The 72,089-nt window shown below is 40.1% G+C and overlaps 1 long non-coding RNA gene across 13 annotated transcripts; it reads right to left on the bottom strand.

Moving 5' to 3' along the window:
- Positions 1 to 16,641: 16,641 nt before the first annotated feature.
- LOC114273823 (uncharacterized) lies at positions 16,642 to 53,564 on the bottom strand. 13 transcript variants are annotated; one of them, XR_014361737.1, is made up of 8 exons: positions 53,367 to 53,564; positions 52,831 to 53,048; positions 46,895 to 48,795; positions 46,404 to 46,703; positions 46,124 to 46,208; positions 43,810 to 43,915; positions 40,427 to 40,497; positions 16,642 to 16,973 (listed from the first exon to the last, which is right to left on the bottom strand). It is a non-coding gene; the product is annotated as an uncharacterized LOC114273823 (long non-coding RNA). The 13 variants fall into 13 exon arrangements; XR_014361731.1 differs by having other exon boundaries at positions 46,124 to 46,703; XR_014361736.1 differs by lacking the exon at positions 43,810 to 43,915.
- Between the last annotated feature and the right edge of the window lie 18,525 nt (positions 53,565 to 72,089).

Raw genomic sequence — 72,089 nt, 5'->3', positions numbered from 1 at the left:
ACACTAGAGGGAGATGAAAACCTAGAGAGAAGGTGTGTAGAGAGAGAAGATGGTTCTAGGGTTTTGAAATCAAAAGGGAGATGAACAAGTGATATTGAAAGGTTGTTATTAAAGCCCATTAATTGGAAAATGAAAGGACAAGTTAGAATTAAATGAACACTAACTAGCATTAAATGAACACTAAGTAGAATTAAATGAACACAAGTTACAAATATGAATGGACAAGTTTGAATATGAATGGACCACTAATAAGGGTAGTAACTGAACCACTAATAAGGATATTAAATGAACAAGTTTGTAACCACTAATAAGGATATTAAATGAACCACTAATAAGGATATTAAATGAACAAGTTTGTAACCACTAATAAGGATATTAAATGAACCATTATGAAAATTTAATGGACACTAACCCTTGGTTTCCAAACACAACCAACGTGTTTTAAACCTACCCAACACGACCCAAGACTCATATACAAAGAGTAAAGGATGGAAACTAGAAAAAGACAACAACACATCCACGGAACCGAGTCTAAAATACCATTAAACAATGAAGGGAAAACTGAGATCGCTATAGGTAAAAAACAAACACATAGTATTGTACATTGATCCCAAAGAAAATAAACCAAACTCAAATTAGCCGGAGAAGCCCAAAGATGTACACAATAAAAACCAAAACCACCCACCCACCAGGCACTCCCAACGTAATATCACCCCAATCAAAAGCAACCACCATCTCATGTCATTGACCAACCACCCCCTTCTATGTATCATGACATTGTTATTCACAAATCATAAGATAATTAAATTAGTAACTAAAATTAGCTACAAAAATAGACAATCAATTTTAGATAATTAAAAAAAAAATAAAAATAAGAAGCATGTTGGACCCACCACATTGGCCTTTACGAATTCAATGGTTAGCTTTTATATAAATAGCACCAATGTAAGTAATGGTTGACTTATGTGATAATATGAGTTACAGAGCTCTAATGTGCTCACATGAGTTTAGCGACACCGTTCATCCCACAATATACCAAGTACTTGATAAAAGTTCATATCTAGAATTCATATACATTTCAAATATTTAGATATCTGATTTCAAAATTCAACAACAATTTCAATATTCATTACTAGATTAATTACATTCTCAATAATACAAAGGACATCATATCCAAACTACACATTTCAATATTATTGAGATTTATGTTTCAATATCACACTTGAATTTGCATGTTGTCATATGCTCCAAATTATTCTCACATGCAGGGGATGAAAACGACGACATTACACTTAAAAACCAAAATGAAAATATGTTTTGCTGAATAACAACACAAATAAAATAACATATCAATTAGAGTGCTGACACAAATATATATATATATATATATATAGAGAGAGAGATTTAGATAATCAAAACAATAACACATTAACCAAATATACCAAAACAAAAAGTTCTATACCTTAGGAAAACGGTAAACGGGGTATGATCTACCTACCTACCCACATTTATCCATCAACTAGAGATGGTAGCTACTACAGAAAATGTAAACATAGCTAAGCTTTAGAAATCTGGGAAAGGAGAGGGAGATAGAGAGAGACCAAGATTAATCGAATTACCTGGTGCTACTTGGTAGAGGTTGTAACAGGGGTTGGGGTTGGTAGTGGCAAAATGTTTGTTGTTGATTGAACGGTGGTGGCAACTTCCAATTGTAGGTGGAACGGGATGAAGAAAATCGCTGCAAAAACACCAACAAACAATCATCAAACTGCCATACCACCATAGGAATCCCTCTGTCGACTGAGAGGGAATGGATGGACGAGATGAGGTGAGAGGAAACCGTGGGAGAGGGTTCTATACTGAGAGAATAAAGACAAAGAGAGTTGAGAGAATCTAGGGCTTTGTTAAAGATTACAAGGGAATTTTTAACAAAACCCTAACATTCTCTAAAGACCCAAGATCACTTTTCTACAAGTCAGCAAAAATAGTTAGCTAATCGATTGCACATCTAACATTTTGCAGAAGTATCGATTCACCAATCAATTGGATGGATTGGCCAACAGTAGTCAGTTGTTCAATAAAAATTATAAATAATCTTGCTATCATATCTCCTAATGTTCTAAAATGAGGAAAAAAAATCTTAATACTATGCAATCACTGACCCCCAAAGTTTAAGCAATGTGAAAACTTTAATATGGTAATCCAGTATCAATACTCATTTTCTAAGGTCTTACAAAAATGAAGATTTAAACAAGAAGATTAGGTAAAAACTACCCCTTCAAGAACTCCAAAACAATCGAAGGGCTATGATAATGTTCTTAAGGTTACCTTGTGCTCAATAACAGTACCACTTACAGCGACCGGAGCCGGGAAGGACGTAGGTGAGCTATGGTGGGAGAGAGGGTAAGAGAGAGGAAAAGTGGATCTGAGAGGAATGAAGAAACTAAAGAGATGAGGTCTAGTGCGAGAGGTGAGAGAGATTAGGGGTGTGAGAAGGAAAAAGCATAAGAGAAAAGATAGCAGTGTCCAGCATGTACTCTATAATTTTAAAAAAATAAAATTAAAATAAAATACCGAACAATGCACATGACAAATTATTAGCTGTAACAAACAATATGAACCAAAAAAACGATGTCATGATCACCATTATAATTTCTCACATGTAACAGCTTTGAGAGAGCTTCCCATTTGGCTCAAATTTTCTTTTTAGTAGAGCATATAGCGAAAAAACTTGAGAGTAATGTGAAAATCATCCTTCTCTACCAAAAAATAATACACAACGCTCTTTTACTAACAGTTAGTAGACAACAAACGAAAAATTGGACTTGAATACAATGCTAGTAGGGTTGAATGATCCAATTAAATCTCTTGGCACAAATGTAACCAAAATTAAATCAAAAATAGAGACAAAAACAAAAGTTATAGTCAAACTCCTTTTTTTTAAGGGAAAATTATGCAAATAGTCCTTGTACTTTACACGATGTGTCAATTTGGTCCCTGTAATTTCAATTTGCTCAATTTTGCCCTTTAATTTAACGGATTGTGTCATTTTAGCTCAATAAATAATGGTTGTTAAGTTAATTTAATGAAAAGTCAAACAATGTGTCAATTTGGTCCCTGTATTTTCCACAATGTGTCAATTTTGTCCCTGTCAAAATTGAGAAAATTGAAACTATAGAGACCAAATTGACACATCGTGTAAAGTACAGAGACCAAATTGACACATTATTTGACCTTCTGTTAAATTAATTTAACAACCGTTATTTATTGGACTAAAATGACACAATCCGTTAAATTAAGGGACAAAATCAAGCAAATTGAAACTACAGGAACCAAATTGACATATCGTGTAAACTAGAGGGGCTATTTGCATAATTTACCCTTTTTTTAATTAAAAAACCAATACCATAAAAGTTATCATGACAAAACTTAGTTATTGGTTCATAAATAAAAAATTGAACTATAATTAACTTATGGATTTACCTTTTATAGCTATAACTTATTCATCAAATAGATGGCCTGCTCCTTCTTTCTTGTCTCGTCGTGCCGCCCTAGGATACATCCCATTGATGTTTCCAGTACCGTGAGATAGATGAGTAGGGGCCTTCCTTCATCTCTCTTTCGAGTTTAACCTTCTCTTTTATTTCATTTCTTCTGGACCTTTCTATTTTCCTCATTTGCCAGCGGTGTGAACTGTGTCCGTTGCTGTGATCACCTGGGGATCGCCTTTTCTTGCTGCCTCAAAGTGCTTACACCACACCTGTAAATCAAAAATCACAAAATGGCAAACAATTCTAATCGTAGGAACCTTAAAAAAAACAAAATAAAGAAAAAGAAAATAGAGAAACAAAATGCAATGCCTTTACGTGTAGAGATGTAAGATGAAGAATGATGATGTTATCAGCCAAAATTACTTTGAACAGTCCAAACACTTCCATTCCAAGAATGTTTTAATTGTGAATTAAACTACTCCATCTAAATTAAACTATAAACCTTCCCTAAACTATAAACTTTTAAATCAATGAATTGTAAACCCACTTCTTATAATGATATTTGGAGGATTCAATTTGAAACACCATACCAAACCAAAACAAAATAATAATAATAATAATAATAATAATAATAATAATAATAATAATAATAATAATAATAATAGTAAATAAAACTGAAAACCTGAAACCAGATTTGAACTAGTACCCCTTTACCCTTAACCTCAAGATGTTTTAAGATGACTAATGTTTGTTTTGTTGGACTAATTGCATACATTTTTTCTATTGCGAGGTGGCTTGTAAGTCTTTTTCCTCATGCTCAAACAATATACAAAACCAATCATACATAAGAAATTACACACATTATAGCAGCGCAAGTCAATAAATTGATTAAATAGACTACTACAACACAAGAACCAAATTCTTCGTTCACACTAGGTTTTTTCTACCAATAATTCATATGTACATCCAACATAAATATGTTGTGTGTTTAACTGAATTTGCAATTGATCAAAGAAACATAAATGCGAAGTACCAACCCAAAATACTCCTCGAATTACCAAATTTGGAAATTAACATATACCCAGAACGAAATATGGTAGCTGAGAGAGAGAGAGAGAGAGAGAGAGAGAGAGAGAGAGAGAGAGATGTAGAGGGACAACAAAAGCAATGGAAAGCGGGCTTATTGGTGGGATTGGCTGGCAGTAGCGATAGGTCGTGCGAATGTGAGGACTGTGGCGACGGAGGGGGTGCCGCTGTATTCAAACGGTGCCAACGGTGGCATGGTGCAGTAGTGATTACAGAGCGGTGAAAGTGTGTGAAGTAGAGATTGCTAAGAGAGGGAGTCGATTTGTGAGAAATTAGGGCAGAGAATAAGATCTAGAGAGAGAGAGAGAGAAATCAACTTACCTGGTGAGAATGAGATAGTCCAAGTTCGTAAATCGGTGGTGTCGACTTTGGATTTCAGGTGTTACAACGGTGGAATGGGACCAACAAAATCGTCCGTGAGGGAGGAGGAATGAGAGGAAGTAGTTGTGTGTGAGAGACGGAGAGAAAGAGACATGAGAAACGTAGTAGTCCTAAATTTTGAGAGGGAATTTCAATTAAGGTAAAATTTTGTGAAAAAATTTGTTTCTAATTTTTTTTTTTTTTGTGTGTAGATGTGAAAAATATGTTATGTTTGTTAAATTAATATTGTTTAATTATTGGGAGATTTACCAATAAATCCCAAAATGTAAACTTATGAACCAATTGGTCCCATTTTTATTCTAGTAAACCATTTAGTCCTGAAAAATTCTGAGGGACGTAATTACCCTCATTTAGACACCACTCATCTCTCTCAGCATTCTCTCTCTCTCACATGGAGACCCAGCCACACACATCTCCTCTCTCTAGCAGACACAAGACACCATGCACACAAAACACCATTAACACACGCACCCAGCAGCCACACTCATACACACCATACACACAACATACACACACACACACACAGAGCACACACTAAACCCAAACCCAGCTCTGTCTTCTCTCTCTAAGACACACCCAGCGCATAACACACATACACTGATGGCTTCAACACACACCTCCCCCCACACACACTTCTCTCAGCATTCTCTCTCTCTCATATGGAGACCCAGCCACACACATATCTCCTCTCTCTAGCAGACATAAGACACCATGCACACAAAACACCATTAACACACACACCCAGCAGCCACACTCATACACACAATACACACACACATGCACACACACAGAGCACACACCAAACCTAGCTCTGTCTTCTCTCTCTAAGACACACCCAGCGCATAACACACACACACACACTGATATACGCACACACACACACACACTGATGGCTTCAACACACACCCACACACACACACACTGATGGCTTTAACATCAGCGGTAGACATCATCAAACATCAAGGCCATGATCAACATCATCAACATTAGTTCCATCATCAACACTAGCAACATCCACCACCATTGTATCCACCCTCACGATGACCACCACCATTGCGGAACCCGCCGCCTCCGCCACTACCGCTTCCGCGGGACTAGGCGTCGTTGACGGTGATGTTGCGCCCGCCAAGATCCTGACCGTTCATTCCATCGATAGCGTCCCTCATCGACTGCTCATCCTTGAACGTCACGAACCCAAACCCCCTGAATCTGCCAGTCTCACGGTCGTTGATGATACACCTGTAGACACCCCATTTTTGACCGTCCTCAAGACTTGGACGTCACCGTTTGAACACTCGGTGATCATCCGTGTTTGTGTTTGTTTGGAGTTCCCGGAGGTCTCGGCTACGCGCCTTGCCTCAGGATCTCCGAACTCGACCGTTTAGTGTCTGGTTTTGCACCAAACACTTGCATTTTGCCTTGAAGGGGCAGGGAATGCCTTGTGAGGCATCCCCACACACCACCGGTCATGGCCAGAGGCCACCGACTAGTTTTTGCTGCCACCGGCAATGTATATTGCCGGCCGGCACTGTTTATTGCCGGTCGGCACTCTTTTTTGCCAAAATGGCACCTTTGGCCGGCCGACTACTGTGCATCTGCTTTTGCAGATATTTTGTCACAGCTGTCTTGCATTTGACTCCCCTCCATACACGTGTATGGAGGGATCTCCCTCTTTAGAAGCTTGTCTTGTAAGCTTTACAAGACAACAAGCTCTATAAGAGGAGCCCCTCTCTCCCTTGCTTAGGGTTAGACACTTGAGATATTCTAGAGAGTTTAGACAGCCATTTTTAGGGTTTTGAGTTCTAGGGTTAGAAACCATACACTTTCTATCTCTATATCTCCCTCTTGTGTGTGTTAAATTGTGTTTGTGTCTTACTATTGCACATAAACACATAGTGTTTCACCTTCACTTAGCTACTGAGGTTCTAAGAGGTTGGTTTTGAAGTTTTGGAGCTGTTTTCAACCTAGAAGGAGCTGTTAGAGCACCATTGTTAAAGGGGTCTTCAAGGGTAACAACTTTGCCTCTTTATTCCCCAATCTTGCATTGTATTTCTACCTATCTTAAAATCGTTTTTGAGCTTAGTGTATAATACAAAAAAAGTTCTATTTTTTAGCCCTCTTGATTGTTTATTAAGAGTGTTTTGTGGTTTGGGTTTGTTTGACCCCTCCTAAGCCTTGTAAGGCTCCTTTTAGTGCTATTTTGTGCAAGTTTCGAGACTTTGGTGTTTGGGCCTCTTCACCACTGAAATCTTGAGGGATTTTAGTGGTGAAGATGGTGCCTTGAAGCCTCCAAAAGGGGAGGGCCATCCCCTCTCCTTGTTGTCCTTGAAATGGACCATTTTTGGCCTCTTGAGGGAGCATCTAGCTAAGCTTCATGTTGACCATGCCTTGGCTGTTTTTTGTGCCTATTATATCATAATATGCCTCTATTTATTGTTGGTTTTGGTACACCATGCATGCTTAGCATACCTACCATGTAATGCCTAGTTATTGCCTTAATATGCCTTAGGTTGTTAGCCTTTGCTCTAGCATGTTTTAGGCTTAGTCTTGTGAAGGTTTTGTGCTTATTTTTCCATGTTTAAGGTCTGTCCTAGGTTGTTTGGGTCGGATTTGGCATGCTTAATATAGCTCCTTTGCATTCCGGCTTGTTGGCCTTAAGTGTGTGAATGTATAGCATGACATTTTTGCATTGATTTGGTGATTTGGAACCATCCACCATGTCATTTCAGTCCCCTTTGCATGCCTATATGTTTGCCTTGAATGCCTCCTTAATGCTTTGAAAGCTTGTGTAGCATGTTCCATGTTTTGGCCATTGTGCATGCTTTGAAATTGAGCCACTTAGATGCCATCTAGGGGGCCCCCTTTGCATAGTCTAGGTCTGCCTTGAACCTATCTTAAGCCTCTTAGCCTTGTGAGGCTTGGTTGGCTTAGCCATGGTTCAAGTCCCTTTGACTTGCTTCAAGTACTTGGGCCATTGTTGCATGCTTGGTCTATTTTGTTTGCTTGGTTTGACACCATTCTAACATGATTTTCAATGCTTACCTTGCATGCCATATGTCCATGATTGCCTCATTTGAATGTGCTTGAGAGTTGCCTCGTTTGTGCCTAAGTGTTGGCCCTTTAACATGTGCACGTGTGTATGTGTATTTGGTCCCTTGTTTTGGTCACTTTGGCCACTGTTTTGGGCCTATTTAGAGTTGCCTAAATCATGTATAAGTCCATCTTTTCCTCCATTTGCATTGCCACATGTGTGCTTGTATGCTTGCATAAGTGCCTTGCCATGCCATGTTGCATCCTTAGCTTGCATGCCTAGGTTGCATTACGTCTTGCATGCATGCCTTGTTCCTTGACTTGGTGATAGGAATTGGGCATTGGTTTGTTTGTTTGGTTTGCATTTCATTTGACATGAAAATTGCACACTTGATTCTTTGGGCCATCATGCATGGAAATGCGTGATTGGTGGTCCGAGAATCGAGACACATGCCCTTTTGAGTCACAAACATGATAAGGGACATGATTGGTGCATATATGCCTTGAATTGTGCTGCCATGCTCTGCCTTGCCCTCTGTTGCTGTCAATTGCAGATTCTGCAGGAACACTCTGCCGACCGGCAGTGTCAAGTGTCGACCGGCAATCCTTTCTCTGCCGATAGCTTCACCAATGGCCGGTGGCCCCATAACACTGCCGGTGGCAATCCCATTCAGCCGGTGGTGTCCCCCAATGTCCAAGGAACCAGTCCTGAGATTTTGGCAGCCTCCAGAGGAGTAAAGGAAGGAAAACAGAGGCAGCCTATGCATGGCGGTGCATTTCCGAGCAGGATCGAGCATGCATTGCATCGAGCTCTTCTCCCGGGGTGGTTTATCTGTTTTCTTAGCTTAAGTTAATTTGCTTAGCTGATTAGGCAATTTGTAATATTTAATTAGCTTGCGTAGTTAATTAATTTGTATTATTTATTTGGTCCCTCCGAGCGAGGGCAAATCTATAATAAGCGTGTGTGAGTGGTGTGTATGTCTTCCAATCCCCACTTCTTTCTTCCCTTTTACTTACCTGCTTTGATGGTTAGTATTAGGGCACGTTCAATTTAGCATACCTCATGCTACGCATGCGTGCATTCATGCATTTGTATTGCATACATCAGGCTCGGTACATCATGCTAACTGCATTTGTACTTCAATTCCAAATTGACTACGTGCATCAAATTGATCGCATTTCACATGCCATGTTTAGGTTAGCCGAGCCTACTTTGATTGCATCCTGTGTGTGTCGCATTAGGCAATTCAACATGAACTAGGACATGCATGTTTGCTAACTAGTTTATTGTTTTGGCACGGAGTACGATGTAAGTATTTATGCTTTAGCATCCCGCATGCGTGTGAGTGTTGCCATGACAGTATGCTTGCCATGCGGCTAAATGCTTATGCGGTAAACTGTTTGAATGCCTGTGGGTGAAGGTTGGGTTGCTTGAGTTGGAAAAACTCGTTGAAATCCGTATTTTAGCCTACTTGCGAGTAGCAAATCCAAAACATTTTCCAAAACAAACGGATATGCAATGCTTATTTCCAAATTAGGCAATCTAGTCTATACTTGTTTGCTGTGCGCATAACATAGTAATTCTAGGTTAATAAATGGAATAAGAACACATAACGTTTTCAAAAACAGATATCACGGTTAGTAGAGGCCGATCTTCGGATCGGGCGAGAGGGGGTGCTCATTGCTGACCTTCCCCAATCGTACCCTAGCTCCCGAGCCGAGACAACTCCAGTGATGACGGACATGTGGCCTTCGGCACCGAGTCAGGGTTTCCTAAATTCTCCCATTTTAAAATATTTAAGTAGCGACTCTGTATCTGGCAAAGCAGTCCATGTTTGGCACTTCTTTTCAAAAAAATTTGTTTCTCAAAACGATTTGCCGGATTTGGACTCTTTGGTTCAAGATTAAGGACCGTGACACAAATCGAGTTCGAATTGTAGCATGAGGCCCATGCGGGCGCGTCTACAACACCGATCCAGTACCACCACCGTTGGTGATGTAATTGATGTTGTTGGTGATGTTTTTATGATGTTGCAGATTTTTAGGAAAATACCGTCCACAAAAGGGGTACTATTGTAACCTCCAAAATAATGAAAATTAAATAAACAATATTACCAAAATAAAATGGGACTAAATGGTGTATAAGAAAACTTTTATGACTAAATGGTTCAACTTTTCAGAAAATAGGATTTATGGGTAAATTTTCCTAATTGTATTTATTGTTTATAATTTTTATTTTATTAGAGTTTTATGACTCAGTTTGAGGAGGAAAAAAAGTACAAAATTTAGATACATTTAAAAGTATAAATTTTATTAAAAAAATTAAAATTACACCAAATATAAAAATAGAAAAAAATCATTTATTTTTTTATTTTTTGTATTTATAGATTTTTTTATAAATATTTTACTTTTTAATTATATCTAGATAAAATGAATCTAAAAATTAAAATTTTTAATTAAAATATTAATAAAATTCACTTAAAACAAAAAAAAAAATGTATTGAAAATTCAAAAATAACTTTTGGAATTCTATCAAATATAGTATTAGTTTTTCAAATTTTTAAAAATATATATATATATATATATATTATTTTTTATTGTCATAAATAAATAATTGAATATCTATAAGAATCATCCATCACCATACAAACTCTATCTCATGGCAATCCAACACCATGTAAACTCTATCTCATGATTGTCTATCACCATTGTTGTGGCAATAAGATTTTAGATATACTGACACTCATTTAGATCCATCACAAGTCTTTATTTTATTTTTTTCTACCTTTCTCTTTATGTCTCTTTGTCTCTATTTTTGTTGATAGAAAAATTAAAATTTATAGAGGCAATTGTCAAAGGGTTCAAAACATACTTTTCTCTCGTTCAACTCGTGATTCTTTTGCAATTTCAACTCGTGATTCTTCTGCAATTCTGCATCATCGTAGGCCTCTCTTTCACTATACGAAAATGTCCCATACCCCCTGTAGTATTTGACCTTTCTAAAGCTATCATGAGGTATCAATTTACTTCTTTCTACTGAAACTAGCATAAATTCTCACTTTACCTCTCTCCCTTTAAAATTATCACACGGTATTACTTTACTACCTAAACTATAAAATGATACAATTAAACCCTTCAATAAATATGCTAATTTACTCGTTATTTTGTCTTTGGCATTAATTTTATAAGTTCTACCCATTTACTATAAATGTTACTTTGCTAATAGTTAAATTACACCTAAACATTAAGGCTAAATTTCACTAGTAGTTGAAGATAATGAAATAATTATTACTATCAAGTTTTAATTAAACAATATTAAATTTTTTGTAATTACACACATTATAGAATTAATTCGACAACAAATTAATTAAGAAAATTAAATTGTCGTTAGCTAATGAAAAATATAGTGGCAATCACTTGTTGCTCCAACGAAACCACCGGTGGCATCTCTCTTTAACTCATAAGTTTTCCATTTACTCGCTAGTTTGTCTTTACCTTTAATTCTATAATTTTTACTTCTTTAGTATAAATTTCACCTAAATATTAAGGTTAAATTTCACTATTTAAAGAGAATGAAATTTCACTAGTTGAAATAATGGTATGCTTTATGATAACAATGACAATGATAATGAAGGTGGTGGTAATAGCAATGGTGGCTTTATAATGGTGGTGGTGGTTGTAACAATGACGGTGATGGTGATGATGGTTGCAGCAATATTAGTTATGATTGTAACGATTTTGAGGTCATAATGGTGTATGTTGATTGTGACGCCCTCAAAATAAACCCACAATATACACAATATTGGCATGCATTGATATAAGAAAACGAAACGTTATTCCATTCATCAGAGTATTCTTATTGAAAACATCACATGTAACATCAAAAGTAAATGCCCTACGGGCTTACAGCTTTCCAAGCCAACACTTGGACACAAAATGTGAGTACTAACTCAACTACAAATTAAGCCCTTGGCTTGAGTTTACATGTAAAATCAAATAGCAACTAACTAAAAACAAGTCTTCAAATCCAAATACTTCCAAGCTAAATCCTTGGAGGTAGCATATCACCTGGACCTGAAAATGATGTTCCCGTATAGGGTGAGCCACAGCCCAGCAGAAATATACTAAACCAAATATAAGAATTGACTAAAGCAATAGCATTTGATAGATGGTTAACACTTATAAATCCATTATATCACTGTACCGTTTCATGACAATAATGTCCATGACATGTTTCACTTTCCGTTATTATTCAACTTTCCATTTTTACGGACATGGCTCAGAACCTGGCCAAACTATAACATGAGACTACATCTCACATTACCATTACTTCCAATATCAACAATTCAAATAAGACTAAGGCTCATACTAAAACACTTCCATAAATCAATAAGTACACATAATTGTTGTACTACTACACTTCCAAGAATCAATAAGTACATACATTTGCTATACTAGTGGAGTTCATCCCCTTTCTCCTCCTAAACAGGTTTGAGAGTCCATCTCCTATCTTCCCTTAAACCATGGAGTACATCCCCTATCTCCTCCCAAACAATATGCATATACAATGTATTAAACACTTGTCATATACAATATTCAATCAATACACGTATTTGCTGTATTAATTCAACAGTCATATTCAATGACTCATTCAATGTGATTAGTTTTAGTTTTCCCTAATCAGCATGCAATGTCTACAACAATCACGACTATCCTCCACCGATAGCCCAAAACAGTTATTTCTAAACCGAAAATAAATGTATCAACAAATATAAACTCAACAATTTCACAGGTGAGTGATTAAACTATCCAACTACACCATTTAATCTCATATTTCCCCAAATTTCAAGAATTAAACTTAATTCCACATTTTTCCCTAAATTAATTATACAAATTAATTTATTACAACAATTAGGGCTTTTCCCCATTTCCTCAAAATTTAACCCTAAGGTTCAATTTTCTCAATTTAACACTATCAATGTCATTTTTCATGACTTACAAACATACGATGTTTAATAGATGAAACCCCCCCCCCCCTTTCTAAATTATAAATCAAACCCTAGCTTTTCCCAAAATTTCCAAACAACACCAACATATCAAAAAGACTAAAACTTAGGACAAAGCCTATAAGATGGAGTAGGATATCCCTACTTCGAAGTGAAGAACTCAAATGGAGATGATGACCCAAAATCTAAAGTGCTCCAAACCATCAAACTCTCAGATTAAAACAAAGCCCTCGTGACCCTCTATCCTTTTAACAAAGAACCTAGGATAGAAACACCCTAAAAATAGATGAAACCTAAGAGAGAAGGTGAGTGGAGGGAGAGAAAACACGGACCTAGGGTTTTTAAAACAAAAGAGGATGAAAAAGTGATGTTTAAAACCGCTGCTGCGTATTTATATAAAACAGGCTCGCTTGAGCGAAGGACTGGTCGCTCGAGCGACCAGACACAAGAAAGCCTCGCTCGAGCGAAGAAAGTCTCGCTCGAGCCAAAAACTTGAAGCTTCAGGTCTGCAACCCAGAAGCACGCTCGAGTGACGAAATGATCGCTCGAGCAAAGAAATGCAACTCTCAGGTCTTATGCCCAGACGCAGTCACTCGCTCGAGCGAAGAAACCCTGGCTCGAGCGAAGGACCAAAAACAAAGGGCTCGCTCGAGCGACAAACGGCTAGCTCGAATGAAGGACCAAAATTCTGGGCAGCAACCCTTTGCTCCCAAACACTCCCAACCTGTAACCAACCTGCCCAAAACATCCTATAACTCAAAATTAAGGAATTAAAGGACGACAACAACAAATATATAACAACAGGATCTACGGAACGTAAGTCCAGATACAACAACCAAATGGAAAAAGGCCGGGGTCGCTATCTTGATACTTGTGTATAAATATTTATCAATTCAATTAGCATTAAATAATTATGTAATTTTGTAACGCCCTCAAAATAATAACATCAAACCCAACAAATAAGACATGCGTTGATTTTCAAAAGTTCCACATTCTTTCATTTCCGGAATTCCTTTACATAAGTATTACATGTTAACAACAAAAGCAAATGCCCTACGGGCCTACAGCTTTCCAAGTTAACACTTGGTTACAACAAAAGGAGTACTAGCTCATACACATTAAGCCCTTGGCTTGAATTTACATGTAATACATCAAAAGTAATACGACAAAAGTATGTCCAGTCCTAGCCTCCCAAGCTATGTCCTTGGAGGTGGCATGCTTCCTGCACCTGAAAATGATAATCCCATATAGGGTGAGCCACAGCCCAGTAGAAATATACTAAACCAACCATGAACATTGACTAAAACATTAGCAATTGATAGATGGCCAACACTAATACATTCACATAAATTACACATTTATGCCATACGACTTATGAGTCCAAGTTACTTTTCATTTTCCCTTTTTCAACAGATAAGCATGGTAGCTCTATCATCATTTCAACAGATAAGTATAAAAACTATATCCCACGCTCACAGATAAGCATACAAGCTATATCCACATTCTCAACAGATATGTATAACAACAATATCCCATATACCCAGATAAGCATATAAGTTGTATCCACACTTCACAAGATAAGCATATAAGCTCTATCTTCCACTTTTCTAGACAAGCATAAAAGCTGTATCTATGGAGTTCATCCCCTATCTTCTCCCAACACTATCCGGTTTAGAGGTACATCCCCTATCTTCCCCTAAACCGCGGAGTACATCCCCTTTCTCCTCCTCTACACATAACGTATACAAACACATTGGTTCTATATACAATCTCAATACATACAATTAATGTATTCAATCAACCGTCAAATTCCATGACACATTCCATTGATTAGTTTCAGTTTGCCTAATCATCACGCATTGTCTACAACAATCACGACTATCCTCCACCGATAGCCCAAAGCAGTTATTTCTAAACAGAAAATAAATGCACAATGGATATTCAATCAACATTTTATTTCCTCATTCTTCTCAATTAATTATCCCAATTAATTAAACAATGTAATTAGGTCAATTCCCATAATTAACATTTCAACCCTTAGGTTCCATTTTCATCAACAATTCAACATTCATTCCATTTCTCTATGCCAAACATGCATCTAGGTTTATTATGAATAAAACCCCAACTTTTGTAAAATTACACAAAAGCCCCAAATTTTTAGGAAATTACCAAACCAACCCCAACATCTCAAATACCAAAATTTAAAGACAAAATCCATAGAGAGGAGTAGGGTATCCCTACCTCAAAGTTTGAGCCCAAAAGGAGATGAAGACTCGAAGATCAACTTGTTCCAAATCCCAACTTTTTCAGATTAAAACAAAGCTCTCAACACCCTCTATCTTTTTAACAAAGGCTCTAGGCTAGATTCACACTCTAGGGAGATCAATTCTTAGAGAGAATATAAGTGTAGAGAGAGAAGGTCTCGGATCAAGGGTTTGAAAGAAAAAATAAAGTGAAAAAGTGCAGTTCAAAATCGCTACTGTCCGCTGATATAAAACACTCTCGCTCGAGCGAAGACTTGGTCGCTCGAGCGACCAGACACAGAAACTCTCGCTCGAGCCAAGGAACTCTCGCTCGAGCCAAAAACAAACCAGACCGCTCGAGCCAAGAAAAGCTCGCTCGAGCCAAGAAACACAACTCTCAGGTCCAGATACTGACTCAACTCTCGCTCGAGCGACAAACTCCTCGCTCGAGCGAAAGGCCAAAAATCTGGGCAGCAACACTTGGCTCCCAAACACAACCAACCTGAAACAAGCCTGCCCAACACATCCTATAACTAATTATACAAAGTAAAGAGGATGCAAATACAACAAGGGTAAACCCAGGATCGCTATAAATTTTATGTGAGAAATTCGTCATAACTTAAATGATTTTTATCTTACAAACTCAATTATAATTGGATTCAAATGAATTGGACAAAAGGTACCCGCCTCTTACACCAACGCCGCCAAATTATGAAAATGACTTTTAAATAAGATATACTTTGCAAAAAATATAAAAATTCTCATTTAGAATTATCTTGAGACTATGAAACATGGGTATGTCGATAAACATGTCATACTTGTAGCGGGTAGTTACCGAATTATGAAACTTTTTTCCCACTCAATTTTAAAATTACTATTAGTAAATCAAGTGTAATGAAATTGATTAGGGTAATAAAATTTACAAAATTTCGTGTCGCCAAAAGCTTCAATTGTTTAACTACTAAAATTTTAGTCGCCTAAGGTATAATATTTTTAGTTTTGACTACTAAATATTTAATCACCAAAAGTGTTTTTTCTTTTTTTCCTTTTTTTGGCTAAAGTCTTGTCTTTTATGACTACTAAATATTTAATCGCCAAAAGATTTGTTTTCATTTAATTCTTTTGTTGGCTATTAACTATTTAGTCGCCAAAAGATTTTTTTTCATTTAATTCTTTTTTTAGCTACTAACTATTTAGTCAGTAAAATATTTACTCAAATTTTGGCCACCAATTATTTAGTCGCCAAAAACATCATTTTATGTTTTTTTTAATTAATTTGTCTACCCACAACCTGTATGTATTCCATGCAACTTGTATGAGATATACAAACAAAACAATACATAAATTATCACCCATTCCACAATCTGCATCCATTTCACTTCCAACCATCTAAAAATGAATAACTTTAAATGTCAAATTCCATACAAATCAAGTATGTTCCAATTTAAAATAATAATTTCGTACAAATAATCATACGACAATCATGTCCTTCGTACACAAATATATTTACTACTATGCCAAATGGCCATTTGGCATGGTATAAATTACCATTATATCACGGCAATAATTGTTTGTTCCATGCCAAAAGTATTATGTATCCCGCCAAAAGTATTCTGTACAAGTAATACAAATCCACACAAAAAGCAGAGGACAACAAAAAAGCGAGATTATACAAAAGTGGAAATTGTTCTCCGTACACAGAAATGGAATATCCACAAGTCCATGCCAAAAGCCATCTACAAAAAAAAAAAAAAAATACACTCATTAGTTCCATATAACATTTGAGGATAATGTAACACTGTCTACGGAGAATCTGAGCTGCATTCATGGAAGAATAACATGACTTGTATATATGTTTATAGAGATCCATATATGTAAGAATTCATTCATTCATGGGCCTTCAGGTTGCAAGCAAGAAAAACTAAAAAATGTTGGCGAAATTTATATAATAACCTAATTTCACTTTTTATTTTTTTTTATTTTTATCTCAATAACCAAACAAAGCACCTAGGTTGCATCTTTTGAGCTTTTTTGTTTCATCATTTTTTCATTAATTTGCCAATCTTCCAAGTTCAATCAGTGTGGTAGATGTTTGCATATTGATTGATGGACTCCAATAACATAGCCCCAACACAAGCTTAAATTGTAACAATAGTGTTTAGGGTCTTCTTTCAAGAACTTCATAATTATTTCATTTCATTCACGGATATATATATATATATATATGTACATGTTTATAGAGACATACATAGTGGATTTATGGGTAGTCTTTATTAGTTTGCAAGCAAGAAAAACTGAAATTGGTTAGATTTAGATGAAAAGATTATAGAACAACTTAATTTCACTTTCTTCCTAATCTCAAGAACCAAACAGAGCACTTAGGGTTGCCATCATTGTGAATTTTTGTTTCATCATTTTTCTACCCATTTGGATAATACAACCTACCACATGGCACAATATATATATATATATATATATATGTCACAAAGCTATGGATTTGATTCGCTTTTACAAACCTCTCCCCCAGCTTTTTTTCGACTAAGTTTAAGACATTTTTTATTCTAACTTCCAAGTTACGTGTGTTAATTACATGCTGTTTGTCCCCACAGGTTCTATTTGTCGTGAGGAAGCTGCCTGTGACATCCACAGAGTGGTTCGGGGGTTGTTTTGCATTTTCGCCCCCTGAACGGCTTTTTTCGACTAAGTTTAAGGCGTTTTCAACTCTAACTCCCAATGTACGCGTGCTAATTACATGTCGTCTGTTCTCACAAGTCCTATTTGTCATGAGAAACTTGCCCGTAGCATCCACAGAATGTTTCAGGACTGTTTTGCATTTTCGCCCCTCGAACGGCCTTTTTCCACCAAGTTTAAGGCATTTTCGACTCTAACTCCCAATGTATGTGTGCTAATTACATCCAGTCTGTCCCCGTAGATCGTATTTGTCATGAGGACCTGGCCGTAACATCCATAGAGTGGTTCGGGGGCTGTTTTGCATTTTCGCTTCCCAAACGTTTTTTTTTTACTAAATTTAAGGCCTTTTTTTACTCTAACTCCCAATGTACGTGTGCTAATTACATCCCGTCAGTCCCCACAAGACATATTTGTCACGAGGAGCCTGCCCGTAACATCTATAATTGGTTTGGGGTCTGTTTTGCATTTTCGCCCCCCAAACGCCTTTTTTCGACTAAGTTTAAGGCATTTTTTACTCCAACTCCTAACCTACGTGTGCTAATGACATGCCATCTATCCCCACATGTCCTATTTGTCATGAGGAAGCTGCCCGTGACATTCATAGAGTAGATTGGGGGCTATTTTGCATTTTCGCCCCCCAAACGACCTTTTTCGACTAAGTTTAAGGCGTTTTTTACTCTAACTCCCAATGTATGTGTGCTAATTACATCCCGTCTGTCGCCACAGGTCCTATTTGTCATGAGGAACCAACCTGTAACATCCACAGAGTGGTTCACAGGTTGCTTTGCATTTTCGCCCCCCGAATGCCTTTTTTCGATTAAGTTTAAGACATTTTCGACAGAGTTACGAAAGTAATTGGGACACCATTTCTAAAACCTGGGGATAAATGCAGGCTATTATTCCCAATGTGCAGATGTAAGTCTCACCTCTTCTACACATTCTCTTTTAATTGACATATGGAACAATTGCTTGAGGTTTCTTTTGGGTAGACAAGTTAGAATCATTTACAAAGGGAAGTGCATAGGCACTTTTGGTATTGTGCATCTAGAGGTATGTAAAATATTGCTCAAGAAAACTTTTAGAAATGAAACTACTTGGATTAGTTGCTGTAAGATTCTTTTGTTTTCTTGCTGTTATAATATCCTTGAGGGGGAACAGGTTGAAAATCATGCCTTGATTATATTTTGGAGTGTGCAGGAAGTTTTGTTTTTCTTGTGAGACTTTAGTTTAGTGTTTTTTGAGCAAAATGGATGGGAAATAGTTCCCACATGAAGAGAAATTTCTCATTGAAGCATATTGTCTTCTTTTTCATTTTTAAATCTTGCTATGTGAATGGTGAACCTTATAAATTTGAAACTAAGGTTTCTTCTCCTCTCTAGATTCACTTCCCTCTCTCTTGCCTAAACCCGAGGAAAGGGTATATAAGTAATACCTTTGGACTTGTAATCACCTATCACCTCAACTCCACTGTTGTTGAAATGGAGATTTGAAGTATCAATGGTGAATAAATAAACATATCAGAGTTTCATGGACTTGATTGGCAAGCTTTTCTAATTCATTATTAAAAGAATGATTAATGTGAGAATATGTTTGATGCTTTGTGTCTACAAGATATAATGAGATGGTTGGTGGCTGACCACTGGCCAAGGACATACCTGTTACTATATTGTAGTGAAAAAAAAAAGCTTTCCTCCATGTTTCATGGCCTTTGAATACGCGGTCGGGTAATAGTAAGCCAATAGAAATATGTATTTAGTATATAAGGCATGTGCTGAAGTTTGCATTTAATTGCTCAAGTTGTTGTACCCTTCGAGTTTAAAATGATGGTGCTTAGAAGGGATAAGTTATGGCAAAAATTTCCTTTTGTGTTTTTAGTGTCATGTCAAAAAGAACAATGAGAAATAATAAACATAATGAAAGGGGAAAATATTAATTACAATGAAAAAGTAAATGATCTCCCAGTAGACATCCCATTTTTGACCGTCCTCAAGACTTGGACGTCACCGCTTGAACACTCGGTGATCATCCATGTTTGTGTTCGTCTTGAGTTCCCGGAGGCCTCGGCTATGCGCCTTGCCTCAGGATCTCTCGACTCGACTATTTTGTGTCTGGTTTTGCACCAAACACTTGTGTTTTTGCTTTGGAGGGCAGGGAATGGCTTTTGGGCCACCCCCACGCTCCACCGGCCTTGTCTTGAGGCCACCGGCTGTGTGTTGTTTCCATCGGCCAAATGTGATGGCCGGTCGGCTATTTTGAATACCGGTCGGCTAAGTTGATGGCCGGCCGGCCAAGTATGGTTTTCAACAGATATCTCTGCAGACAGGTGGCAGCTGTCATTCAAGGCCATACCCCAGCCCATGCTTGGACGTGGGGGTTCTGGAGAGCAGCAGACTGATATGTATCTATATCAATCAAGCTCTCTCATCAAAAAAGAAAAAAGAGATACAACTTGGAGCCAAAAAACTCTCTCTCTCTCTACATTTTCTGCCTCTCTCTCTAGAGTTTAGGGCTTGTTTGTGCTCAAAAGTGCATTTTTCTTTGCACTTTTGCACACAAACACCTAGTTCTCTACTCCCTTTATTGGGTTGAGGTCCTTGGAGGTGACTCTTGGGGTGATTTGAAGTCTTTTTGATTCAAAAAGGGCTGCTGGTTTGGTGTTTTGAAAGAGGTCTTCAAGGGTGAGACACTTACCCTCTTATTCCTTTTTTTTTTTTTTGTACAAGCTTTTAGACTATCTTGCATATTGATTCGAGCTTAGCTATAAACTGAAAAAAGTTTTGTATTTGCATGCTTAACATGTTTGTTTAAGGTCATTTTGGTGTTGGGGGTCGTCCACCCCCTCTTAGGCCTTGTTTGGCCTCATTTTGAGCCTTATCGTTTGAGCTTTGGAACTTTCATATATTGGTTTTCTCACCACTGAAATCCAGAGGATTTTCAGTGGTGATGAAGTGGTTTTGAGGTCTTGTATAAGGGAGGGACACCCCTCTCCTTTCATTGTCTCATTTGCTTGTGTTTTGGCTCATAAGGGTAGCATGTATGCCTAGCTTTGTTTGGCTTAGTTTCAGAGGTTATTTGGTGTTTATTTAGCATGTTTTACCTCTATCTCATGTTGGTTTGTTGGCCCCTCTCATGCTTAATACACTTGCTACATATTCCCCCATTTTGCCTAGAAATGCATCTAGCCATTAGACCATCATGCTTGCATATTCTTGCCTAACTTTGTGAAGTTTTTGGCCTTGATTTATCATGAATGAGGTCTGTTGGGTGTTGGTTTGGTCATGTTCGATATGTTTTGCATAGCCTCTTTGCATTTTGGCTTATAAACCTTGAGGGTATGAGTCATGAGCATGCTTGAGTTGGGTTATTTCAGTGATTTGGAGCCGTTTCCCATGCTATTTCAGTCCATAACTCATGCTGGTGTGATTGCATTTATCATCCCTTTCATGCCTTGAAGAGTTGTTTTGTTGTGCCTTGAAATGAGCATTGTGCATGCCTAAGTGTTTAAGCCTTCGGGGCTGCCATATCAGAGGGTTTTAGGACTTATTTCAATGCATCTAAACTCTGTTTTTGGTTGTATAGCTCATGCCATGTTGGCTTGGGGTAGCGGTGGTAGAATACTCCTTGGTTATACTTTAATCTTGGGCCTATTGGTGTGTATGCTTACATGAGTATTTGTTCATCATTTTAGGCATCTTTTGTCACTGTTTTGGGAGTGGGCTGAGGTCTGCCCTTTGTGTCTTAGGTTCACCATTGCATGATCATGCTGCATTGATTTCATGTTTGCATTGTATCATACTGGCATGCTTGCATAATTATTAGCTAGTTGCATTTCATGTCTTAGCTTACGGATTTGATTGCATTGCATTACACCTTACATGCCTAGCATTGTACCTTTGCATGTCTAGCTTGCATCACATTTGGCATGTTTTGTACCATAGTCTCATGTTGCATCTTCGAGTCAAGTTTGTATACATGCATTACATTATTTGGTTTGGGGTGTCAAACCAAACTTGAGGGGTGAGGAGTGTTCGTACTCCAAGTGATGTAACACGTCTCAACCCTCGGTCGTCAACCCCCCCTTGACCTCAATATGATAGGGTGTTGGCATTCATCTCTTTCGGTTGCATGCATTCACATTGAATTGCAAACTTGGCCTCTTAGGCCATCATGAGTCGAAATGCGCAATTGATGGCTCGAGGGTCGAGGGTCATGCTCCCTTGAGTCCCTTGTATGATAGGGAGTGTGTCCATGCATACATGTGCCTAAAAACTCCATGCCATACACTGCTTGCCCTCTGCTGCTGTCAACTGCAGGTTCTGCAGGAAGTTTTGGCCGGTCAGCTAAACACAGTGCCGACCGGCCAGGAATTTGTGGCCGATAACTTCACCAGAGGCCGGTGACCATTTCCCATAACCGATAGTCATTACTCATAGCCGGTGGTGCTCCACAGTGTACAGAGAACCTAACCCAAGACTTGTGCAGTCTTCAGAGGAGCTAGGTAGTGTAAACAGAGGCAGCAATGCTATGGCAGCGAGTTTCCGGGCCGTACGAGTCAAGCATGCATCATCGAAACATTTCGAGGCGGAGACTGTGGCCATTTTAATTCGGCATTTAATTTGTTAATTAATTAGAAGTCTATAATAATTAATTTAGCAGTATTCATTTGTTTTGTAATATTTATTCGGACCCTCTGAGCGAGGGCAATTGTGTAATAAGTGTGTGTGAGTGTGTGCATGTCTTCCAAACCCCACGTCTTTCTTCCCTTTTATTTACTAGCATTCGATGGTTAGTCTAGGGCATGTTCAAATCAGCATACAGTATGATAGCATGTCTGCATCCATTCATTCGTTTTGCATGCACCAGGCTCGGCGCATCATTGTAACTGCATTTGTATTTCAATTCCAAATTGAATACGTGTTAGTTGTAGCATTTCACATGTCATTATAGATTAGCCGAGCCTATCCTAGTTGCATTTTGTGTGTGTTGCATTAGCCATCTTAACATGAGCTAGGATTATACATTGATTACTAACTAGCTTTTGTTTTGGCTTGGAGTACTCGGTAAGCATTTGTGTTTTAGCATACCGCACGCGTGTGAGTGTTGCCATAATAGCATGATTACCATGAGGCTAGCTGCTAATGTGATATAACTGCTTGAATGCCTGTGGATGGAGGTTGAATTATCTAAATTGGAATAACGCGTTAAAACTGTGAGTTTTAAAGCCCACTAGATAGTGGCAGAACCATCTTTTCTAAAACCCACCCGAGGGTGGCAAATCCACGTCTTAGCCTACTTGCGAGTAGCACCATCAAACCATTTTCAAAATAAACAAACATGAGATGTTTTGTTCCAATTTAGGCGATTTGATCTATACTTGATTGCTGTGCGCATAACATAGTAATTCTAGGCTAATAACTGGAATAAGAACACATAATTCAAAAACGGATATCATGGTTAGTAGAGGCCGATCTTCGGATCGGACGAGAGGGGGTGCTCATAGCTGACCTTCCCCAATCGTACCCAAGCTCCCGAGCTGAGGCAACTTTGGTGATGACGGACAGGTGGCCTTTGGCACCGAGTCAGGGTTTCCTAAATTCCCTCATAAAAAAATATTTAGGTGGCGACTCTGTATTTGGCAAAGCAGTCCATGTTTGGCACTTCTTTTCTAAAAATCTGTTTTCTCAAAATGATTTGCCGGATTTGGACTCTTTGGTTCAGATTACGAACCGTGACACAAAATCGAGTCCGAACTGTAGCACGGGGCCCGCGGGCACATCAACAGTTTCTGGCGACTCTGCTGGGGACTTAGAGAGCTTGACTCGAACTCGTGATATCCTGTTTTGATTTCATTTATGTGTCCCTTTGCATTGCATGTCCATTGGTGCGCCTAGGACACCGTGTTTGCCATCTGCCATTTCTGAACGGTTTGCTGGAGGCTTGACTTTGTCAAAGCATGCCATAAGGCTGACCAGTTGTGTGCTCTGACAGTATGGGAACACAAACCCCAGTTTTTACCGGGGCACCCTTTTCGACCATTCGACCTAGTGCATATCGAGATCCATAGTGACCATTCCAAACTAGGACAGGTTGCTTGCCCGATGTTAGGTTGTTTGAAAACTGCTACGTGCATAGTGAAACCCTAGCTCCTGACAAAATAGGACAGGGAAACCCTACCCCAACATAGGGGTGTTTTGGCTCTCTTTGCTTGCTATGTGCTTTTAGAGTGCATCTCTACAGGGAACGTACATGTCAGTTTGCAAGTCTGAGTATCAGGCCTGAGGGCATCAGTATCAGTGTTTTGGGGAATCAGTTATATCTGCAGGTACCAGATTCAGGCTTAGGGGCAACGATTTGGAAACAGTGATCAGCGAATAAGGAACAGTACATTCAGCTTGTTGGCAATTTGTTGTGATACCCAGCTGTGTATTGTGTTTATTTTACGTTGTTACGCTGTCCAATTGTCTATTTATTCATACGCTTTATTTATCTTTTTACTAGGTAGTCGAGCACAATTGCTTCTAACCCAGTAGATATTCCCCAAGCACTCTGGATTAGAGGTCGTCGACTCCATCGATCTGAGGATCTAGTAGGCGGACTACCAGTGTACCACTCTCTACCCCCGGTTACTAGACGGAAGACAGCTAGGCAAAGGGTATCAGTTCAACAGTCAGTACAGAGGGCTTTGTCCACCCCACCTGTGTACAGTAGGGATCAGGATTCTGTTTCTCCCTCAAAAAGGGAACATATACCGATAATTCAGTCAGAGCAGAACAGTATGGCCAATTTAGAGGAGATGGTGCGCCAGCTCCAAGAGAGTATGAAAATGATACAGCAGGATGCTGCCCGACAGGCAGAGTTCGCCAAGCAGCAGGCCACGGTTATGAATGAACAAGCAGAGTTAATTGTAAGGTTACAGCAGCAAACCGGAGCATCTGCTTCGCAGCAAGTTCCTCCCCCGCCAGGAATTCCAACCCCCGGGGAGACAACTAATGTTCAGAATGATATAGACATTCCCACGGGACCACCTCTACCCCCGATCCTACCCCAAATCCAACCCCAGTTATCCAAAACACCCACCAACCTACCGGACTCTCCCTTTGAGTTCGAGACAGACCCCACAGCTTTGAAGTTGAGCAAGCTCGAAAAGCTATTCAAGAGATCCCAGGGAGTCAAGACCATCCCTGACATCGAAGATGGATATACTGATGCAGCTGTGACGCTGCCTGATAGATTCAAAATGCCACACATTGATCGATTTGATGGGTCCGGGGACCCCATGGTGCACCTGAGGCTGTTTTCAGACATCTTAAGGCCAATGGGCCTCAGCAGACTTCAGAAGCTGTCTCTGTTCGGCCGAACCCTGTCGGGTGTGGCGGCCATATGGTATGCCAAGTTAGAAGATGATGTCAAGAGAAACTGGGACGAGATGGCCGAGGCCTTCATGACGAAATACTCATACAATACACAAATCGAGATTACGACCCGTGATCTCGAGACGACAAGGCAAGAGCCTAAAGAGAGTTTCTCAGAATTCGTGACCAGATGGAGGGCCAAGGCTTCGATGATGACCTTAAGGCCTACAGACAAAGACCAGATTCGGATGATTGTGCGCAATCTTCAGCCGAAGTTGATGCAAAAGATGATTGTACTCCCCTTCCCTACCTTCTCTGATCTACATGAAATGGGGGTGCAGATTGAGGATGCCTTAAAGCAAGGCTTAATTGATAATGACCGGGAGCAACCCCGGAGAACTTTCAACCGCAACACCAACGTAGGCCCGAGCGGTACTACAACTACAAGAGCCTCCGAAGTGAGCATGGTCACCACCAACCTCCCTCCAAGAACCATGGCAGCTGCGCCGTTCTCCGGCTCGTCCAGAAGCCATACCCAAACAGTCAAATACTCACCCAAAAACACAAGAACCTTCACTCCACTGTATATGCCCCTATCCAAAGCCCTAGGGGTTTTAATCCGAAAAGGGCATTTGAAGCCCCTAGAACCGCGGCCCTTACCAGAAAAACTTCCCTCTACCCACAACCCAGCCAAATATTGCGCATTTCACCAACAGCACGGTCATGACACCGATCTGTGTTTCCGGTTACGTCATGAGATTCAAGATCTCATCGATAACGGGGTGATTCTGCCTCCCGAGAAACCCAATGTTACAAAAAACCCTCTCCCCACACATAACCAAGCTCCACCGCCTAAAAGGATCAACTTCATCCAAATTGGGGTCGTGCCTTACGATCCCAGCATCTATATCACTTCTTCCCACCTGTCTAAGCCAGAGGTATTCCTTCCCGACTGCATCGACTTGTGCATGGTGCATATCTCCATAACCTAACCTAAGCCAATGGTGGTGACTATCGAGAACATGAGAGAAGAGATCCTAAAGGAGAAGAAGCTTGTCGAGACAGAATCTGCAGAATCTAGGGTATCAGTTGTGGCCGGAAGGGCCGAAAGTCAAAGCACATTGCCGAAGAGCGCCGGTACGAAGAATTTCGCTCGGGACTTGAGCATTGTGGATGCAGAGAAAGTTGAACAACAAGCTGCACTGACGCAGTCCGAACAAGAAAAGTTTTGGGATTCTGAGAGGATCAGGAAGGCAAAAGCCCATGAAGAGACCGAAAGTGCTGTGGGCACAGGAACAGAAGATGCTGCGGGCATGTGGGCTGAAGGTACTGCGAATACAATCATACCAGGGCCGGACAGGTGTCTGTCGGCCGCTGACGGAATGTGATGGGAAAACGATGATTTATGTCTCGCCCACACAGATGAAGATTGGGGAAGTACCCAGCCAGATGATACCTGGTATATCGGCGAGGTCGATCATATGACAAGGAGTGGGCGGTATTTCAAGCCCCCGCATCTAGACCAGCCAGAAGCATCTGGAAAGGATAAGGAAGCCGAGAAACAGAAAGAGAAACAAATTGAAGAGGAGGCTGTGCTCAAACAGTTAAAGAAGACACAAGCAGACATATCCATCTGGGGACTGCTTATGGCATCACGAGTACACAGGCAGGCTGTCCTTTCAGCCATGGACATGGCCAAGCTTTCTATAGACACCACGCCAGAGCAGCTGGTTGGATTGGTTTTTCCGGGAGGAGGTTCCCCGACGTTGACCTTTTCTGACAAAGAACTACCGCCTGAGGGCGCAAATCACAACAAACCTCTCTACATCTCGGTGGAATGTAGAGGCAAATGGGTACCAGTGGTTCTTGTCGATACGGGATCTGCCATTAATGTGTGCCCGTCAAGGACGGCATATGCAATCGGGTTGAAGCCCGCGGACTTCGTACCAACTACTCAAGTGATCAGGGCCTATGATAACATAAGCAGGGAGGTGATGGGGACTGTCAAAATTCAGACCCAGGTTGGTCCAGGACAGCACGAGATTGATTTCCATGTCTTGGATGTTCCCGCAACCTTTAACCTACTTTTGGGGCGACCGTGGTTGCACCAAGTCAAGGCAGTCTCTTCCACCTTGCATCAGATGTTGAAGTACCCTCACGTGAAAGGGGTAGCTATTGTTTTTGGGAATTCGTCAATCCATCCGTCGCCGGAAGTGTCTACACCAGTCTTGGAAATCGAATATGGCACGGAGGATTTGTTCTTAACAGGGTTTACTTTGGCTGAGGCCCGAATTGTGCAGAACATCATGGCTGGTAATGAGGGAGTGTATGTCAGTGCCCAATCGGTATACCTCATGAACAAACTTCAACACATCCCCGGGATGGGATTGGGGAACAACGGCCGGAAGGGCATCGCAGCATTGGCCGAAGTGCCGCACAATCCGCACACCTTTGGCTTGGGTTATTTGCCCACCAAAGAGGACTGGGTGAGGAAGGGTAAACAGATGGCTGAGAGAGCCAGAGCAAAGAAGGCAGGGAAACCTTTCGAGTTAATGCATTGACCTATCCAGGGTACCCTAAACGGACGCTTCGTCCGAGAGGGGGAAGATTTTCTATTCTGTGGTTTTCCGGAGCCGTGGCTAAACGCGGAGGGGAAGCACGTACCAGGGTTCGAGATTTTCTTTGACCTATAATTATCTGGGGACGATGTTGCCGAAGAGCGGGCAGACCCGACAGCTGAGGCTGAGCATAGTGGGGAAATGGGGTTTGAGGACACCGAACTAGAAATGGGGGTAGCACTGGCATGCCTACTTTCAGATCCTCCGATTGAACAGAAGTGCTTGGAGGATAACTTCTCGGTGTCCATGATCGGGAATGAAACGGCTGCGGGCCTACCATCAACTATTTTGGATGCATCCATCGTACCTTCTCTCATTTGGCAATATGATGAGGGATTTTTGTTAAGCAGCACCGGGTCAGGTAGTGAGCCGGAATCTGATTCACCGAGTCTGTTGAGTCGGAATCAGGTTCCAGCTCAACTGAGTCTGAGTCCGGTATTCCTGGGAGTGATAACCCGGATGCCACAGTCCTGTCCAGGTCGTTTTTTTCTTTCTCCTTTGAGTCTGTTGTAACAGAAGAATTAGACGGTTTGGAAGTACTTAATGAGAATGATGTGGATGTGGTTTCTGAGTACTTTTCTGTGCCTTTAATATATTGCTTAAATCAAGACTTTCAAAATTTTGACGAAAACGACGAGGAAGAAATTCCTCCGGTTTTGCAACGGTTAATTAATCAAGAGTAGGAAAGATTTGTTAAACATTTAGTTGATGAAATCACTACTGTGAATATCAGTACTGAGAAGGACCCGCGGCTGGTCCAGATCGGGTCCACGTTGTCTTCGGAGGAACGCGAGCGCTTAGTCGCTTTATTAAAAGATTTCAAAGATGTTTTCGCGTGGTCCTACGAAGACATGCCTGGAATCGATCCTGAGATTGTACAGCACCGGATCCCTCTTGACCCCGAGGCCCGACCTGTCAAACAGAAACTCAGAAGGATTCGTCTAGACTGGGCCATCAAGATTAAGGAAGAGGTCACCAAGCAAATCGACGCAGGCTTCCTACTAGTATCCGAATACCTGACTTGGTTGGCCAACATTGTTCCGGTGCCGAAAAAGGATGGCAGGATCAGGGTATGCGTGGATTTTAGGGACTTGAACAGAGCTAGTCCGAAGGATGACTTTCCCTTGCCGCATATTGATGAGTTAGTGGATTTCACAGCGGGGCATGCTTTGCTCTCGTTTATGGATGGCTTCTCAGGCTACAATTAGATAGTGATGGCACCGGAAGACCGGGAAAAGACTGCTTTCACCACCCCGTGGGGAACTTACTGTTACAGAGTGATGCAGTTTAGGTTAAAGAATGCTAGAACTACATATCAAAGGGCGCGACCACGATATTGCATGATATGATCCACAAAGAGGTCGAGGTGTACGTGGACGACATGATTGTCAAGTCCAAAGAAAGAGAGGGCCACTACACCGCCTTGCAAAAGTTCTTTCAAAGGATCAGAGAATTCCGGTTGTGGCTGAATCCTCAGAAGTGTACGTTTGGTGTTACAGCAGGGAAAATGCTGGGGTTTCTGATTACACAGAGAGGTATCGAAGCTGACCCTTCCAAAATCAAGGTCATCCTAGAAATGCCACCACCAAGGACTGAAAAGGAGGTGTGAGGCTTTCTGGGTAAAGTGCAATTCATAAGACGGTTTATCTCAAAATTAACGTTGACTTGTGAACCACTTTTTGGTCTCTTGAAGAAAGGAAAGAAATTCCAATGGGACGGCCGATGCCAAGCTGCTTTTGAACAAATCAAAGAATACTTACAGAACCCACCCGTGTTGTCACCACCGGAACCGGGAAGACCGTTGATATTGTACCTTTCAGTAACTGAGACTACAATGGGCTGCATGCTCGCACAAGAATCGGAGGATAAGGTGGAGAGAGCCATCTATTATCTGAGCAAGAAGATGCTAGAGTACGAGACTCACTACACACCGTTGGAGAAGGCTTGCTTAGCTTTGGTATGGGCTACCAGGAAGCTACGGCACTACCTGTTAGCTCACTCCGTAATGTTGGTTTCACGACTCGATCCCATCAAATATCTTTTCGAGAAACCGGCACTTACGGGTAGGCTAGCTCGTTGGTTGCTTTTGCTTTCCGAATTCGATCTGAGATATGTGACGCGCAAGTCAGTCAAAGGAAGAGCAATAGCAGAATTCTTAGCCGACCATCCAGTTGAAGGGGGCGAAGCAGTTGAGTACTTATTCCCAGATGAGGCCATTTTGCATATCGACGATGAAACTTGGACGATGTACTTTGATGGAGCGTCAAATCAGTACGGGTGTGGGATAGGAGTGTTGCTGATAGCGCCTGAAAAGTCCCGTTTCCCTCTAGCCTTCAAACTCTGGTTCAAAGTCTCGAACAACAAAGCAGAATATGAGGCATGTATTGCCGGTCTAGAAGCGGCCTTGGAACTAGGGGCAAGACGGTTGGACGTCATCGGGGACTCGAACCTTGTTGTGTCTCAAGCAAAAGGGGACTGGAAAGTCAAAGAAGAAAAGATGGTGATGTACCACCAGACCTTGGACCTATTAATTCCTCAGTTCGAGAAGCTAGACTTTGCTCATCTACTAAGAGAGAACAACAGGTTCGCAGATTCTTTAGCAACTCTATCTTCCATGATAGACATCCCATTCGGAGTCCGGATGCGTCCCGTCATCATTGACCAGAAGTTTGCGCCTGCCTACGAGTCAATTGCTGCTATAGATGAGGTTCAAGACGAAAACCCCTAGTATTACAACATTTGGAATTTCTTGGAAAAGGAAGCATACCCGCCAGGGGTAAATGCCAAGGATAAAAGGGCAATCAGAAGAATGGTCGTTCAGTTCATCATCTGCAGGGGTAAGCTGTATAAGAGAGGTCATCTGGGAATGCATAAGCTGTGTGTTGAAGCCGAGGAATCGAAGCGCCTGATAGAGGCCATCCATGGAGGAGAATACGGTGCGCACATGAACGAGGTAATGTTAGCACGGAAGATCCTCAGGCAGGGTTACTATTGGTCTACCATGGAGGAGGATTGTATCGGTTTTGTTCGGCAATGCCACAAGTGTCAGATCCATGTGAACCGCATGAACATTCCGCCGTCAAAGCTGTACAATATGACTTCGCCATGGCCATTTTCAGTTTGGGAATCGATGTGATCGGGGCTGTTACTCCGAAGGGGTCGAATGGGCATGAGTTCATCTTGGTCGCGATAGATTATTTCACAAAGTGGGTCGAGGCCCAATCCTACGCGGTGTTGAAGGCGTCACATGTTGCAAAGTTTATTAGAAACTACATCATCTGTCGTTATGGGGTCCCAAACGAGGTCATTTCAGATAATGGTTCCCACTTCAAGAAGGAAGTGATTGACTTGTTGGAAAAATACAACGTGGCTTTTCATAAGTCATCTACCTATCGGCCACAAACCAACGGGGCAGTTGAGGCCACCAACAAGAACATCAAACACATATTGCAGAAAATGGTGGAAACCTACCGGGACTGGCTAGATAAACTGCCGTTTGCTCTGTGGGGCTACCGGACTTCAATCAGAACTTCTACCGGGGCGACTTCGTATTCATTGGTTTATGGGATGGAGGTCGTTCTACCTATCGAGATTGAGGTTCCGTCATTGCGAGTATTGGCTGAGTGTCAAATAGCCGAAGTAGATTGGCAGCAGAGCAGGTTTGAGGAACTCATGCTCTTTGATGAGAGAAGACTGAAAGCACTATACTATGTTCAAGGTTATCAGCACAGAATTGCCCGGGCTTTCAACAAGAAAGTTAAGTCCAGGAATCTAAAGGAAAGAGATTTGGTGCTTAAGGACAACCGAGCTCCCATCCACGACCCCAGGGGCAAGTTCAGACCCAATTGGACTGATCCCTATATCATTAAGTCTATCTGGTCAGGTGGAGCTGTGGTTCTGATGGATCTAGATGGCTTGGAGTTCTCACAACCGATCAATATGGACAAGTTGAAGAAATATTACCCCTGAGAGGCTCACTAGGCCGAAAACCCGAAAGGGCGACCTAGGCAAAAGTTAGAGCATAGAAAATTTGAAATTACAAAAAACTGAGCTCGCAAGGTTGAAAACCTGCAAAGGGCGGCCTTGGCAAAAATTAGAGCGTAAAAGGAGAATGAAAATACTCGAGTGAACCTAAGCCTGAACTACGTAAGGCTTGATTCCCATCTTTGGGATACGTAGGCAGCTTCATCCTGAAGTTCAGCCATAAACTTTTTCCCGATCAACTTTGTCCATTTGATCATCTCGGTCATCTTTGTCTGTTCAGCATTCAAGAGTTCGGTCATGATCTCTGGTACAGTGTTTTTCAGACTAGGGACAACTTTTCGTTGCCATGAAGTACTGCGGTACTATTCAGACTAGGGGCAACTTTCCAGTTGTTGGGATTCAGGGTTTGTGCATCTCAGTGACAGTTCTCAGGCGTGTCCAGTTCCGATCCATATCGAAAATAGTTTTGAAAAGTTTTGATAAAAGTTGACTTTGTTCAGATTAATCTCTTTATAACTAAGACCATCTCTGGACCAAAACAGGAAATTTTCAGTACCATAACCTTCAAGTTCATTGATTTCAGTACAAAGTCCTCCTGCTCTTGCATACAAATTGAAGTTGCTTTTTATTACATTCATCAGGAAAACTTGAAAGTACTAATAAAGCAATAAATTCGGGGCATAGTCAAGTCAGGTGTTCCTGCGCCCCCTTCCAAAGCTGGTCGAAGCCCCCGGTGCCAAGCTGGGTCCAATTTGTGCCTCTTCATTGAGCCAATCTATGCACTCATCAGACAAAGTGCAACTGAAAGTGGGAGCGGGGGCCAGAAGCTCTCTAGTTCTCCACGCTGCGGCCTGCCGAGCAAGCTGCGCACCTCGGGCTGGGAATGCAGCTGGATACTCTATCCCCTCTGCCGGGCAGATCTGATCGTGGCTGAACTGGCACAGGAACTGGAATGGGAAATAAAACACACAGTGAGTAAAGCCAATCAACGGAATCCCAATCCGTCGGGACATGCTGTAGCCCATTGCCGGTAGATTGAGCCAAGGACACCGCCAAGCAATGCGGTCTGCGGACAGGCTGCACATCCAATCAAACCACCATCCCTCATCAAGGGCGTTGACTAGACGTTGCCTGAAGAAGTAGCCGCGAGCTGAGTATGCTGGGTAAGAGTCCACAACCTGCAACTTGTCCATCAACCACACCTGGGAAGGGATGAAAAATGAGAGAATAAAGAATAGAGAGATGTACGATGAGAGAAAAAGTGAGAAAAGGGTTTTGTGAGAAAACCGAGCTAGAGGTTCGAGTGATGTGAGCAATACATATGCGAGATTGGGTAGGGAACATTACCTGCAGCAATAGTGGACTCCTCGCAAATTTGGTTGTCTCTCGGTGATAGAAGGCATCCCAGCCCATCAACGTCTCGGCCAGTCATAGCAATGCAGCTCTTGCACTCCTTCAAGCCTTGGGTAACCTCAATCAACCGGACGCTAGACCCTCCGAAGCTCGAGGCAAACAAGAAATGAGATAACATGCACAAACAGAGGGCATGTCGCCGGAAGCCTTGCCAATGATGGTCGCCGCGGTCACCGGTATCCGAAAACCGATGAATCAAACTGGGAATATCTAGCATTCCGTCACAAATCAGAGATCGAGCGTCATACATAGTGAGTCCACACATTCGCCCTAAGGTCTGAACATGACCAAAGTTAAGCTAGGGTAAGATCTCCTCGTTGCTCGGATTCCATTAAAGCTTGAAAATCTTCGAAGGTAGGGCATACCTCTTGTCCGCTAAAGCTAAAGACATGAGTCACCGGGTTCCAAAACCTCGCTACGGCATGAAGAAACGGAAAGTGCAGCGGAGTGCGACTTAGAGTGAATAGTGCATTTATGTCAAAACTCCGGAAACTCAGCTTTTCCGAGCCGTCCAAGCTAGCAACCCAAGCTGTGAGATTTTGGGCAAGAAACTCTTCCATTTGGAGCAAATCAGTGTGGAATTGAGAAAAACTACGAAGCTGAGGCCTTTTGTAGGGGATAAGGTGTGAGTGGAGGACAGATGTCAAAGTTCTGGTGGTCCCAGAAATTTATGGCCGGCCGGCCAAATGTAGTGCCGACTGGCCACCACTTTTGGCCGGTGACAAGTTATCATGGCCGATGGCCTCTACCCCTGGCCGGTGGTCTTCCTCCTTGTTCTATGAACTGTTTATGCTGAGGGTTGGGGAATTCTACCACCTCCAATGCCCTCCGGTGATCGATTCTTGCAGAGTCATGCCTATTTGCTTATCGAGTTGTCGTATATTTGCTTATCGAGTTATGTTTCACTCCCTTTAGGTCTTTGATTTGCTTATCGGGTTGTACTCGCACTTGTTCGGTTGTATCGAGTCTCTCTATTTTGCTTATCGAGTTGTAAATGGGTTCACTACTTGATTATTACGATGCGAACACTCTATTTTCAAAACGAATTTCATTCACATTGTTATGTGATCCCATGCGATGCGATGCATAGAAAGCACAAATGTAATACCCTGTTGAACAAAAACAGCAGTTTCATTTCCGTCATGTGTTTTGCGAAAATACACAGTTTTGAAAAAAATGATAACAAACCCTGCCTGAGGCAGTGCAATGTGTTTAACTACTAATAAAAGGAATGTAAAGCAAAAAGAGAGTAGGGCAGCAATGTATCAAAGTTGATACCGGTAACCCACCCCTTGAGGTCAATACATCTCTCGCGCCTTTGTTGGGATCCATTGTTTGGTGTGGCACCTCAAGTTTCTCAGGGCAGTGCAAGGAAGTGCACTTTCGGAACATTAGTAGGCCTTTGAGTTGACCTTAAGCCGTGTCTTCTATGAGCGATGCTCGGTGCGCGCGAAGAACGTCCCTTCCCATATCCTTTTCGTATCTTGTGAATTCCACAAATCGCTTCAATTATACTGTGTTGCAGTGCTTGGCATTTCAAATTTCATGAATAACATGTCTTTACCATGCTTCAAAATTGAATCTGCCCCTGTTCAAGTTTCTTCTATACACATTGCATGCGTTGTTGCGTTATGCTTTACTTACATGTGTTCAATTTCAAGTTTCTTCTATACACATTGCATGCGTTGTCGCGTTATGCTTTACTTACATGTGTTCAAGTTCAAGTTTCTTCTATACACATTGCATACGTTGTCGCGTTATGCTTTACTTACATGTGTTCAAGTTCCTTTCTCTACACATTGCATACGTTGTCGTGTTATGCTTTACTTACATGTGTTCAATTTCAAGTTTCTTCTATACACATTGCATGCGTTGTCGCGTTATGCTTTACTTACATGTGTTCAATTTTAAGTTCCTTTCTCTACACATTGCATACGTTGTCGCGTTATGCTTTACTTACATGTGTTCAAGTTCAAGTTTCTTCTATACACATTGCATACGTTGTCGCGTTATGCTTTACTTACATGTGTTCAATTTCAAGTTTCTTCTATACACATTGCATGCGTTGTTGCGTTATGCTTTACTTACATGTGTTCAACTTCAAGTTTCTTCTATACACATTGCATGCGTTGTCGCATTATGCTTTACTTACATGTGTTAAAGTTCCTTTCTCTACACATTGTATACGTTGTCGCGTTATGCTTTACTTACATGTGTTCAATTTCAAGTTCCTTTCTCCACACATTGCTTGCGTAGACCGCACGCTTTACTTACATGTGTTCAATTTCAAGTTTCTATACACATTGCTTGCGTGGACCGCATGCTTTGCTTACATATGTTCAAATTTCTTCATACACATTGTGCACGTTGTCACGTGTTCTTTACTTACATGTGTTTATGCCTTCACAGCATTGTTATGCGCCCCACTCAACTCGCATTGTCACGCGCTTTCAATTGCATTATTAGACATGTTGATAACAATATTGTACCTGTTAAGTTTGCTTTCTCTGCAGGCACGATACTGTATATACGGTTCATTTGAGGCTGGTGCAACCAGTCGAACCGCGCAGGTACTATTTTCTCCGTGTGAAACGCAACGAGAATTACATAATTCTCTTACATCCTGCCTGCATTGTAGTGTAGTTTGGTGTATGCTAGCTTAAAACTGTCGCATGTTATGGTTCGTTACAGCTTTCTTTGCATGATCATAAGTTATGCTCGACTCCTTGCATTGTCTCTTGCATTTTGCCCCTGCCTTCGGGCGCATATCTTTATTGTCTTGCATGCTTGTCTAAGTCTTCGGCCTTATCAAAAATGGGTCGTCTCTGGGCTTTGACACTCACTCCCGTCATTGTTATGACTTTCGAGTTCTGTCAAAGAGGGGCAACTGTAGACACCCCATTTTTGACCGCCCTCAAGGCTTGGACGTCACCGCTTGAACACTCGGTGATCATCCATGTTTGTGTTCGTCTTGAGTTCCCGGAGGCCTCAGCTATGCGCCTTGCCTCAGGATCTCTCGACTCGACTGTTTTGTGTCTGATTTTGCACCAAACACTTGTGTTTCTGCTTTGGAGGGCAGGGAATGGCTTTTGGGCCACCCCCACACTCCACCAGCCTTGTCTTGAGGCCACCGGCTGTGTGTTGTTTCCATCGGCCAAATGTGATGGCCGGTCGGCTATTTTGAATGCCGGTCAGCTAAGTTGATGGCCGGCCGGCCAAGTATGGTTTTCAACAGATATCTCTGCAGATAGCTGGCAGCTGTCATTCGAGGCCATACCCCAGCCCATGCCTGGATGTGGGGGTTCTGGAGAGTAGCAGACTAATATGTATCTATATCAATCAAGCTCTCTCATCAAAAAAGAAAAAAGAGATACAACTTGGAGCTAAAAAACTCTCTCTCTCTCTCTCTACATTTTCTGCCTCTCTCTAGAGTTTAGGGCTTGTTTGTGCTCAAAAGTGCATTTTTCTTTGCACTTTTGCACACAAACACCTAATTCTCTACTCCCTTTATTGGGCTGAGGTCCTTGGAGGTGATTCTTGGGGTGATTTAAAGTCTTTTTGATTAAAAAAGGGCTGCTGGTTTGGTGTTTTGAAAGAGGTCTTCAAGGGTGAGACACTTACCCTCTTATTCCTTTTTTTTTTTACAAGCTTTTAGACTTTCTTGCATATTGATTCGAGCTTAGCTATAAACTGAAAAAAGTTTTGTATTTGCATGATTAACATGTTTGTTTAAGGTCATTTTGGTGTTGGGGGTCGTCCACCCCCTCTTAGGCCTTGTTTGGCCTCATTTTGAGCCTTATCGTTTGAGCTTTGGAACTTTCATATATTGGTTTTCTCACCACTGAAATCCAGAGGATTTTCAGTGGTGATGAAGTGGTTTTGAGGTCTTGTATAAGGGAGGGACACCCCTCTCCTTTCATTGTCTCATTTGCTTGTGTTTTGGCTCATAAGGGTAGCATGTATGCCTAGCTTTGTTTGGCTTAGTTTCAGAGGTTATTTGGTGTTTATTTAGCATGTTTTACCTCTATCTCATGTTGGTTTGTTGGCCCCTCTCATGCTTAATACACTTGCTACATATTCCCCCATTTTGCCTAGAAATGCATCTAGCCATTAGACCATCATGCTTGCATATTCTTGCTTAACTTTGTGAAGTTTTTGGCCTTGATTTATCATGACTGAGGTCTGTTGGGTGTTGGTTTGGTCATGTTCGGTATGTTTTGTATAGCCTCTTTGCATTTTGGCTTGTAAACCTTGAGGGTATCATGAGCATGCTTGAGTTGGGTTATTTCAGTGATTTGGAGCCGTTTCCCATGCTATTTCAGTCCATAACTCATGCTCGTGTGATTGCATTTATCATCCCTTTCATGCCTTGAAGAGTTGTTTTGTTGTGCCTTGAAATGAGCATTGTGCATGCCTAAGTGTTTAAGCCTTCGGGGCTGCCATATCAGAGGGTTTTAGGACTTATTTCAATGCATCTAAACTCTATTTTTGGTTGTATAGCTCATGCCATGTTGACTTGGGGTAGCGGTGGTAGAATACTCCTTGGTTATACTTTAATCTTAGGCCTATTGGTGTGTATGCTTACATGAGTATTTGTTCATCATTTTAGGCACCTTTTGTCATTGTTTTGGGAGTGGGCTGAGGTCTGCCCTTTGTGTCTTAGGTCCACCATTGCATGATCATGCTGCATTGATTTCATGTTTACATTGTATCATACTCGCATGCTTGCATAATTATTAGCTAGTTGCATTTCATGTCTTAGCTTACATATTTGATTGCATTGCATTACACCTTACATACCTAGCATTGTACCTTTGCACATCTAGCTTGCATCACATTTGGCATGTTTTGTACCATAGTCTCATGTTGCATCTTCGAGTCAAGTTTGTATACATGCATTACATTATTTGGTTTGGGGTGTCAAACCAAACTTGAGGGGTGAGGAGTGTTCGTACTCCAAGTGATGTAACACGTCTCAACCCTCGGTCGTCAACCCCCCCCCTTGACCTCAATATGATAGGGTGTTGGCATTCATCTCTTTCGGTTGCATGCATTCACATTGAATTGCAAACTTGGCCTCTTAGGCCATCATGCGTCGAAATGCGCAATTCATGGCCCGAGGGTTGAGGGTCATGCTCCCTTGAGTCCCTTGTATGATAGGGAGTGTGTCCATGCATACATTTGCCTAAAAACTCCATGCCATACACTGCTTGCCCTCTGTTGCTGTCAACTGCAGGTTTTGCAGGAAGTTTTGGCCGGTCGGCTAAACACAGTGCCGACTGGCCAGGAATTTGTGGCCGATAACTTCACCAGAGGCCGGTGACCATTTCCCATAACCGATAGTCATTACTCCTAGCCGGTGGTGCTCCACAGTGTACAGAGAACCTAACCCAAGACTTGTGCAGTCTTTAGAGGAGCTAGGTAGTGTAAACAGAGGCAGCAATGCTATGGCAGCGAGTTTCCGGGCGGTACGAGTCAAGCATGCATCATCCAAACATTTCGAGGCGGAGACTGTGGTCATTTTAATTCTGCATTTAATTTGTTAATTAATTAGAAGTCTATAATAATTAATTTAGCAGTATTCATTTGTTTTGTAATATTTATTCGGACCCTCCGAGCGAGGGCAATTGTGTAATAAGTGTGTGTGAGTGTGTGCATGTCTTCCAAACCCCACGTCTTTCTTCCCTTTTATTTACTAGCATTCGATGGTTAGTCTAGGGCATGTTCAAATTAGCATACAGTATGATAGCATGTCTACATCCATTCATTCGTTTTGCATGCACCGGGCTCGGCGCATCATTGTAACTGCATTTGTATTTTAATTCCAAATTGAATACGTGTTAGTTGTAGCATTTCACATGTCATTATAGATTAGCCGAGCCTATCCTAGTTGCATTTTGTGTGTGTTGCATTAGCCATCTTAACATGAGCTAGGATCATACATTGATTACTAACTAGCTTTTGTTTTGGCTTGGAGTACTCGGTAAGCATTTGTGCTTTAGCATACCGCACGTGTGTGAGTGTTCCATAATAGCATGATTACCATAAGGCTAGCTGCTGATGTGATATAACTGCTTGAATGCCTGTGGATGGAGGTTGAATTATCTAAATTGGAATAACGCGTTAAAATTGTGAGTTTTAAAGCCCACTAGATAGTGGCAAAACCATCTTTTCTAAAACCCACCCGAGGGTCGTAAATCCACGTCTTAGCTTACTTGCGAGTAGCACCATCAAACCATTTTCAAAATAAACAAACATGAGATGTTTTGTTCCAATTTAGGCGATTTGATCTATACTTGATTGCTATGCACATAACATAGTAATTCTAGGCTAATAACCGGAATAAGAACACATAACGTCTTCAAAAACGGATATCATGGTTAGTAGAGGCCGATCTTCGGATCGGGTGAGAGGGGGTGCTCATAGCTGACCTTCCCCAATCGTACCCAAGCTCCCGAGCCGAGACAACTTTGGTGATGACGGACACGTGGCCTTTAGCACCGCGTCAGGGTTTCCTAAATTCCCCCATAAAAAAATATTTAGGTGGCGACTCTGTATTTGGCAAAGCAGTCCATGTTTGGCACTTCTTTTCTAAAAATCCGTTTTCTCAAAACGATTTGCCGGATTTGGACTCTTTGGTTATGACACAAAATCGAGTCCGAACTGCAGCACGGGGCCCGCGGGCGCGTCTACAGTTTTGCATTTTCATAGAGTGGTTCGGGGGCTGTTTTGCATTTTCACCCCCCGAATGCCTTTTTCCGACTAAGTTTAAGGCATTTTTTACTCTAACTCCCAATCTACGTGCGCTAATTACATGCCGTCTGTCCCCACAGGTTCTATGTGTCATGAGGAAACTACCCCTGACATCCATAGAGTGGTTCGGTGGCTGTTTTACATTTTTGCCTCTCGAACGCCCGTTTTCAACTAAGTTGGATTATTTAATTAATTAATTTATTTTTCAATTAACTTAAATGAAAGTTTGTGAAACCCAAGTTGGTTGTGCTAATCTACTCTATGTGAAACCCAACCATTTAGGTACTTTGTTCAACTGTTTCATAATTGATAAACTGCCAGTAAGTATTCCTAATCAATTCAGGAAAAGTGAATATTTCATAGAAAACATGTGCTTACCTTTTTCCACATCAGAATATCCAAACACAAGGTCTTCAGCTGCTAAGTCTCCTAATATTACACATCAAAACCTATTGAAAGTATAGATACAAAATTTCAAATTAAACAAAACTCATAAGCTATAGTGAGAATGATATACACAAACCATTTATTTATAAACAAGACATGTCTCACAAAATAAGTCTCACTTGACAATGCCCCAAACTTTGAACTGGGTATGCAAATGAAGAATTTTCAGATCAATTCTTTGATACTAATGCTTTTCACTGTTAAGAACATAAATTTCATCAACACAGCCGAAGCATATTAACATGAAAGTGACAACTCAAACCTTAATGAAGTATCCTATTAGCTTGAATTCAAAACAATAATGTCAATATCATCACGACGCATGGGAACATGTTCCCCGTGGTGCACCCAAGTTCTATAAGAACACGCAATTCCTCTTTGAATCAAGTGTAACCATACAACTTGTCGACTAAATTTTGTGCCATTCAAGCAATCGACACACGAAAAACAAATGTCATCCTATGAGCCTAAATTCTTCATAGCAATTTCAATAAATGACTAGACACCTTGTTGATACTCTTTATTTTTCAACCTATCTTTTATCATCATCAAACTCTTGTCCATCTTTCGAACCCTAGAAACCAAGCAGAAATACAACACGGGAATGGACAACACATGGAAAAATACTCAATAATGGAAAATCCACAGTATGTGTAACGCCCCCAAAATAAAACATAATATTTAATACATTAACATGCATTGATAAAAGAAAACAAATTATTATCTCATTCATCAGAGTATTATTATTGGAAAAAAACATTGCATGTAACATCAAAAGTAAATGCCCTACGGGCTTACATCTTTCCAAGCCAACACTTGGACACAAAACGTGAGTACTAACTCAACTACAAGTTAAGCCCTTGGCTTGAATGTTTACATGCATATCAAATAAAACAAATAACTAAAGACAAGTCTTCAAAGTCCAAATCCTTCCAAGCTAAGTCCTTGGAGGTAACATATCACCTGGACCTAAAAATGATGTTCCCGTATAGGGTGAGCCACAACCCAGTAAAAATATACTAAACCAAATATAAGTATTGAATAAAGCAATAGCATTCAATAGATGGTTAATACAAAATACCGATTTCATTATCATACAGTTTCATGACACTAATGTCCATGACACGTTTCACTTTCCATTATTTCTTCAACCTTCCATTTATACCAATATGGCTCAGAACCTGACCAAACTATAACAGTGAGACTACATCTCACATTAACATTACTTCCAATATCAACAAATTAAATGAGACTACGGCTCATACCACAACACTTCCATACTTCCAGATTGATACACATTTTAGTGCTGTATCAATAACATGTAAAAACACTTCCAAAAATCAATAAGCACACATATAGTGGTGCTAATGGAGTCCATCCCCTATCTCCTCCCAAACAAAAATCCGGTTTAGAGGTCCATCCCCTATCTTCCCCTAAACCGTGGAGTACATCCCCTATCTCCTCCCAAACAAAATGCATATTCAATGTATTAAACACTTGTCATATACAACACACAATCAATACACGTATTTTCTGTATTAATTCAACAGTCAAAATCAATGACTTAACTAATGTGATTAGTTTCAGTTTTCCCTAATCCCCATGCAATGTCTACAACAATCACGACTATCCTCCACTGATAGCCCAAAACAGTTATTTCTAAACAGGAAATAAATGTATCAACTAATATAATTCCAACATTTTCATAGGTGAGTGATTAAACTAACAAACTACACCATTTAATCAATAAATTCCTCCATTCCATGAATTCAACTAAATTCCCCAATTTTTCCTAAATTAATTATACAAATTAATTTATTACAACAACTAGGGTTTTTCCCAAAATTACCAAACAACCCCCAACATATCAAAATACCACAACTTAGAACAAAACCTATAATATGGAGTAGGAAATCCCTACCTCGAAGTAAATAACCCAAATGGAGAAGATGGGGATGATGACCCAAAATCCAAAGTGCTCCAAACTGCCAAACTCTCAGATTAAAACGAAGCTCTCGACTCACTCTATCTTTTTAATAAAGAGCCTAGGGTAGAAACACCCTAAGACTAGATGATACCTGAGAGAAAAGGTGAGTGGAAGGAGAGAGAAGTCAGACCTAGGGTTTTGGAATAAAAAAGAATATAAAAATTGAATTTTCCTCGCTGCTGTGTATTTAAACCTGACAAGCTTGCTCGAGCGAAGGATTGGCCGCTCGAGCGACCAGACACAAGAAAACTCGAAGAAAGTCTCGCTCGAGCCAAAAACTAGAAGCTTCAGGTCTGCAACCCAGAAGCTCGCTCGAGCGACAGAACGGTCACTCGAGCGAAGAACTCGAAAACATACACCTCTCTCGCTCGAGCAAAGAGAAGCTCGCTCGAGTGAAGAAACACAGCTCTCAGGTCTATACTAGACGCAATCGCTCGCTCGAGCTAAGAAACCCTGGCTCGAGCCACTAGACACAAAACTCAACTCTCGCTCGAGCGACCAAACCCTGGCTCGAGCGAAGGACCAAAAACAAAAGCTCGCTCGAGCGACCAACTCCTTGCTCGAGCGAAGGTCCAAAAATCTGGACAGCAACACTTGGTTTCCAAACCCAACCAACCTGTAACAAACCTGCCCAACACATCCTATAACTCAAAAATAAGAAATTAAAGGACGATAACAACAATTTGATAACAACGGGATCTACGGAACATAAGTCCGGATACAACAACCACAAGGAAAAGACCGAGGTCGCTATAGTATGCAAGATTTGTGAATAGTAGAAGGTCCTATTTGTCCTATTCTCTACTTTATAAGCTTTTTCTGAACTGTAGGCCAAATCCGATTAGTGAACTTAGAATCAACATCACACTAAAATGAATATATGAGCACTAAATAAATCTTCTATCATAGAGGTGCCAATGTAAATTGGTATGTTCAATACTTTTTTTCTCACAACATAATTAAAAGAAAAGGACAAAGCGCTAAAATAAAAAAGAAAGTAAAGCATGAATAGGGAATTTCATTACAATAAATAATAAGTCATAATTATCAAATCAATCTAATTTTTTTTTTATAAATAATATACACAATATTTTTTATAAAAAAAAAAATATTCAAATTATAAAACCAGACTCATAATAAACCGGCCATATAAAGGTCTCAAATTTTCTTAAATTCATATTTGAATTCCAAAGACATAAAAAATAACTTCGTAGAGAATGAATTCAATAGAGAGGTCTTTATTGCAATGTTGAATTTAGAATAGGCAGGACTTAAGAGTAACATAGACCATTTGACATACCATGAACCAAACAGTTTGTATAAGAACCTTGTCAAACTACTACTGCTGCTCATAACAGTATACAGAGCACCTACAAGAACTCAACAGCAACTCTTAAGTGTTTAATGTGCCACTTTTTAGTACCAAAACTGGACTGCAAATGCACTAAATTAATAAGCCTCAATCAAAGATGAAAAAAGAGAAATCAAAGTCAGGTTAACACCACCATACATTCATATGCAGCTGAGCAAAAAGAATGAAACTATGATTACAACAGTGCCAAAATGCCAAGTGCCAGTCCACTTATATGTGCATAAATTAAAATGCAGAATTATGTTTTTATAATTCATTCGAAAAGGAAAATTAATGCTAAGCTAAGCTATGTTACACAGACTCGGGTATGGGTATTGGCTGCGGGTGCGTATCTAAGGGTCGGAAAGTTCAAAGTTAAAAATTAAGGATACGTGGATATGTATCCAAATTTGGATACGGGTACGAAGATACGTTAAATAATTTTTTAAAATATATATATATTTATTATATGAAGATGAGTTATATCATATAAATAACAAATAAAAATCTATGAAGATGAGTTATATTGTATATATATTTTTTATAAATATTTTTATTTTAATATACATTAATTATTTAATTTATTTATTATATTTTTTAAACAATGTGTTCTAATTAATTTTTTTTTTATTTTATTTTACATACATGTGTTTATTTATTTTATTAATATATATAAGTATATATTATCTTATAAATATATTATATGTTATATAATAATTATTATATAATGTATAATAATTGATAGATTCGAATAAATAGAGAGACAGAGATATGAATCGAGAAGAAGATAAAACGACAGAGAGAGAGAGAGAGAGAGAACGAAGCGATCGCGATTGCGAGAGAGAAGGTGAGAGAGAGAGAGAGAGAGAGAGAGAGAGAGACCGGATGGAGCTTCGATCGACTAATGGAGCTTCGATCTTTGATTGGATCGACCGGATGGAGCTTTGATTGGATCGACTGGACGGAGCTTCGACCAGGCTCTCTCTTGCTCTCTCCTCTTTCATTTCTTTTGCTATCTGTGAAGTACCCGTGTCGACACGGGTACTTCGCCCTAAAGTGCCGAGTCCATGTAACACAGATGCTAAGTGCCAGTCCATTTATTTGTCCATAAAATTAAATGCAGAAATATGTTTTTATAATTCATTAGAAAAGGAAACAAACTACTTCTATTTTATTTTTTTGGTACAAGGAAAATTTCTTTGTACCAATAGTCCATTAAAGGATTAAGCACGTATTGACAAGAAAGCCAACTAAAGACATAAGTCTGAGCAAAAATACTGCATCAGCCTGCATATTATTTACTTTGTGTACAACTTAACAGGGAATTTATTGAATCTAAACAGCTTGAAGTAATATGAGTACAAACCCACATTATTGAACTCCAAAGACAGAAGAACAAATATTAACATAAAAAATTCAATTAAGAGTCACTGGAATTATCAAATTTGATTTGCACACAGAACCAAAGTCTAGAAAGACAAAGCTCGAAGTAGGAGGAGTCCAGCCCCACCGATTGATCGCACCCGCCCAATCATACATTCTAGAAGAATTCATGATTGGGTTTTGCGTTTCTCAAACTCTACAAAGCCTGATGGTTTTTGCTCAAGCAAGTAAAGCACAAAACAAAGAAAGCCCAATTCATAAATTTGTTTTACCATAAATCTTTTCTTAAAAGATAAACTAGTTGAACCCCCACGTGCTCTACGTGTGGGGGTCGCGACATTGTTAATGTAGATAATTGAAATATATATGTAAGATTATGTATAGAGAAAAAAATAAACATAGTACATTTTTATTAAGAGAAATAAAATAAATGATAGTAATTATATGCAATATATGTATGTGTGTCCTTGCTCGTTGCTTTGAATATCCAAGCAACTACTGATTTATTTGAAAACAATACTCCATTAATTTTACTTTCTAATTGCCTTGGTAATGTTGTAATTCCCTATTGTAGATAGAAACTATATACACATAAACATCCCTTTCTTTATGGCAAGTCAAAAATATTTCAGAATACACTTTAAGGATATGGATCAAAAACTTCACATGCATGAAATATTTGATTCTTTTTTTTTTTTTTTAGAGGAAAAAAATGATCTACAAAAGAACATTAAACCAAAAATTCTGGAAAAAGGATTTTTATGGACAACGCCAAAGAAAAGAGAGACTGAATGATCGAAGGGATATGGATCAAAACTTCACATGCATCATGCATGGCTGCACTGCATCTCTAATTAATGCACAGAGCAAACTGGATTGCCACTCAAATCAAGAAGTATTCATATACCTTTGTAGGACCAGAACTGAAGTCCCAGCCTAAGTCGGTATCATAATGAGTGTCAAATGCGCCCCAGTTTCGTTCATCAACACTTCTGTCCCCAGAGAACACAGATTCAACACCCCCCGTGTTCAGAGCACCAATAAAATCATGCAGAAATTTAGATTTTCGAATGAAACAATAGGAGTAGATAGATGCCGTCCAATGGTTTAAAGGTTCGGACACCAATAAAAAATTTCAAATTCAACGCAGAAGGAAAATACAAAAAAATGCAAATTAAAACCTGTACCTCTAGGTCTCTCTAGCATGCGGTGAACCATCTGCACTGAAGTTCTATGCTGTCTTCGCTATGAGCATCATCAGCAATCCTTTCCCCTCCACTTGGTGGCATTTCTGAATTATGATCAGCATTTGTTGATGAAACATGCACAACCTCTTTTGTGGAAGATGCTTTACTAACAACTAAAGAGGAGCTACAACATTTTCCATTTCAAGAGTGAGCTCTTTGACAAATGTGAAACTCGGAAGTGGCAAGAGTTCATCGAAATTATAATACAACTACAACTTGCACATCTTGGCTTCAGATTCCCTATATCAGAAAATTTTCAATCCACAAAAAATTTAGGCCAATCAAAAAAGGGAGGCATTAGATGCATTTTAAATGACAAGAAGAGTAACCAGTAGTGCAGACACTCAAAGATCCATCATCAAACACTTCTTGACAAAAAGATACTCAAGCTAAATGTCCACTTAATCCTATATGAAAACTGTTTGACATACCTTCATCTTCAAACTTGTCCCAATTTCATCCTAATCAGCTGCCCCCTTCTTGGATTTCATGTTGCCAACCTTAACAAAATCAACAAAAAGGAAGAAAAAGAAAATTACAAGATCAAAACACAAAATGAAAATAAAGTAGAGCAGGGAAAACTGATTTTCTGCTAATTCCTTGCTAGGAAACTTGTCTGTAGTTTATATGTCAATGTATGGGCAACAACTTCACATTCAACTGAGGGTGTTGAGAGTGGTGGACTGAACATCAAGTCAATAGATTCATTTGATTACCAACTTAATCTGCCAAATAAATTTTAAAAGTATGGGCTCAATCCATGAAGAGCAAATATTGGGATAGAAAAATTAGTTAAAAAAAGTTTCTTATACCATGAGCTTATCACCTGGCTAGTGGCTTCTCTCACATATTTGAATCAAATCTCATTAGATCCCTATGATGAATTTTGACCATGATACTCAAAGATGTTCAAAAAGTTTAAGCAGGCAAAGATGGAATACAAAACATAGTACATTAGTTGAGATAGGGCACAAGACGGTCGAACTCCTAAAAAAAAAAGTGTAAGGCATATTTTCATAATTCAAATGCATACAAGTACCTTTGATTTTTCGTAGAATCACGTAGAACCACTAAAATAAGTTCTACATAATTTATGTTGGCATCTAATCTCAAACATTGAACAGAACTCAATGTAACAAAAATACCTGTTGGTCAGAGTTCAGCATGCGACCCATTTTGAGTTTGAAATAGAAATAGTATGCTGCTCTTCTCGATCCAATTGGAGATTTCAAAATTTTCAAAGTCTCATCAATGGTTCGAAGAATGCAATATGAAGTGAATGGCAACATTTTGCACCCAAAAAAATAATAAATAAAGAAAAAGAAACGAATGACAAGAGTTTACACAAACATTTGGAACAATTCCCTACAAACCATTGATATCAATGTAGAGAAGAAGAAGAAACGAATAAGAAGAGTTTACTCAAATATTAGGAACAACTCCTTACGAACCATGTGAAATTGTCAATGCTCAAACCAAAAATTGCATGGGGATGTTGACATTTTGTCTCAAACCATTGACATTTTGATATCAATGCTAGAACTAAAAAATACATGGGGTCTTATCTCTTTTGAATACGTTGCTAATCATCAAAATCATGAGCAAGTTAGTAACACAAATTTACTAAAGAGTAACATAGTCTCAAAGACCAACATAGAATTCACTAATGAAGTGTCCACCATGTATTTGGGTGTCATAGAACGGGCGCGCATAACACACACACAAAAAGTTCAAATATAGCACAAAGATGAGGTTTGGCATGTATTTATATGTTTTTAATTTAAGTGGAAAAGTTTCAGTTGATTATGTGGTCTTCATTTGGAGTGAAGATTTTATATTTTCCTTGGCAATGGCAATAGTTCGTGGCCTCATTATACCCACTTTTTTTTCTAACTAAACGGTAATTTGTTCAAATCCCAACTTACCTAGGATTAAAAAACATTGCACAATCAACTGCTTTTTTAAGCATTATATTTCAGGAAAGGAAATGACTTCTATTGATCAAGATGCACCATTAAATTAAGCTATTGTGGTCTCTAATCAGTACAACCCATGATATTAGCCATCACTGTACAATGAAAAGCAACATGGTAGTTTTATATGCTAACCATTTTATTCCTGTTATGTATACAGTATATTTTCAACACTTCAATAAAAGCATTTTCAGAATTTACATCATTATTAAGTTTGAATCCATTTAATCTTGTACCTTTTTATTGGAATTGGCTCTATATAAATGGAATCACTAAATCTAGAAGTTAGAAATAAAAAAGAAAACCTGAGATAGAAGCACCAAAAAGCTATCACTATTGGCTGATTCGCAATCAATGAACTGTAAGCACATACGTAATTTAGGAAGGTGGGATATGTATAGAATTGGTTGTTAAAGACAAAGAATTAGAGAGTTATTAAATTCTCAAAATCAACAAGAAAATGAGATATATAGACTAATGTAAAGTCATTTGGCACAAAATTCCAAGGCCTAGATAACCAAATAGCATGCCATCAAAAAGATGCAAAAACTTTGAGAAAGATGCAATCTCCATGTAAGAAGAACAAGACAAAATAAATTTAAAAAATTGCATGCCATCAAAAACTTTTGACTGATAGTGTAGTTGTAACAACCCTCACTTTATCTTAGTCATGCTCGCATGCATTCACATGAATTTGTCTTGTTAAGTTTGCATCTACAGACCTTGATTCGTTTTGTCTAAGTGTTGCTTGCATGTTTTGTTTCTTGCTTGGTGTGTGTAGCCGATGTCATCTTAAGCCTAGGTCACGCCCTTGAACCTCTTATATCTAGAACCATCTTGGAATCCACTTTGGTTGGCCTCCACCTTCGCCATGGCATATTGGCCGAGATGTCGTCATCTAGGCCGAGGTGTGCAGCACTTAGGCCGAGATGTGTATCATCTAGGCCGAGGTGTTATCATCTAGACATCCTAAATCTTTGATCCCTGCACCTGGTGATTTTGTTCCTAGACTGGTATGACCTAGACCAAGGTGTGGCACATCTAGGCCGAGGTGTGGCACAGCTAGGCCAAGTGTTATCCTTCTTAGCTGAGATCATTGAGACCTTACTTGCCGAAGCCTATGTCTTGATCCGAGGTCATTACCTGCCGGAGTACCCATGTCACCTTACTTGTTATACACACTTTGTCATGCTCTTGTCTTGTCATTCAGTCACCCTTTTAAGGAAACCCAATCCGGTGGTGCCACGTGTCCCAGCAGAGGGTTAAGTCTGCTGGCAGTAGTGAAACCCACATCATTTGTCATATCTTTGTCCTAGGAAGAGAGAGAAGCTCTAGGAAGAGAGGAAGAGGAGTTCTTGAGAGAGAAGTAGATTTCCAAGCTTGATCCTTAGAGTCTAAACCGTTTGATCCGAGTGTTGACGTTAGATTTTTGATTTACTCTTCTTATTCTTTATGTTTATTCGATCGCATTGCATAATCTAACATGATTCATGAGCCATGCATTGGTTTAAAGTTTGTTTCAGAAAGAGAAAATGATGTTCTTGTGTTCTTGGAATAAAACCACGTCTTGATCCAAAAGTTTGTACCAAGATCCATTTTTTTGTGTTTGTTTTCACAAAGACCTTCAAGTACGGGTACCCCGGGTCCATGTTTTTGAACTCATACCACGAAATCTCATATTTTAAATACAGAAGTAATGATTTTAGCATTTATGTTCTTCCTGTTCATATTCTTCATGTTCTTCAAAGGAAACCCATATTTTCCCCAGACTTCGTTTCCCTGAATGTGGTCATCGGGACCATACCTCGGCTAACAGGTGTGGGACCTCGGCCAAGACTTGGTTGGTACCCAGCATGTTTTCCCGAGATGAGAAACAGTGTTTTAACTCCCAGCACGTGTTTTGCTTTGTCTTGACTGAGTTTTTAAAGAAATGCCGAGATCGTTTACACTCATGCAAAGCTTGTTTTAGGAATGCATTCCATGTCCATTCTTGAGCATCTCTTCTTGTCTTCTTGAAGTGCATTCAATGGGATTTATTATGTACTTGTAGGCCATGGATCCTTGCTTGTAACCCCCACACCCGAAGAGCTATGTGAGTGGCATTTTTAATAAAGCTATGTTATAAAGTTTTGATAAAGCTTTGCTTGTTTCGTTTTGGAAAAGTGTTTGTTCAAGCATGAATGATTATCCCTAATTTTTGTATCAAGAATTATCTTGTTTTGATGACATTCTTGGAAAGTCCTTAGTGCTAGGGGACTATAATGCAACTAGCACCCTTGTTTGAGATATCTCCCTTGTCTTGCCACTGACGGTTTACCTCGTGGGTTTGTCTGGAATGTCATCCCTTGTATTATATTGGTGCTAGTAAGCATCCCTTGAAGCTTTAAAAGACTTGATAGATGAACTTGGTTCATCCCTTGATTTTGTACAAGCTATGATATGTATTATTTTGATAAAGATCTCAGATATCATTCATTTAACTCTTTATTACTAATATCATTCACTGAGTATCCAACCCACCCTCTCCTTATATATATGTAGGTGACGAGCAAGAAGGCGGTGACGCCTAGATGTGTTTTGCAAGATGTTTTTGGATTCCTATTTAGTGGCATCTAGAAAATTATGCTTCTTGGCTTTGTAATTCATTTCTTTTGTATATGTCGGCTTGAGAAGCCTTTTGATCAAGATGTATTATGTACTTATTTTGTTGAGATCAAGTTGTAAGACCATGTTAGGATGTATGTCATTTCATTTGATCTATGCACAGCTCTTATGGACTAATTAGATTTATATATATTGCTTCCGCACATGTAAGCCCCATATTTATACTCTGATTGTGTGTGAATCTTTGTAAGTTGGCCTTTGGTAATCTCGGATTACTGGCCATCATGGCACCATTCTACTAGGGGTGGAATGGGGTCGTGACAGTAGTGGTACAATAAGGTGGCAATGTGTGTGGGGCTTTGTGTGTGCATGTGCATCTCTCAAAATCATAATGGAAGGCTTCTCCATGCTTAATGATGCTTTTAGTAGGCTGGTATTAGTTTTAGAGAGAAAAACATTCAAAGTGAGAAAACAATAGACCCACGACCACATGTACACTTAAACTATTAGACACCATAATTGAAAGCTTGCTGGAATTTGGATATTTATAACCATCTATATTTGGTTGGCAATAGTAATTGTATATATATAACTATTGTTGCTGCAATTGTGAATGATAAAATGTTTGGTGATTCTTTTTGATTTAGATTTCATATTAAGTTCACTAGTGGTAATTGAATTTGTCGACTCAATAACTCTATCTCCTTTAGCTCCTTATTGTTTTTGTTGTTATTTGTGCAGATTCGGTGATAGGATGAGCATATCTTCAATAGCATTATAGAAATTTATTCACAACCAAGGCATCTTAAGGCCTGCTCCATGTGATGAAGAAGCAGAAAGAGATTACGAATTTTAAGATCTTGATAATCTGTAATTGACAATATGTCATTTCAGTAAATCATATGTAAACATCAATTGGCATCTCATAATCACAAAGAATAAGCAACAATGCATATTAACAAAATAAGTTGTCTCTCACGGGTCTATACCAATAAAAACTCAAAGTCTACTCTTTTTTTTTTTTTTGCATGCTTTTTCTCTTCGGGGCTTTCTATCAATTATTATAGCAATCTGTTCATTTTATTTTCTTGTGGGTAAATTATATTTCAGCACTTTTGAATTATCATTTATTATGGCTTCCATATTTCCTTGTTCTTTCTAATTTAATACAATCTGGGTTTGGTAGGTTTCTTTGTATATAGACATATATATATATACATAATCTCATAATTTCCAATTTTCAATTCTACAAGTGCTTTAGTTTTCTTCAGTCTGTTTTTGGTTCTAGATTGTTCTTTGGTGTTTTTTTTGGGAAGTTGTTAGTGAATTTAATGTTCTTTGGTGGTTTTTGCTAGCTTCCAAGAAACAAAGACAACAACTTGCCGATCTCTCATAATCCAATTTTGGTTACAAAATTCAAAACCCGTATTGAAAAAAGCTATCTTTTGCTATAAATAACCTTTAATCTTGAAACCCTTTCAAGTTCTAGTTATCTGAAGTTGTGAATTCATCCGAATGTTCTGGTACTTTGACCACCAAATAATAAGCAGAATTTAAATTATTGAGACCCATTAATTTACTGGTTTATAAATTGGGTTTGGCTTAATCAGACAGCTAGTCAGGCATTTTATCAAGCATATAGTGTGCATAATTCATCTATTGCACAAACAAATAGCAACAAATACAAACAAACACCAATAAATACAAATCAGTATCCATATCCCAATATAAGACAAACAAGCAGCCAGAAGATTACACACCAAAAATATACAGAGCTGGATACAAAATACCTATATCTTCATCTATGTAGCATGGCGACAATGGTGATGAAGCGGGGAGCTGGTGTAGGCGTTGTACCTCCGGTAATTTCCTCTCTTAATAGGCCACAGTGAGAGCAGTGGCTGATGATTTCGTTCAAATAGGACTCACCGAATAGGAAATTTCTAGGATCGACCTTCAATCTTCAAATGGTGCGAACAAGATAGCCACCTGGTTCAACTGATATTCTCTTCGCACAAGAAGGGTGAAATGGACAATAAGATAACGTTAGATTCAATTGAGGCGTATGCTTCCGTTCTTTTATATAATAGTTATAGATTTATGAATGCACTTATGAATCAATGCTTCTGAATGATTCTTGTTCGCTAAACTAAAATAAATCAGTTTGTTCATTGATTTTGATTTTTGACATCAAAAAAATTTTCTCTGTAAAACCCTAGAGCTACGTGTGAGAAATGAGGAAATAGAGAGAGAGAGAGAGAGAGAGAGAGAGAGAGAGACCGAGATCGACAAAGAGGGAGAGAGACCAAGAGCGAGAGAGAAAAACCTGTGATTTGCGACAGTGGCGGTAGTGACTTGCGGCGTCGGCGTTGGCGGTGGCAATGTGCAACGGTGGCCAGCGACGGTGGGGTGGTGAGCATCAGTGGTGAGGTTTGGGAGTGATTGTTCTGTGTGCATGTGAGGGAGAACAGAGAATGTGTGAAACAGAGAAGAGGGGCGCGGGCGGCCATATAAGTTTTCAAGCAATTAAACTAGTATTATTTATTGGCAAATATCCATATGATAAAGGGGGATGATTTTTGAATTTGTGCTACATATATTTGTTTTACTATAATATTTGGATGGCTTAAATCTATTCAAGTTATAAAATAACAGCTAAAATATATTTTTCAAAAAATATTCTACATGTACATTTTTTATTTTCTTGCTTCTCTCTCTTACTTTTTTTTTCTCACGCATCCTTCCATAATCTCATGATCTCACATTCCTCTCTTTTCTTTTTATTTTTTTATTTTCTTTCATTTTTATTTTTCTCTCTATTTGTTTATTTTTTTATTCTCTCCTTTTCGTTCACTTATTTTTATTCATACTATATAGAAAAATCTACGATCCCAGAATTATGAGCCACATTTAACTCTGTATAATGGAGATTAAATTAATGAATTTTATAGTCCACAAATTAAATGATTTTAAACAATTAATTATTATTTTTAAATATATGAAATACCTGATAGACTTCATAAATTTAGACCTTATACGAATCTTCAACATCTATATAATAAGAGAAGAGGATTTTTGAAAATATATAAAAATGTATCAGAGATACATTTTGATTTAATGGCTTAGATTAATCCTAAAAGTATATTCACGGTGCAGATCAATGTGATTCCCGCTCAAACATCTCTCTCTCAGCCTTCCACCTACCCACGTTTGTCTCTCCCACTTCTGTTTTTATGCACTTCTTCTTTCCTTTTCATACTGACGCTGCTCACTTCTCCCCTTACAACTCTCCCTCATCGCTCGACTTGCACGGTAAGATTTCCTCAATTTCTATCTCTCCCCTTCTCCTTCTGTTTCGATTTCTTTTTGTCTGTTCGATGCTTTGGCGCTGCTCTCAAACTCTCTCTCTATCGGGTGAAGGAGATTCCAAGATTCAAAGTGAAGAACCCTAATCATGAGTGAACTAAAACCTTAATTTCACTTAATTTTGAAGAATCCTTGACTGCTACTAATTGTTTGATTGCTAATGAATAGACTAATGAATTTATTGATTCTATCTTATTTTTTGAATCCATAAGTGTAACTCCCACAACTTTCTCCCTCTGTTTCAATTTCTTTTTGTCTGTTCGACGCTTTGGCATTGCTCTCGAACTCTCTCTTTATTGGGTGAAGGAGATTCCAAGATTCAAAGTGAAGAGCCCTAATCGTGAGTGAACTAAAACCTTAATTTTTGACTGCTACTAATTGTTTGATAGCTAATGAATAGACTAATGAATTTATTGATTCTATCTTATTTTTTGAATCCATAAGTGTAACTCCCGCAGCTTCTGTGATAGATTGGGGTAAATAGGTATTTAATAAGTGGAACATATTTTTAACTCCTATTTTTGTCATTTAATTTCAGCTTCTGTGATAGATTGGGGTAAATAGGTATTTAATCAATGGAACATATTTTTAACTCCTATTTTTGTCATTTAATTTCAGCTTCTGTGATAGATTGGGGTAAATAGGTATTTAATCGTCTGGTTTAACATTATATTGAAGCATTTTTTACTTCTTCATCCCCACCCCTGGCAGACATGCAGTGAGTTGAATATAGTTTGCATGTGTAATTTTCTTTTTATTATATTCTTGATTTGTTGAGTTATATGAGTGTCTCACAATTTGTTGGAACAATCTTCTGTGTAAATAAATAAATGAAAACTAAATCAAACAAAATAAATAAATAACGTACCGAAATTATTTATTGAACCGAATTAAAAGAAAATCCAAAGACCAAGTCGAGTGTGTGACACTCTGTCCATAAGACAGATTCGCCCCGTTACGGTGCATACGGTTGAGTGGCGTCTATCTCCCAGGATACAATGATCTTCACAAAATTGTTATAGCACGCCAAACAAATTTGTACGGCGAACCAAATCTTGTGTTCTAATACTCTCTTTAATTTATCTCTAAAACTAGAATGAGAAATAAAATGCAAAAGAGAAAAAAATTCTGGACAGCAGTATATAAGATGCAGACTGATTTTCGGATGTGAAAACACTGCCGGAATAATCTGTATTTATAGGCAAAAACACAGCCCCGAATAGGTGCTGTTTTGAATCCAACAGGTGCACTTTTGAAATGAACAGATACTGTTTTGAATTCAAACAGATTTGCTGCCCAGTTTTGAATTTGTTCGGAAGTAACAGATCTGTAACTACTGGGCAGTTAAAAACTGAACCTGCTAGGCAGTTTTTTCAGTTTGAATCTGAGAGGAATTTTGTACAGAAGGAGTCTTAAGTGTTGGACAAAAATTGGAATTCAAATTTGAATTAAATTCCCGCAATATAATTTTGAAAAAATTCAAATGAATTTTGTCCAAAAAATTAATACAAGAACCGACCCGACCCACAACCCACACCCGCACCTGGCATGGCTCAGCTCGGCTCAACCGGACGGACGGACGGCGGTGGTGCGTGCGTGTGTGGTGGTTTGGGCTAAGGTTCACTTTGTTCATAACTCCTCCATTCTACAAACTTGGGGTGCCCCTTGGGCCCCAACCCAAGTGTTGTAGGCTAGAGCTTATAAACTCAACAAAACTCTCTTAAAGTTTCAATGTGGGACAAACCTCACAAGGAAACCCACATTAAAACTTTAAATGTTCATTCCACGAACCCGAAAAGGACGTCATGTTCCCATTCACTCATAAATGGTTTTGACGAACCGTCTTCACCATGTGACTTGCCACGCGGCAAGGAACACTTTACCTCTTCAAACCCGCCCTAAAAGACATTCGGGGCACACTCAATTTTTGGCTCAAAGTCAGCCCAAAATAAGCCTATGTAAACCAATTTTCCAACAATCCCCCACATGAATGGAATTTGACGAAGAGAATGCAACAACATGATCTAAATACAGAGAGTACAGAAATTGGAAATATTCTACAAAGGATAGGTGGCTTTTGGCTTTGAACCTTCCCTTATGAGACACTATCGGATTTACTAGCTAACCAGTGAACATGATGTCTTGAACTGTTTAGCCGTTTGTATAAACCAAGACAATAGAACTCACACAGTATATCCCTAGACACATTTTAGTTCTCACTATAGTGTTTATTTTGGCCCTGAATAACCTGGTCTTTCATGAGTGCTCCAGAGAATTGTAGCCCTTCACACTCATATAGGTGATTCTTATGAAGAGTATCCTGCCATACTCCACTGGGTTTACCCAAATATAAGAATCATTAAAATTTCACTTAACCTCAAACGCTGCAGACTGTAGACGCACCCTGAGGGCCTCATCCTACAGTTCAGACTCAAATGTCACGGTTCTAAATCTAATCCCGCAAAGTGCAATGCGAGACCGATAAATCACCAAAGAGTTCAAATCCGGCAAATCGTTTTGGAAAACTGATTTTTAAGAAAGAAGTGCCAAACATGGACTGCTTTGCCAGATACAGAGTCACCACCTAAATATTTTATTTTTGGGAAAATTTAGAAAACCCTGACTCGTGCCTAAGGCCACGTGTCCATCATCACCAAAGTTGCCTCAGTTCGGGATCTTGAGTACGATTGAGGAAGGTCAGCTATGAGCACCCCCGTTTGCCCGATTTGAAGATCGGCCTGTACTAAACATGATATCTTGTTTTTGAAAACATATGTGCTCTTATTCTGGTTTAACTAGCTAATCTTACTATGTGATACGCACAACACACAAGTATAGACTAGATCGCCTAATTTGGAACAAAGCATCGCATACCCATTTGTTTGGAAAATGGTTTGGAGTTTGCTACTCGTAAGTAGGCTAAAATACAGATTTGATGAATTGTTCCAATTCAAGCAATCCGACCTTCACCCACAAGCATTCAGGCAGTTATAGCATATAAGCAAATAGCCTTATGGCAAGCATGCTATCATGGTAGCACTCACACTCATGCAAGATGCTAAAGCATAAACACTTACAGTGTACTCCAAGCCAAAACAAAAACTAGTTAGTAATCAATGCATGATCCTAGTTCATGTTTGAAATGTCTAATGCAACACATACAAGATGCAACTTAGAGATAGGCTCGGTTATTCTAAAATGGCATATGAGGTGTAACAATTGATACATGTATTCAAAGTGGAATTGAAATACAATGCAGTTAGTATGATGCACTGAGCCTGGTGCATGCAATGTAGATGAATTATGCAAACATGCAAAGCATAAGGATGCTAGACAGATTGAATGGATGCAAACAAGCAAAGCATAAGTATGCTAATTGAAACATGACCTAAAACAAACCAACAAAAGCAGGTAAGTAAAAGGGAGAAAGAAATGGAGGTTGGAAGACACGCACACATGCACACACACTCATTACAACAATTCGCCCTCTTGACGGAGGGTCCGAATAAATAATACATGCCAACTAACTAACTAACTAACAAGCTAATTAATTATTACAAAACCGAATGAATAACTAGCTACAACTAATTATTACAAAACTTAATTAATTAACAAATTAACTAATTAAAAATTTGAATACTAACTAACAAGTGAAAGCAACAAATAAAGCTGCTCCAGTTCTGTTCACAGAAGTAGAACGGTATGCATGCTCGCATTCGGTTTCTCGCCTTGAAACGCCTTCCGGTTGCTCTCTTGAGGCTCTGTCTACAGGGTGTACTCAAGGAATTCCTGTTGAACCTTACCAAAAACATGCTGGGGAGTGCATCAATGGCCTGCCGGCCATAGGGAGCCACTGCTGACCAAAAATGAAGGGGTGCCTTCCATCAACAAGGCACTGTCGGCCATCTGCAAGGCACTGCCGGCCACTGATGTGCTGGGACACCAAGCTGCAGTAAAGCACAAAACAGAGAAAAGAGAGGGTCCCCCAAGGGTATGTACGTACTATGCCACCCATATCATCTCGAAACATCAAGGGAGAGGCATAATCGGATCCAAGACCATCAATCACGCATCTCGATGCATGATGGCCAAAGATCCAACTTGTGGAAATCAATATGAAATGAATGCACAAATAAACACATAAATGCCTAAAACTCTATCATGAATCATCAAGAGCGTCGGCGACCGAGAATTGAGGCACGTTTCATCACTTGAAGTATGAAACGCCCCTCGTTCCTCGTGCTCGGATTAACACTTAATCCAAACAACAATGCAACACAAGCATGGCAAACATGCAATATGACTTAAGCACGCAAACATGCAACTACCGGGCATACTCAATGCAATGTAACACAACTTGGCATACACAAATGCAATGTAGGATGGCATACTACATGCAATGAACAATATGACATACTCAATGCAATATACTTAGCATGCTCAATGGACTTAAACCAAAAGGGGTAGACCTCAGTTATGCCCCAAATCAGTGGTCATTAGTGCTGAAATGATGATATGAAAAGCATGAAAAGGCAAGGCAAACATGCATGCTAATTGGCTCAAGGATTAAGACACAAAGATGCGACTCTTAAGCACACTTAAAGAGTGAAAAGTATGGATATGTGACAGCATCATGAGTTCTGAAAACATGCATGGAATGGCACCAAACCACCCTAGCAAGACAAACAAAGCATGCAAGAAAGCTCAAAGCTCGAAATTAGCAAAGAGACTCAAGCCATGGCTATACAAAGCAAGCCCCAAAGGGGCAAGGGCATCAAAAACAGTCCCAAGGCAGGTCAAGGTGAGACTAAAAACATGCTTGAACTTAGCCAATACAAGCTAGAACACAAGGCCAAAAACATGGAGCATGCAAGGCTACAAAAGAGGTATTACACTACACCTATTAAAACCAAACATGGCATGACTTGGACAACATAAAACAGAGTTACATCATGGTATGACAAGACCAAAAATGCACTGATATGATGAGCCAAAGGCTTAGGCTTAATGGCATGCACAAAAGTTCATTCTTGAGGCATAAAAAGCCAAGCCTCCAAGGCATTAAAAGCATGTCAAATGCAAGTGTATGACCACATTTCATGGACTGAAATAACATTTAGAACGATGGCAAAGCATGCAAACATCACATGTATGGCATGGTAGGGGCCTCAAAACCCAAGGGTAGCCTAAGCATTTGTACTATAGCTATGCAAAGCATGAGTGATATGGCCATGGATGCCCAAAAAAATCATGCTGGAGCAAAACCAAAACATGCTGGAATGATGAGTCAAAACATCATGCACATAAAGCTCGTAAGCAAGATTTGTTCTACAAGTATATGGAGCATGGAAAATATGACCAAACCCACTTTAGACAGAGTTATTTCATGGTAAAACATCACCAAAAACATGCTGAAATGGACTCAACATAAGCTAGGCAAACATGCTACTTTGATGAGCCACAAATGGGGTTGCACTACACATACAAGATGCATGCAAAATATGACCAAACCAGCCATGGAAAGACTTAAGGCAGGTCCTAAAAGTCACAAAAAAGTGCCTGAGCTAGGCCTCAAAAGCATAGAGATGCAAGCTCCTTTGGAAGGCCAATAATGCAAGCAAACAAAAACCAAAAGAGAGGGGGTCACCCCCTCTGATTTGAGGCCTCAAAACCACATGCCTACCACTGGATTTCAGTGGTTAGAAGGCCAAACCAAGTCTAGCTCAGAGGCCTTAAGGCATGGCTCAAAACAAGGCCAAACAAGGCAAACAAAAGAGTTGAAGACCCTTAAAAGCAAAAAGACCTTAAACAACCACCAAAAGAACTTAAATACAAGACTTTTTTTAGTTGAAAGCAAGGCCTAAAACAATATGCAAGGATGGCCAAAATGAGGTACAAAAAAAGTGCTAAAAAGGGAAAGAAACTCACCCTTGAAGATTAACTTCGAAACCAGCAACTTCAGGGGGTAAAACCTCACTTTCAAAGCTCAAGTAACCCTCCCAAGAACCTCAATCCAATGGTGGTGGTGTATCTCTAAGTGTTGTAGTGTAAAAGTGCAAGGAAAATAGACTTCAAGGCACAAATCAACAACAATAGAGAGAGAGAGAGAGAGAGAGAGAGAGAGAGAGAGAGAGATATTTCTTCTTCAAAATGCTGAACCTTTGCTAAGGAGAGAGGCTCTCTCCTTATATAGAAGGAAAACAATGCAAAGCTTCTTCAAGAAGCTTGGCAAGAGCTTCATCTCTCCATACACGTGTATGGAGGGGAGGTAAAAGGATTCCAGCTGGCTCAAAAGATCTGGAGTGAAACCTGCTGAGACAGGGATTCTGCCAGCCATCAGGGATGGCCAGCAGTGGCTCATTAATGGCCGACAGGCTCAATCAATGGCCGACAGCAACAAAGTGGGGGTCGGCAAGTCCAAAAGGTGGCTGGCAGTGCACCAAGAAACACACTCTGAAAGGACTAAGCCAAGGTCCAAGAATGGGGCAGAAAGGATACAGGGTCTGGAAAGCTCGAACCTGTGACATTCTGCCGCGAAAGTCGAATACCCGATGAGCAATCAAACTTGGGGCTGGATGTACCTGCAAGCACAACCGAGTCTTGAGGACGGTCAAAAATGGGGTGTCTACAGTTATCCCTCTTTAACAGAACTCGAAAGTCACAAAGTGACGGGAGTGAGTGTCAAAGCCCAGAGACGACCCATTTTTAACAAGGCCGAAGACTCAGGCAGACATTCAATATGAGCATGCAGAGCTGCGCCCGTAGGCTGGGGCAAAATGCAAATGGCATGCAAGATGCGATAGCATAACTTGTGATTATGCAAAGAAAAACTGTAATGAAGCAATTATATACAATAAATGCGACATTTTAAGCAAGTGAATAACAGTCCTACCTATTTTAACAGAAAAAATGTAAGAAAATTATGCAATTCTCACCACGTCTCTCGTGGAGTGAATACAATACCGTCCGGTTCGTCTGGTTGCGTCAGTTTCAAATGAACCGTACATACAATATTGTGCCTGTAAAAGAAAGAGACTCAATAGGTACAATATCATTAGAAACATGCATAGCAATGCAAGTGAAAAGTGTGTGACAATGCAAATGAAGGGGTGCAAGACAATGCAATCCTGAGGGTGCGAGACAACGCGAGTAGAACATGCGTGACAACGCAAGTTAAAGAGAAGTGCGTGACAGCATAGGATAGAGGTGTGTGCGTGACAGCGCAAGTAAAGATAGTAAAACATGCGTAACAGCGCAAGTTAAAGAAAAGTGCGTAACAGCACAAGTTAAAAAGAAATAAAACATGCGTAACAATGCAGGTAAAACAAGTAGACATGCGTAACAGCGCAGGTAAATAAGCTAAGTGCGTAACAGCGCAGGATAGATGTGCATAGCAATGTAAGTAACATGCGTGACAGTGCAAAATAGATGAAGTGCATAACAGTGCAAGTAATGAGAAATGCGAAACAACGCAAGTCAGTGGGGTGCGAAACAACGCACTTAACAAGCGTAACAGCGCAAGTTAAAGGGGGGTGCGCAAAATGGCGCGAACAATGCACGAACAGGTGCAGGAGGGGGGATAGATTAGGTAAATGCAAAAAGGGCGACAAACTCCAACCATGCTGGAACCATGAGAGGAGGTCCAAAAACAAACAATCAGGAGCGTATACAGCGCAACCTAAGATAAATTCCAAACACGCTAAAATCGTGTGAGGAAGAAACAAAACTCTAACCACACTGAATTCGTGAGAAGAGGTAAACAATTCCAAACACGCTGCAATTGTGTGAGGAAGAAACAAAACTCTAACCACGCTGAATTCGTGAGAAGAGGTAAATAATTCCAAACACGCTGCAATCGTGTGAAGAAGGAACAAAACTCTAACCACGCTGAATTCGTGAGAAGAGGTCAAACAATTCCAAACACGCCGAAATCGTGTGAGGAAGGAACAAAGAGAGAAACATAGGGACGTATCCCAGCTATTTCAGAATGGTACAAGCATTGGAACGTATTCCAAATGCTCTAAACCAGAGAAAGAGAAACAAAGGGAGACAACCCCGTGTTTCAAAAAAAGGAAGAGACATAGGGACGTATCCTCGTGTCTCGGAAAAAGAAGGAAACATAAGGATGTATCCCTGTGTTTCGGAAATGGCGCAAGCATTGGAACGTATTCCAAATGCTCGTATCCAGAGAAGGAGAAACAAAGGGAGACAACCCTGTGTTTCAAAAAAGAAAAAGAGACATAGGGACGTATCCTCGTGTCTTGGAAAAAGAAGGAACCTCTCAGCGTAGCACACGTGAGAAAGGAAAGAGAAAAAATCTCTCAGTGTAGTACACGCAAGGAAAGGTAAACCTCTCAACGTATCACACGCGAGAGGGTAAAGGTAAAACCTCTCAACGTATCACATGCAAGAGAGAAAAGGGAAAACCTCTCAGCGTATCACACGCCAGAGGGGGAAGATAAAACCTCTCAGCGTATCACACGTGAGAGAGAAAAGGGAAAACCTCTCAGCGTATCACACGCGAGACGGGGGAGATAAAACCTCTCAGCGTATCACACGCGAGAGAGAAAAGGTAAACCTCTCGGCGTACCACACGCAAGAGAGGAAAGGAAACATCTCTTAGCGTATCGCACGCAAGAGAGGAAAGGACTGTGCAGGAAAGCCCAATCATCCAAACGCGTATCAAACGCGAGAGGAGAAAGATAGGTCCAAACGCATGCCGAATGCGAGAGGAGAAAGGTATCAGTTAAAATGAACCGGAACTTGTCTGAATGAATGGTAAATACAATACCGTGCGTGAATAGGAAAGAAACTAGATGGGTAGAATGCAATACAATGCATGATGTTTAAGGAATGCAATAAATAAAGCGGTGCTTTAGAAAGCACTTCACGAGGTGAGTGGCGGTGAACCGCTCTACTTCGACAGGGACCCCCCTGTGTTCTTCGAACACTTACCTTCAACTTATAGTACAAGGGTCCTGAAATGCTGACAAGAAGCAACATCTACTGGGGAAACCACAGATACCGCTTTTCTTTCTGATCATACTCATAACTTTCCCTATTCTTCAAATGGGTGACAGACTAGGTTGGATCGGTATCCAGAATTGAAGTGCATACATGCTGCCTCAACCTATGGGGCTTCCATACAGATTTCAAGCCGAGGATGCACCCCTAGGTATTCAAACCAGACTTTAGCCTCGGAAATTCCAAACCTTTGTGTTCTAGGCAACAACCATTCAAACTCTAGTTTTCGTCATCACAGTTGATCTCCTAGGAACTCATTGCAAACACAGCCAAGATGCCTCTGGTAGGGATTGGTACTCCGAGAGAGCAATTCTGATTGCCATTTTGGTATGAAAATAGTTGGCACAACATTCTACTGACTCTGAACACACAGCTCATACAACACACTGCTCATTTTGAACATATAGCTCATAATACAATACTCCGTTTACTCTGAACACAGCCCATAACAACATACTGCTCCTTCTGAATACACAGCTCATTCTGAACGTACGGCATGCAATGATTGAACTTGCAGAAGTTGAAACACGAACAAATGCTCCAAACTTTCTTTTGCTTCGCAATTCGAAACCCATATAGCTTCAGATAGGTCCTGATTTTCCTGTTCTAACATGACTTGGGTTGAACCCGACGGTGTTATGAAAGAACAAATCCTGTTTTGTACAAATGTAGAGAATGGCACAGCATTTTGAGCACAAAACAAATCATTTTGAACTTGAAGAAATGAGTTTTTAACCGGGTATTGAGCCTACGACTGAACACAGCGAAAAAGACTCAACAATGAAAAACAAAAAGGTAAACAACCTAAACACATCGAGACACACTTGGAACGACTAAAAACAAGAATCGAGACAAACAAAACAAAGGACACGACACACAGACGTGTTACAAAGGCAAGAGACCTCTTGGTGCGCGAGTAGCCAGTTTCTCCGGGTATTGTTTCCCACCCTTTCTCATTTGTGATTCTCACATCACTCTGGCACTCAATCTCTTGTTTCCTGATAAAGCCCTTTTCTCACTTTTTCTCTCATCACACATCTCTCTATTCTTCAATCTCTCATTTTTTTAATCCCTCTCCTGGGTGGTTGATGGATAAACAAGAAGTTGCGGGCTATTGCCCCTAGAATTTTGCTAGATTCTTCTTCTTCTTCTGCTCACAACAGTGAACTTTTCCATAGAGGGGTTGTGCTACAATTGGGTGTATAGCCAATCTGCAGCTAACATCGATTGACGATGCTCTACTGGAGAGTTTGGACGTGATCAAACCCGTCCAAATAAGGGAGTGGAATATCTTGATCCATTCCAGTTTGTGTTTCGCACTTAGCTTGATATCTCGCTGCTTGGAGGATGTGAGAGCTTTCAGCCCTTTGTTATTAGCTTCAGTTGTGCCCTTTTCTGGCAAGTAGAGTGCCCTTCCTGGCAAGTATGTTGATAACGGGGAATAGACAGAAAATCTGACTCAACTGCGTCCCTAGTTCATCATTTTGACCATTTTTTGTTTTGGTTTTCTACTAAAACAATTTTAACCAAAATGAGAGTTAGATTAACACACTTGTTCGATTTTTGAGTTAAAATCATGCAAGTTAGGCTATGAGCACTGAAAATTTTCCTTTTTTGGGTCCAAGAAAATGGTCCAGTTTTGGAAAAATGGAATAATTTTCGAGAGAATTAGTCAACCTCAGTAAAAATTCTCAAAAACTATTTTTGCAAACGGCCACTGCTCAACGAGCACGGAACCTACTCTCGAGATGCACAACCTCAGATCCAAAACAATGGATAATTGTCCCTTGTCTAAATGGCACTCCATGGCAACGGAAAGTTGTCCCTTGTTTGAATAGTACCGCAGCACGGCACGGCAGCGGAAAGTTGCCCCTAATCTAAATAGCTCCGCAGCACATGGCAGCCAGTCCTTACAGTGACAATTACTACCGAACTCTCGGATACAGAGAAGACAAAGATGATCAGAACCATTACATGGACATAGTTAATTTGGGAGTGTTTATGGATGGACTTCAGAATGAAGTTGCCTACGTATCCCAAACATGGGAATCAAGCCTGACGTAGTTTCGGTTAAGGTACACTCGGGTATTTGACCTCTTCTTTTATGCTCTAACTTTTGCCAAAGCCGCCCTTCCGGATTTTCAACCTTGCGAGCTTTGTTTTTCTTTTCTTTTCATTTCTTTTCTCCTTTTTTTTCATCTTTTCTTTTCTTCTTTTCTTTGTTCATTTCTTTTCAGAATTTTTCATTTCTTTTTCTTCATTTCTCTTTTTTGTTTTTCTTTTGCTTATTCTTGCTCTAACTTTTGCCTGGGTCGCCCTTCCGAGTTTTCGGCCCAATGAGCCTCTCAAGGGTAAAAGTGTAGCTTTGTCCATGTCAAATGGTTTTAGGATCTCGAAGCCATCTGAATCCAGGAGAATGGCTACTGTTCGCTGATGATGTAGAAGTCTATCCAATGGGGGCTAAATTTGCCCCTAGTATTGTGGATAGGAACTCAATTGTACCTCTGCAATACTTTCTTCTTTCCTCCCTTCTAAGATTTGGGCATTCTTTCCAGTCTTCATTTGATTTGCAGAATGATCCATCTTTGGCTCTTCGAGCACGTTTGATATTTTTGGCCCCTAGTCCAAGGGGTGCTTCTGATCTAGCTTTGCGAGCTTCCTTTGATCAATCTGATCTCCTTGATTTGACTTTCCTACCCCTAGTTCATGGGCTGCTTCAAATCTGGCCACACAAGCCTCACATCATAATTGACCGTTGAACAATTTGAATCCAGGTTTAAGGTTTGAAAGTAAGAGGGTCGAGTCTCGAGGCTGAGAGCAATCCTAAGCTGCACAATCTCAAGAGCGATTCCACACATGTCTTCGCAGGACTGCGCAAAACATTTTTTGAAATCTTTTAAGAAAGTGACTAGTTGCTTGCGCTGAAGACAATGTAGGACCAATCTAGATCAAGCCAGGATCCTTCTCAGTACTCACATTAACAAGCATGATTTCATTCATTAAGGGCTTAGCATGCCTCTCTCTTCTTCAATTCGATCAAATTTTACAAATCCCGAGGAATTCTTTCCTCTTCGTTTTCGTCACCATGTTCAAAAAGTTTTGAAAAACTTAGGTCAATGTAATGATTTCAAGGCACAAAAGAGCAGGTGAAAAGCACTGCCGTTTCATTCAAAAACTTCTGGCACAACTGGCGCAAGGCAGAAGCAAACACAAGAGCGTGAAAATTACTGTTGTTTTATTCAGATCTGTTGGCACAACTGGCTCCAAGGCAGAAATAAACTCAAAAGAGTGTAAAAAAAAAAACCAAAACAAGATAGTGATGTCCGAGGAAACACCCCCGAAATCACCTGACTCTAACACAACAGGACTGACTTGATACAACAAGACAGACCCAACTGACTCAGTATGAAAACACTAACTCAAAACAACGAGACAGACTCTAAACAACATAACAAAACTGACTCAATACCCAAGTCAGAAAGCACAAAAACTAGCATTCGCAAAATGCTCAAAACAGTGCGTGCCATACGCCATATCTGGAGTAAACTGAGCGCCGCCCGCAGGTGGTTCATCTCCCGATCACATCACATTATCCCCCAAGTTTACTGATCCAGTGACGATGGACTTTGTTGAGCTTGGTGGGAGGACAACCCCGTTGTCAAAAAAATCCTGTACCTCGTGGCGAAGACGGAAGCAATTGTCAGTGGTATGATCAGTTTGTTGATGGTACGCACAGTACTAGGTAGCATCATGGTTAGGTGGAAGATGACTAGGGAGAGGTCGAGGCTCGAGGGGTTTAAGATGCCCTTTTTCAGCAAGGATCTGAAGCGCCTTGGACAAAGGCATGTAGAGGGCATGAAAGACCCTGTGACCTTGGGGCAGATACTTTGAGTTTTGTGCATTTTTACTGGATGCACTAGCAAAAGGATCAGCAAGTACAGGCTTGGCTTGCTGATTTTTTCTTGGTGCAGAATTAGGGTTGGAGGGAACGGTTCTGGTATGATGACCCTTCTCTCAATTTTCTCCTTGGCTTGAACTGCCCTCGGTCTGAGTGGAGAACGTGTCATCCACAGTCTTAGCCATAACTGCGAGTACTTGTTGCTTATTTAACCCCTCGGCTTTTAGAGCCTCAACAACTTGCTGAAGTTGTTCGTAGGGATCAGTGTCCACCTTCATCTTGTTCTTTCCACTAGCCTCAGCTTGGCGGAAGGTTTGGGTTGCTTGATCAGAGTGGAGCCTTGTTGTTGTTGGCATGTCATTGCCGGAGCTTGAGACAACTTCAGGTTGGCTGAGCTCAATTACAATTCGCCCCAGTAGCGGGGGCTCCTTCGGCATGAAGTTCCCGGTATACGATGTGGTGGGTGGCGGAGTCAATATTCCGTAGGCTAAATCAGTCACAGACCTCTGAAGGTCACCAATCATTCCCATCAACTCAAATGTGGTGGGCTCACGGGCTTGGAAGAATTGGGGTTCCCAAATTGGATGCGGCGCAGGCGACCTAGGCAGGTGCGGTATGTCAACATCGGTCTCACCCTGCATGGTGATTCCTTGGTTTAACGTGGCTGCCATAACCACAATTCCTCTGAATTTTGTGTCATCATAAGTCCGCTGAACTGAACGGAGGTAATGTGACCAGTGACTGACGAATCAGACGTCTGCCTTGTCTCAGCGAAGGAGAACACTGGCTATTCTGAGCTAAATCTCTGAACTGAAAGAGAAGACAAGCAGCATTTCAGCCCAATTTCAATAGAACTGACATAAGCATAGCTGAATAACTGTACTCTACTACTGATCACTGTTCCCCAAAATCACTGCCCCAAATCTAAATCTGATACCCGCAGATATAACTGATTCTCAAAACACTGACACTGATGCCCGCAGGCCTGATACCCAGACTTGCAAACTGATATATGCACTTCCTGTAGAGGCACAACTCTAAAAGCACATAACAAGCAAATGAGAGCCAATACACCCTTATGTTGGGGTAGGGTTTCCCTGTCCTATTTTGTCAAGAGCTAGGGTTTCGCTACATACACAGCGGTTTCAAACAACCTACGATCGGGTAAGCGACCTATCCTAGTTTGGAATAGTCACTATGGATTCCGAATATGCACTAGGTCGAATGGTCAAAAGGGTGCCCTGGTAAAAACTGAGGTTTGTGTTCCCGTCGTAGCAGAGCCCGCAACCGGTCAGTCTTATGGCACGCTTCTCAAAGCAGGTCTCCAGCAAACTGTTTAGGAATAGCATACGGCAAACACGGTGTCCTAGGCGCACCAATGCAAATGCAATGTAAAGAAACACATAAGTGTAGTCAAAACAAGATATCATGAGTTCGAGTCAAGTACTCTAAATCCCCAACAGAGTCGCCAGAGACTGTAGACGCGCCCTGAGGGCCTCATGCTATAATTCGGACTCAAATGTCACGGTTCTGAATCTAATCCCGCAAAGTGCAATGCGAGACCGATAAATCACCAAAGAGTCCAAATCCGGCAAATCGTTTTGGAAAACTGATTTTTAAGAAAGAAGTGCCAAATATGGATTGTTTTGTCAAATACAGAGTCGCCACCTAAATATTTTATTTTTGGGGAAATTTAGGAAACCCTGACTCGTGCCTAAGGCCACGTGTCTGTTATCACCAAAGTTGCCTCGGCTCGGGAACTTGGGTACGATTGGGGAAGGTCAGCTATGAGCACCCTTGCTCGCCCAATCCAAAGATCGGCCTGTACTAAACATGATGTCTTGTTTTTGAAAACATATGTGCTCTTATTTTGGTTTAAATAGCTAATCTTACTATGTGATACACACAACACACAAGTATAGACTAGATCGCCTAATTTAGAAAAAAGCATCGCATACCCATTTGTTTGGAAAATGGTTTGGAGTTTGCTACTCGTAAGTAGGCTAAAATACAGTTTTGATGAATTATTCTAATTCAAGCAATCCAACTTTCACCCACAGGCATTCAGGCAGTTATAGCATATAAGCAAATAGCCTCATGGCAAGCATGCTATCATGGCAGCACTCACACTCATGCAAGATGCTAAAGCATAAACACTTACAGTGTACTCCAAGCCAAAACAGAAACTAGTTAGTAATCAATGCATGATCCTAGTTCATGTTTGAAATGTCTAATGCAACACATACAAGATGCAACTTAGAGACAGGCTCGGCTATTCTAAAATGGCATATGAGGTGAAACAATTGATACATGTATTCAAATTGGAATTGAAATACAATGCAGTTAGTATGATGCACCGAGCTTGGTGCATGCAATGTAGATGAATTATGCAAACATGCAAAGCATAAGGGTGCTAGACAGATTGATTGCATGCAAACATGCAAAGCATAAGTATGCTAATTGAAACATACCTAAAACAAACCAACAAAAGTAGGTAAGTAAAAAGGAGAAAGAAATGGAGGTTGAAAGACACGCACACACGCACACACACTTATTACAACAATTCGCCCTCTCGACGGAGGGTCCAAATAAATAATACATGCCAACTAACTAACTAACTAACAAGTTAATTAATTATTACAAAACTGAATGAATAACTAGCTACAACTAATTATTACAAAACTTAATTAATTAACAAATTAACTAATTAAAAATTTGAATACTAACTAACAAGTGAAAAGCAACAAATAAAGCTGCTCCAGCGCTGTTCACAGAAGCAGAAGGGTATGCATGCTCACATTCGGTTTCTCGCCTTGAAACGCCTTCCAGTTGCTCTCTTGAGGCTCTGTCTACAGGGTGTCCTCACGGAATTCCTGCTGAACCTTACCAAAAACATGCTGGGGAGTGCATTAGTGGCCTACCGACCATCAACAAGGCACTGCCAGCCATCTGCAAGACACTGCCAGCCACTGATGTGCTGGGACACCAAGCTGTAGTAGAGTACAAAACTGAGAAAAGGGAGGGTCTCCCAAGGGTATGTGCGCACTATGCTACCCCATATCATCTCGAAACATCAAGGGAGAGGCATAATCGGATCCAAGACCATCAATCACGCATCTCGATGCATGATGGCCAAAGATCCTACTTGTGGAAATCAATATGAAATGAATGCACAAATAAACACATAAATGCCTAAAACTCTATCATGAATCATCAAGAGCGTCGGCGACCGAGAATTGAGACACATTTCATCACTTGAAGTATGAAATGCCCCTCGTTCCTCGTGCTCGGATTAACACTTAATCCAAACAACAATGCAACACAAGCATGGCAAACATGCAATATGACTTAAGCATGCAAACATGCAACTACATGGCATACTCAATGCAATGTAACACAACTTGGCATACACAAATGCAATGTAGGATGGCATACTACATGCAATGAACAATATGGCATACTCAATGCAATATACTTAGCATGCTCAATGGACTTAAACCAAAAGGGGTAGACCTCAGTTATGCCCCAAATCAGTGGTCATTAGTGCTGAAATGATGATATGAAAAGCATGAAAAGGCAAGGCAAACATGCATGCTAATTGGCTCAAGGATTAAGACACAAAGATGCGACTCTTAAGCACACTTAAAGAGTGACAAGTATGGATATGTGACAGCATCATGAGTTCTGAAAACATGCATGGAATGGCACCAAACCACCCTAGCAAGACAAACAAAGCATGCAAGAAAGCTCAAAGCTCGAAATTAGCAAAGAGACTCAAGCCATGGCTATACAAAGCAAGCCCCAAAGGGGCAAGGGCATCAAAAACAGTCCCAAGACAGGTCAAGTTGAGACTAAAAACATGCTTGAACTTAGCCAATACAAGCTAGAACACAAGGCCAAAAACATGAAGCATGCAAGGCTACAAAAGAGGTATTACACTACACCTATTAAAACCAAACATGGCATGACTTGGACAACATAAAACGGAGTTACATCATGGTATAACAAGACCAAAAATGCACTGATATGATGAGCCAAAGGCTTAGGCTTAATGGCATGCACAAAAGTTCATTCTTGAGGCATAAAAAGCCAAGCCTCCAAGGCATTAAAATCATGTCAAATGCAAGTGTATGACCACATTTCATGGACTAAAATAATATTTAGAACGATGGCAAAGCATGCAAACATCACATGTATTGCATGGTAGGGGCCTCAAAACCCAAGGGTAACCTAAGCATTTGCACTATAGCTATGCAAAGCATGAGTGATATGGCCATGGAAGCCCAAAACAGTCCTAGAGCAGCCCAAAATAAGAATAAAATCATGCTGGAGCAAAGCCAAAACATGCTGGAATGATGAGTCAAAACATCATGCACATAAAGCTAGTAAGCAAAATTTGTTCTACAAGTATATGGAGCATGAAAAATATGACCAAACCCACCTTAGACAGAGTTATTTCATGGTAAAACATCACCAAAAACATGCTGAAATGGACTCAACATAAGCTAGGCAAACATGCTACTTTGATGAGCCACAAATGGGGTTGCACTACACATACAAGATGCATGCAAAACATGACCAAACCAGCCGTGGAAAGACTTAAGGTAGGTCCTAAAACTCACAAAAAACTGCCTAAGCTAGGCCTCAAAAGCATAGAGATGCAAGCTCCTTTGGAAGGCCAATAATGCAAGCAAACAAAAACCAAAAGAGAGGGGGTCACCCCCTCTGATTTGAGGACTCAAAACCACATGCCTACCACTG

This window comes from Camellia sinensis, chromosome 2, assembly GCF_055761805.1.
Source record: "Camellia sinensis isolate YWXY chromosome 2, ASM5576180v1, whole genome shotgun sequence".
Classification (NCBI taxonomy): domain Eukaryota; kingdom Viridiplantae; phylum Streptophyta; class Magnoliopsida; order Ericales; family Theaceae; genus Camellia; species Camellia sinensis.
Note: the sequence above shows the minus strand (reverse complement) of the source record. Positions and strands in the feature narration are given on the sequence as shown.